Below are 72,089 nucleotides of genomic sequence, written 5' to 3'. Positions count from 1 at the left end.
CGGGAGTTGACGGGCCTGGGGTTGACTCGAGTAGCCAGAGAACTTTTTCCCTTCGCCCTGACCCGCTTTATTCTTTCTACATCAAAGGGGCTACCTGGTGCCGACTCGCGGGCCAATCAGCTCGCTGGGATCATCCGCCAATCGGTAGGCCCATCTGTATCCCAGCATCCCCCGGGCCGTTGCTTTCAGCGACGTCCGCATCTAAATTTACCTGCTCAGCGGCCCTCCAGCCGGAGGGCGACCCTGCTTTCCCGCCGCTCGTGGCTCTGCCCTCCAACCTGCCTGCCCTGCCGACCCGTGTGCGTGAGGCGCGTACTAACCGCGGTGGCGGGGCAGCCCCGCCGTGAACAGGTAATTTCTACTCAAGTCACGGCGCCACGGTGGGTGTTAGCGTCGGAGGAGACCGTCCAATTCCCTGGCCGCAGGAAACCGTGAAGATTATCCCTTTACGAGGGCTTCTGGGTGAAAACCTGTCGGCCAGGGTGTCTCCCCACGCGCTCTAATGGTGGGGGGAGTGCGTGCGTGTGTGTTCCGGTGGGGGGGGGGGGGTGGGGAGGTGGCGGGGTGGAGCAATGTCGGCCTCGCCGCTCGGGGGCGGCGAGATCGCAGGTGGGCCACCCGCCGATCGGCTCCGTGGCGGCGGCATCACATAGCCCCCCGAGGTGCCAGTCCCCGTCCCGGGTTGACTGGAGCACCTCGCCTGGGCTGCGCCCACGAGGTAGCGCTGCGGGGTCCGGGGGATCCGCCCGGATCTCATGGCCGGCCTCGGGGGGGGTGGCTCCGTCCTCGGGGTTTCCTGCAGCGGTCTCCTTCTCCACTCCAGTGGCTCCTCCTGTCCCTCGGCACCTGGGGGCTGGGGAACAAACTCCGCGGCAGCGGGGTTTAAGGGGTGGCGTCCCCGCCGTCCTCTGGCGGGGCCGGGGCGCCTCGGGGCTGGGGGCCCGGCGGGGCCCATGTAGTGCGCGAGGCCCCCGAGCACGGGTGGCGCAGGGGCACCGGGATTTCGCGGTACTCGGGCAGCGAGGTTCTCCCCCGCCGGGGCTGCCCTCCATGGTTTTAAGCGGCGGACTTTAACCACCGTTTCTCGGCCCCTCTCTCCACCCTGGATTAATACCGTCCAGGGAGAGATCTGCCGTACCACGGTCCAGGGTCCCCGCCAGTAGGTGGTCAGCTTCCCCACCTGTCCGGCCCCGACGCGAGGGGTGTGTAGCCACACCTTGGTGCCTGTCAAGAAAAGGGGGGGCTCCACGCGGGGTCGGGTGCTCTGCTCCTGTCGCCGATGCGCGGCCTCCCCTTGTGGGTAGGCCCGGTCCCGGACCCCTCGTAGGGTCTCCATCAGATGTTCCACGGGGCGACTCCCTTCCTCCATTTGGGGGGGAGGAATGCCGAACAGCAAGTCTGCGGGTAGACGAGACTCACGACCAAACATCATTAGGAACGGGGTTTGTCCCGTCGATGTGTGCACCGTGGTGGCGTAGGCGAACAGGGCGTAGGGGAGGTGTTCGTCCCAATCCCGTTGATTTGCGGCCGCCATACGCTTGAGCTTTCCGGCCAGAGTCTGATTCATATGCTCAACCATACCGTTCGCCTGGGGGTGGTACGCCGTGGTTCGGTCTTTCTGGATTCCGAACTCCCGGCACAGCGCCTGAAACAACTCGGCCTCGAACTCGCTACCCTGGTCGGTAAGGACTCGCTCCGGGATCCCGTGCTTAAGGACATAGTGCTCCACGAACGCCCGGGCCACTACCAGGGCCGTTTTATCGGGGATGGCCACCGCCACGGGATAGCGGGTGAAGTATTCCACCGCTACGAGGGTATAGCGGTTGCCCCGGTGGGATCGTGGGAACGGCCCCTGGAGATCGATGCCGACCAGCTGGTTAGTCCGACTGATGCGGAACGGCCTTAGGGGTACTTGGTATCGTGCCGGTTTCGGTCCGCACTGCTGACAAGCGCGGCAGCCCTGTACCCAGGCGGCCACATCTTGCGTCAATTTGGGCCAGAGATACTGGCGACGCAGAGTCTCCCGAGTGCGCCGTTCCCCGTCATAGCCCCCGAGCGGGTGGTCGTGTACCAGCCGTAGCAGCTGGGGTCGCACCTGGGCGGGAACACAGATGCACCCCGGCTGGCCGGCCTCGGTTAACTCCCGTACCACCCCGTTCTGCACACACAACCGGGCATACAAACCGCTCCAGGGCCCTGGTAGGGTGCTTTTCCCCTCCCGCAGGGCCGCTTCCACCGCCGCCAGATCCGGATCCCGCTGCTGGGTCTGCCTCAGCTGCTCGTCACTCAGGCCCGGGAAGGCGCAGCCGACGTCCTCCTGGATCCGTCCGATCGGGGCGGGGTGGTCCGCTGGGTCCCGAGTCGTGGGCCCTGCGCTCGCCGGGCGGCCGACTGGGTCCGCGCCTCCACCTGTGGGGGTCTCTGTGGCGCATACCGCACTCTCTCTCGCCGGGGGGGGGTTAGGTTCAGCGGGTTCCCGGGGGTCCGTTGCCTGTCGGCAACGTCCCCCCGTGAAGCACGGGCAGGCCTCCTTCGCCCTCGTCTCGGCACACACCGCGGGTCGCCGTGATAATGCGTCCGCGTTTGCATGCGTCCGCCCCGCCCGGTATTCGATCTGCAGGTTGTACTCCTGCAGCTGCGCCAGCCATCGGGCCATCTGCCCCCGCGGTTCCTTGAAGGTGAGGAGGAACTGCAGAGCATAATGGTCCGTGCGAATTCGACATTTCCTGCCATACAAATACGGCCGAAACTGTTTACACGCGAAGATCACAGCGTACAATTCCTGACGGGTCACACAGTAGTTCAGCTCGGCCCTGCTCAGGGTCCGGCTGGCGTACGCAATCACCCGTTCCACCCCTTCCTGCACCTGCGACAACACCGCACCCAGCCCGCTGCTGCAGGCGTCGGTGTCCAAAATAAAGTCGGTGGTAAAATCGGGGAAAGCCAGTGTGGGGGTGTGTGTGAGGTGGTCTTTGAGGGTGGTGAAGGCCGTCTGGCAGGCCTCCGTCCACTGATAGGGGTTCTTAGGGGAAGTGAGTTGGGTGAGGGGGCGTGCAATCTCGCTGAATCCCTTTACAAATCGACAATAATAGGTGGCGAGCCCCAAAAATGATCTTATCTCCGACAGGTTTCTTGGCTGTGGCCAATCCACTACGGTGCGTACCTTGTCCGGATCGGTGAGCACCCCCGCCTCGCTGACGCGATGTCCGAGGTACACCACCTCGCGCTGTGCGATGTAACACTTACGCGGCTTGAGCTTGAGATGAGCCGCTCGCAGTCGCTGGAACACCTCCCGTAACCTGGACCAGTGCTCAGACAGAGATCTACTGAACACGATCACATCATCCAGGTAAATCAGGCATTGCTCCCACTGCAAGCTCCGCATCACCAACTCCATCAGCCGCTGGAACGTCGCGGGCGCGTTGGTGAGCCCGAACGGGAGTACTCGAAACTCGAATAGTCCCATCGGGGTGGTGAATGCGGTTTTTGGCCGATCCTCCTCCGTCATCTCCACCTGCCAGTACCCAGACGCGAGATCGAGGGTGGAAAAATACCACGCTCCGGCGAGGCTGTCAAAGGTGTCGTCGATACGCGGTATGGGAAAGGCGTCGCCGAGGGTGACTGCGTTTAGTTTGCGGTAATCGACGCAAAAACGGGTTGACCCGTCCTTTTTCGTTACTAGTACCACCGGGGCAGACCAGGGGCTCGCCGAGGGCTGAATTATGTTATCGCGGAGCATGTCCCTGACCGCCTCTTTGATCTGGGCGCGTTCGGGTGTGCCCACGCGGTACGCGGGGAGCTTTATGGGTCAGGCGGCCCCGGTGTCGATTTGGTGCTTAACGAGATCTGTGCGACCCACGTCTGAATCGTGTTCGCTGAACACGTCGGCGTACTCCCGCAGTAACTCGCGTAGCTGATCGGCCTCTCCCTTGGGTAAATCTGCCCAAGGTACGTGTACCGCGTCAAGAAGGGGGACGACCTCGGCATGGGGAGTCGGGCCAACTCGCCAGGCCAGGTCCTGTTGGTCCTCGGGGCGACCGGGGTCCTCCGCCCAGAGTGCGAATATCGAGTCGCTGGAGTGGCGCGCGTGTAGGGGGTGCATGGTGGCTACTGTGGTGCGCCGTCGTAGTATTGCTGGGGTGCCATGGGGGTTAAACACACGCATAAACAATCGGCCCCCATCGGCGTTTACCAACGTGGCTGACCCCACAACCCCGTATCGTTTTGCTAACTCCGGGTGAGGAGTTAGCATTACCTCCCCCGATGGTCGGTGCGCGGGGTCGGTGGAGGGTGTCGCCACAGGCACCAGCATCTCGGCGAGCGGCCCGATGGTGACGGCCGTCGTTAGGGTAGCGGCCACGGGTGTAAAGCGGGGGCGATTCGGCTCCCGTCCCAGGAATGGAATCCGTTCCCTGCTGCCTTCCACAGTGGCGCACCGCTGTCGGGGCTGCACGTTGAGCCCCAGCTTTTCCAGGAGGTCGGTACCTGCGATGCACTCGTGGCACAGCACACTCGAGACGTAGAACTCCTGGGTGCACACCTGGTGGCCTACGCGGACCTCCAGGGTGGCCCTCCCCAGGGGCCCCATTCCGGCTCCGCTCGCCGTGTGCAGTGCGCGGTCCGGGGCCTGCAGGCGGCTCACGTCGACCCCGACCGCGCTGCAGTGCGCCGCGCTCAAAAGCGAGGCCACCGCCCCCGTATCCAGCAGGATCCGGGTACGCATTCCGTTAACCTGCCCTTCTACCAGCGACGTGGCCCCCGTGATTCCTGCCACCAGCTCCCGTAGCCAGTCGCCAGGAGTCACCGCGTCCACGGGCGTTGTCGCTGGAACCTGTGTGAAGATCACTCGCTCGCCATTATTCCCACTGTCGTGGATATGTGTCGGGACCGCGTCGATTGCACCCCTAGATGGTCCATTCTCTAGGGGGCGTTGGCGTTTAACCCTTCGGTATATCTAGCGTGGGCGATCTGTGGGCAGTCTCTCATGAGATGCCCCTGACGGCCGCACATATAACACGCCCGGGGGGGGGGGGGGGGTGGCGGCTCCGTAGTGGGCACCCTGCCCGCTCCCTCTCCCCCCAGGGCGCCGCTGCCCAGACCCTGCTTCTAGTCGGGCTATCCTCCCAGCTAGCCCCCTCACCGTGGAGCGCATCTCACCCATCTCGGACTGGATGGTCCCGACGGAGGACTGCAGCTTGGTCATACTTCGGTCCATTTTGTCCTCCATCCCCCCGATGCTGGTCTGTATCCCGGCTACCCATCCAGGCATTGCCTCCCGGGGTCTCGGGGGCTCCCTTGCCTGTCCCCTTGTCGCGATGGCGAGCTCCTCCTCCTCGTCGGAGAGTAAGCTCGCCACGGCGCACTCCCGTCCCCACCCTCGCGGCTGCGTGCCCTCACCGGAGAGCTTCTCACATTTACGCGCGCGCTCGACAAGGGTGTCGAAGGGAAGGCGCGCCCCGTCTACATTTGGTTGCCACCACGGGGTACGCATCAAATATCGCTGTACCTTCCCGGCGGCAAGGTCATCAATTATTTTCGCCTCATACTCCGGGTGCGCGATCCGGGTTAGTGCGCGCACGTCCTCGGCATAATCTCGCAGATCCTCACCGGGTTGGCGGCGGCGCGCCTCTAAGGCCGCCTGCGCCTCCTCCTCATCATGCGTGCCGAAGCGTAGTTCAAGCCAGCGCATTAATTCCCCCCACTGGGTTTGTGCGCTTGCGGGCAAAGCCTCTACAAAGTCGGCTGCCCGCCCATCCAAGTGCATCTCCAGCTGCTGCAACGCCTCCGCGTCCGTCCAGCCATTAAAATTCTTCGCACCTCTGATGCTGCGGGCAAACGATTTCCATGACGGAATCCCCTTGCCCTTGAACGTGCATTTTATCTTAGCCTGGGGTGGGGCGCCTCTCTCCCTTGGGCGTGCGGGGGATCGTACCACCTCTGACACCATAATGTTGGGGTCGCCGGCCCCCGGGATCTCTCCTGCCTGCGACCCTGTCCGCGAAGTACCGACGCTCCCAGACTCTCCACTAGTGTGGGAGCTGCCGCCGCCGCACCCCTCCCCGGGCGGGGAAAGGTCGTCGCGCTCCTGTTCCCCCCCCTGTGCTGTCCCCCCCCGAGTCCGGGTTTCCTGCCGGAGAGGCATCGCCCTCGACCGCCCTGGGACCCGCTAGCGCTTCGCCGGCACCCAAACGCGACGCTCCCCTCCCGCGCAGTCCCACGCCCCAATCACACGCGGGTAACAGGGGGGTTAAAGGTCGGAGGGTAAACGACGTCGTTCGTGCTCACTCCAGCGATTGGGGGGATTGGATTAAACGGGTTTAAAGGGCTATGCGATGGGCATGCGTGCGAGACGGGTATCCGCTCGCAACGTGGGAGTCCGCAGCCGACGGTTTGTAGCACACACCCTCCACGCGGCGCCGCTCCACACACGCGGCGACCACCGAGAACAGCAAGCGCACCCACGCGTCCACTCTCTTTCCACACCCTCGCAAAAACCACACCAGTCCGTTATGTAACCGCCGACGATTTATTCCACTGCGTCGGCGATCCCTTATTTAACCGGGTCAGTCGGGATCAGCGGGGCAGGACCAATCTATCTCTCGATAGTCGGCACTACACTCTACCTGTCCTTCTCCCCTTTACCCTCTCCGGTTTTCCTCTTAAGCTAAGTCCCAACTCCCTCTTTCTCTCTCTCTCTTACTCACGGTTCGTCTTCACTGCCGGCTGGTCCTCGCGGCGCGTCGATACGTCCCACGGACGTTCGCGCAGCTGGACTCGGGAGTTGACGGGCCTGGGGTTGACTCGAGTAGCCAGATAACTTTTTCCCTTCGCCCTGACCCGCTTTATTCTTTCTACATCAAAGGGGCTACCTGGTGCCGACTCGCGGGCCAATCAGCTCGCTGGGATCATCCGCCAATCGGTAGGCCCATCTGTATCCCAGCATCCCCCGGGCCGTTGCTTTCAGCGACGTCCGCATCTAAACTTACCTGCTCAGCGGCCCTCCAGTCGGAGGGCGACCCTGCTTTCCCGCCGCTCGTGGCTCTGCCCTCCTACCTGCCTGCCCTGCCGACCCGTGTGCGTGAGGCGCGTACTAACCGCGGTGGCGGGGCAGCCCCGCCGTGAACAGGTAATTTCTACTCAAGTCACGGCGCCACGGTGGGTGTTAGCGTCGGAGGAGACCGTCCAATTCCCTGGCCGCAGGAAACCGTGAAGATTATCCCTTTACGAGGGCTTCTGGGTGAAAACCTGTCGGCCAGGGTGTCTCCCCACGCGCTCTAATGGTGGGGGGAGTGCGTGCGTGTGTGTTCCGGTGGGGGGGGGGGGGTTGGGGAGGTGGCGGGGTGGAGCAATGTCGGCCTCGCCGCTCGGGGCGGCGAGATCGCAGGTGGGCCACCCGCCGATCGGCTCCGTGGCGGCGGCATCACATATACACTTCTGTGTGTCTGTGTAGTACTGTACACTATATACACTTCTGTGTGTGTAGTACTGTACACTATATATACACTTCTGTGTGTCTCTGTGTTGTACTGTACACTATATATACACTTATGTGTGTCTCTGTGTAGTGTGGGGGCTACCGTCCCCCGCCATCACTGAATTGTCGGGGCTGCTGCTCACCGACTCCCCCATTCCACTCACACCGCTACCCCCCGGCTGCTCCGTCAGGTCCAGACTAACGACCCCTAACGTCTCGCCCCCCTGTACCTCTGCCTGGGATGTAGACCGCGTTTGCATAGTTTAATTAGCAGCTCGTACGCTCCGCGCTTGCGATGCGTTACACTGTGCAAAGGCGGGGTGGGGCTGTAAGCGCGCTCACCAGTAAATCTCCGTCCCGCCCATAAACAAACAGGCGCGGCGCGTGTTTCCCTCCCACCCGCGCTCCACGTGTGCCGACAATAACAAACACGCCCCTACCCTCTGCCCGTAAACAGACCAATCGCACACGAAGGGGGTGGAGCTGGGGGACGGGCGGGCGGGGTTTCTGCCGTGCGCGCGCCGCTGATTGGGGACGCTCGCTTGGCTCTGAGTTAAAGGTCCCGCTCAAACAGTCGCGCGAATACGCGCACGCTCGGCGCTCTAACTCGCTATCTCGTGACCAGACCCGTGTGCGGGTGCGTGACCGCGGCACCGCCACCCAGGTACGCGATCGCTAAGCACTATGGTGGGCAATCGTGCGGGCACGTAAACACCACCCGCTTCGTCTCGAGGTGCACAGCCGCGCATACACACGTAGACACCCGGCGCACACTCTGCCCTCCACTTCACGCTCCCAAAAGACCACGCAACACAGTTGTTTTTCCCCCCACTAGCGAATTTTATTTACCTGTGATGGTACGGTCAGTGGACGCTAACCTATCCCTCGGAGGTCTACGAGTCGATTTCCCCTACCGCTCGCCCCGCTCTCTATCCTGGATGTAAAACGGCTGAACTTACGCCTCTCTCACTCGTACTTACTTCTCCCCGATGTACTGACCGCTGTGAGGGAATGAGGCGACGAGCCTGCCGATGCTGGAGTACGTCTCACGGAAGTCTCGGATGGCTGACTCTCCTGCTCCCAGGACCGTGATGATCTTGAACCAGATGAACCCCCTTGCTACCCCGATTCCCCCCCTTTTTATCCTACCTACAACAAAGGAATATTTGCTCTTTCCGACCCTTGGCCTCCCGTCCAATCAGGGGCTCGGATTCTCCCGCCCTTTCGATGTCCGGATCCCAGCTCAGATGACGTCGCCGCAGTGATCTCACCGACGTCCGCTCTCTGTTCTCCCGCTACCAGTCCACTGACCCGTGCATGTGTGAGGCTCCACTCGCGGTGGTTCGATGGCCCTTGCCGCGACCATGCAACTTTAATATCAGGTCGCGGCGCCGCAGTGCATGTCAGCTACAGGGGGGAGGATCGCCCAATTTCCCGGCCGCAGGAAAACATGAAGTTCGATCCCACTAGGGACTTCTGGACAAAAACCTATCAGCCGGGTGACCTCCCCTCCTGGCTCTACGTGGGGCGTGTGTACGTTCGTGTGTGGGGAGGGGTGAGGGTGCGCAGCGTCGGCGTCGACATCCCCCGGTGGCGGCTTTGCAGCGGTGGGCACGACCTCGGCAGAGTGGCCCTGCTGCAGCGGCCTCACGACTGTGCAGGGGCCAAAACGATCCCGACCCTGATGAAATTTAACTACCTCGCCTGGTACGCAGGAGGTCGTGGGTTCCATCCCGACCCTGAAGATGCCTGCTGCTGCTGTGTATTTGGAGTCTGCCCAGCTCCGTGTCTCATCAGCAGAAGCAAGAGACAGGCTTTGCTTGAACCAATGGAGGTGAACTGCCCAGATGTTTGTTGTCAGATGCACCTAGCCTGGCACAGCAGTCAACCCATGGCACCTGCTGGATCTGTCCCGTGACCTCCTACTCCACCTAGCCTGGCACAGCAGTCAACCCATGGCACCTGCTGGGTCTGTCCCGTGACCTCAAATTGCACCAAGCCTGGCACAGCAGTCAACCCATGGCACCTGCTGGGTCTGTCCCGTGACCTCCTCCTGCACCTAGCTTGGCACAGCAGTCAACCCATGGCACCTGCTGGATCTGTACCGTGACCTCCTACTCCACCTAGCCTGGAACAGCAGTCAACCCATGGCACCTGCTGGGTCTGTCCCGTGACCTCCAATTGCACCTAGCCTGGAACAGCAGTCAACCCTTGGCACCTGCTGGGTCTGTCCCGTGACCTCCTCTTCTACTTAGCCTGGCACAGCAGTCAACCGATAGCCCTTGCTTGGTCTGTCCCGTGACCTCTGCCTGCACCTAGCCTGGCACAGCAGTTAACCCATGACACCTGCTGGGTCTGTCCTGTGACCTCCTCCTGCACCTAGCCTGGTAAAGCAGTCAACCCATGTCACCTGCTGGGTCTGTCCCGTGACCTCCTCCTGCACCTAGCCTGGCACAGCAGTACAACCCATAGCACCTGCTGGGTCTGTCCCGTGACCTTCTCCTTCACCTAGCCTGGCACAGCAGTCAACCCATAGCACCTGCTGGGACTGTCCCGTGACCTCTTCCTGTACCTAGCCTGGCACAGCAATCAACCCATGGCACCTGCTGAGTCTGTCCCGTAACCTTGTGATGCCGCCGCCACGGAGCCGATCGGCGGGTGGCCCACCTGCGATCTCGCCGCCCCGAGCGGCGAGGCCGACATTGCTCCACCCCACCACCTCCCCACCCCCCCCCCACCGGAACACACACGCACGCACTCCCCCCACCATTAGAGCGCGTGGGGAGACACCCTGGCCGACAGGTTTTCACCCAGAAGCCCTCATAAAGGGATAATCTTCACGGTTTCCTGCGGCCAGGGAATTGGACGGTCTCCTCCGACGCTAACACCCACCGCGGCGCCGTGACTTTGGTTGTAATTACATGGTCACGACGGGGCTGCTGAGCCACCGCGGGTAGAAAGCACACACAACACACTCGGGTCAGCAGGCAGGTAGGAGGGCAGAGCCACGAGCGGCGGGAAAGCAGGTTCGCCCTCCGGCTGGAGTGCCGCTGAGCAGGTAAATTTAGATGCGGACGTCGCTGAAAGCAACGGCCCGGGGGATGCTGGGATACAGATGGGCCTACCGATTGGCGGATGATCCCAGCGAGCTGATTAGCCCGCGAGTCGGCACCAGGTAGCCCCTTTGATGTAGAAAGAATAAAGCGGGTCAGGGCGAAGGGAAAAAGTTCTCTGGCTACTCGAGTCAACCCCAGGCCCGTCAACTCCCGAGTCCATCCGCGCGAACGTCCGTGGGACGTATCGACGCGCCGCGAGGACCAGCCGGCAGTGACGACGAACCGTGAGTAAGAGAGAGAGAGAGGGAGTTGGGACTTAGCTTAAGAGCAAAACCGGAGAAGGTAAAGGGGAGAAGGACAGGTAGAGTGTAGTGCCGACTATCGAGAGATAGATCGGTCCTGCCCCGCTGATCCCGACTGACTCGGTTAAATAAGGGCTCGCCGACGCGGTGGAATAAATCGTCGGCGGTTACATAACGGACTGGTGTGGTTTCTGCGAGGGTGTGGAAAGAGAGCGGAAGCATGGGTGCGCTTGCTGTCGCGGTGGTCGTTACATAATAGACTGGTGTGGTTTTTGCGGAAGCGTGGGTGCGCTTGCTGTCGCGGTGGTCGTTACATAACAGACTGGTGTGGTTTTTGCGGAAGCGTGGGTGCGCTTGCTGTCGCGGTGGTCGTTACATAACAGACTGGTGTGGTTTTTGCGGAAGCGTGGGTGCGCTTGCTGTCGCGGTGGTCGTTACATAACAGACTGGTGTGTTTTTTTGCGGAAGCGTGGGTGCGCTTGCTGTCGCGGTGGTCGTTACATAACAGACTGGTGTGTTTTTTTGCGGAAGCGTGGGTGCGCTTGCTGTCGCGGTGGTCGTTACATAACAGACTGGTGTGGTTGTTGCGAGGGTGTGGAAAGAGAGCGGAAGCGTGGGCGCGCTTGCTGTCGCGGTGGTCGTTACATAACAGACTGGTGTGGTTTTTGCGAGGGTGTGGAAAGAGAGTGGAAGCGTGGGTGCGCTTGCTGTTCTCGGTGGTCGCCGCGTGGTTGGAGCGGCGCCGCGTGGAGTGTGTGCGCTACAAACCGTCGGCTGCGGACTCCCACGTTGCGAGCGGATACCCGTCTCGCACGCATGCCCATCGCATAGCCCTTTAAACCCGTTTAATCCAATCCCCCCAAGCGTCGGAGTGAGCACGAACGACGTCGCTTACCCTCCGACCTTTAACCCCCCTGTTACCCGCGCGTGATTGGTGCGTGGGACTGCGCGGGCGGGGAGCGTCGCGTTTGGGTGCCGGCGAAGCGCTAGCGGGCCCCAGGGCGGTCGAGTGTGATGCCTCACCGGCCGGAAACCCGGACTCGGGGGGGAACAGCACAGGGGGGGGAACAGGAGCGCGACGACCTTTCCCCGCCCGGGGAGGGGTGCGGCGGCGGCAGCTCCCACACTAGTGGAGAGTCTGGGAGCGTCGGTACTTCGCGGACAGGGTCGCAGGCAGGAGAGATCCCGGGGGCCGGCGACCCTAACATTATGGTGTCAGAGGTGGTACGATCCCCCGCACGCCCAAGGGAGAGAGGCGCCCCACCCCAGGCTAAGATAAAATGCACGTTCACGGGCAAGGGGATTCCGTCATGGAAATCGTTTGCCCGCAACGTCAGAGGTGCGAAGAATTTCAATGGCTGGACGGACGCGGAGGCGTTGCAGCAGCTGGAGATGCACTTGGATGGGCGGGCAGCCGACTTTGTAGAGGCTTTGCCCGCAAGCGCACAAACCCAGTGGGAGGAATTAATGCGCCGGCTTGAACTACGCTTCGGCACGCATGATGAGGAGGAGGCGCAGGCGGCCTTAGAGGCGCGCCGCCGCCAACCCGGTGAGGATCTGCGAGATTATGCCGAGGACGTGCGCGCACTAACCCGGATCGCGCACCCGGAGTATGAGGCGAAAATAATTGATGACCTTGCCGCCGGGAAGGTACGGCGATATTTGATGCGTACCCCGTGGTGGCAACCAAATTTAGACGGGGCGCGCCTTCCCTTCGACACCCTTGTCGAGCGCGCGCGAAGATGTGAGAAGCTCTCCGGTGAGCGCATGCAGCCGCGAGGGCGGGGACGGGAGTGCGCAGTGGCGAGCTTACTCTCCGACGAGGAGGAGGAGCTCGCCATCGCGACAAGGGGACAGGCAAGGGAGCCCCCGAGACCGCGGGAGGTAATGCCCGGTTGGGTAGCCGGGATACAGACCAGCATCGGGGGGATGGAGGACAAAATGGACCGAAGTATGACTAAGCTGCAGTCCTCCGTAGGGACCATCCAATCCGAGATGGGTGAGATGCGCTCCACGGTGGGGGGGCTAGCTGGGAGGATAGCCCGACTAGAAGCAGAGTCTGGGCAGTGGTGCACTGGGGGGAGAGGGAGCGGGCAGGGTGCCCACTACGGAGCCGCCACCCCCCCCCCCGGGCGTGTTATATGTGCGGCCGTCAGGGGCATCTCATGAGAGACTGCCCACAGATCGCCCGCGCTAGGTATACCGAAGGGTTAAACGCCAACGCCCCCTAGAGAGTGGACCACCTAGGGGTGCAATCGACGCGGTCCCGACACATATCCACGACAGTGGGAATAATGGCGAGCGAGTGATCTTCACACAGGTTCCAGCGACAACGCCCGTGGACGCGGTGACTCCTGGCGACTGGCTACGGGAGCTGGTGGCAGGAATCACGGGGGCCACGTCGCTGGTAGAAGGGCAGGTTAATGGAATGCGTACCCGGATCCTGCTGGATACGGGGGCGGTGGCCTCGCTTTTGAGCGCAGCGCACTGCAGCGCGGTCGGGGTCGACGTGAGCCGCCTGCAGGCCCCGGACCGCGCACTGCACACGGCGAGCGGAGAAGGAATGGGGCTCCTGGGGAGGGCTACCCTGGAGGTCCGCGTAGGCCACCAGGTGTGCACCCAGGAGTTCTACGTCTCGAGTGTGCTGTGCCACGAGTGCATCGCAGGTACCGACCTCCTGGAGAATCTGGGGCTCAACGTGCAGCCCCGACAGCGGTGCGCCACCGTGGAAGGCAGCGGGGAACGGATTCCCTTCCTGGGACGGGAGCCGAATCGCCCCCGCTTCACACGCGTGGCCGCTACCCTGACGACGGCCGTCACCATCGGGCCGCTCGCCGAGATGCTGGTGCCTGTGGCGACACCCTCCACCGACCCCGCGCACCGACCATCGGGGGAGGTAATGCTAACTCCTCACCCGGAGTTGGCAAAACGATACGGGGTTGTGGGGTCAGCCACGTTGGTAAACGCCGATGGGGGCCGATTGTTTATGCGTGTGTTTAACCCCCACGGCACCCCAGCAATACTACGACGGCGCACCACAGTAGCCACCGTGCACCCCCTACACGCGCGGCACTCCAGCGACTCGGTATTCGCACTCTGGGCGGAGGACCCCGGTCGCCCCGAGGACCAACAGGACCTGGCCTGGCGAGTCGGCCCGACTCCCCACGCCGAGGTCGTCCCCCTTCTTGACGCGGTACACGTACCTTGGGCAGATTTACCCAAGGGAGAGGCCGATCAGCTACGCGGGTTACTACGGGAGTACGCCGACGTGTTCAGCGAACACGATTCAGGCGTGGGTCGCACAGATCTCGTTAAGCACCAAATCGACACCGGGGCCACCCGACCCATAAAACTCCCCGCGTACCGCGTGGGCGCACCCGAACGCGCCCAGATCAAAGAGGCGGTCAGGGACATGCTCCGCGATAACATAATTCAGCCCTCAGCGAGCCCCTGGTCTGCCCCGGTGGTGCTAGTAACAAAAAAGGACGGATCAACCCGGTTTTGCGTCGATTACCGCAAACTAAACGCAGTCACCCTCGGCGACGCCTTTCCCATACCGCGCATCGACGACACCTTTGACAGCCTCGCCGGAGCGCGGTATTTTTCCACCCTCGATCTCGCGTCCGGGTACTGGCAGGTGGAGATGACGGAGGAGGATCGGCCAAAAACCGCATTCACCACCCCGATGGGACTATTCGAGTTTCGAGTACTCCCGTTCGGGCTCACCAACGCGCCCGCGACGTTCCAGCGGCTGATGGAGTTGGTGATGCGGGGCTTGCAGTTGGTAGCAATGCCTGATTTACCTGGATGATGTGATCGTGTTCAGTAGATCTCTATCTGAGCACTGGTCCAGGTTTCGGGAGGTGTTCCAGCGACTGCGAGCGGCTCATCTCAAGCTCAAGCCGCGTAAGTGTTACATCGCACAGCGCGAGGTGGGGTACCTCGGACATCGCGTCAGCGAGGCAGGGGTGCGCACCGATCCGGACAAGGTACGCGCCGTAGTGGATTGGCCACAGCCAAGAAACCTGTCGGAGATAAGGTCATTCTTGGGGCTCGCCACCTATTACCGTCGATTTGTAAAGGGATTCAGCGAGATCGCACGCCCCCTCACCCAACTCACTTCCCCCAAGAACCCCTATCAGTGGACGGAGGCCTGCCAGACGGCCTTCACCACCCTCAAAGACCACCTCACACACACCCCCACACTGGCTTTCCCCGATTTTACCACCGACTTTATTTTGGACACCGATGCCTGCAGCAGCGGGCTGGGTGCGGTGTTGTCGCAGGTGCAGGAAGGGGTGGAACGGGTGATTGCGCACGCCAGCCGGACCCTGAGCGAGGCCGAGCTGAACTACTGTGTGACCCATCAGGAATTGTACGCTGTGATCTTCGCGTGTAAACAGTTTCGGCCGTATTTGTACGGCAGGAAATGTCGAGTGCGCACGGACCATTATGCTCTGCAGTTCCTCCTCACCTTCAAGGAACCGCGGGGGCAGATGGCCCGATGGCTGGCGCAGCTGCAGGAGTACAACCTGCAGATCGAATACCGGGCGGGGCGGACGCATGCAAACGCGGACGCATTATCACGGCGACCCGCGGTGTGTGCCGAGACGAGGGCGGAGGAGGCCTGCCCGTGCTTCACGGGGGGACGTTGCCGACAGGCAACGGACCCCCGGGAACCCGCTGAACCTAACCCCCCCCCGGCGAGAGAGAGTGCGGTATGCGCCACAGAGACCCCCACAGGTGGAGGCGCGGACCCAGTCGGCCGCCCGGCGAGCGCAGGGCCCACGACTCGGGACCCAGCGGACCACCCCGCCCCGATCGGACGGATCCAGGAGGACGTCGGCTGCGCCTTCCCGGGCCTGAGCGACGAGCAGCTGAGGCAGACCCAGCAGCGGGATCCGGATCTGGCGGCGGTGGAAGCGGCCCTGCGGGAGGGGAAAAGCACCCTACCAGGGCCCTGGAGCGGTTTGTATGCCCGGTTGTGTGTGCAGAACGGGGTGGTACGGGAGTTAACCGAGGCCGGCCAGCCGGGGTGCATCTGTGTTCCCGCCCAGGTGCGACCCCAGCTGCTACGGCTGGTACACGACCACCCGCTCGGGGGCCATGACGGGGAACGGCGCACTCGGGAGACTCTGCGTCGCCAGTATCTCTGGCCCAAATTGACGCAAGATATGGCCGCCTGGGTACAGGGCTGCCGCGCTTGTCAACAGTGCGGACCGAAACCGGCACGATACCAAGTACCCCTAAGGCCGTTCCGCGTCAGTCGGACTAACCAGCTGGTCGGCATCGATCTCCAGGGGCCGTTCCCACGATCCCACCGGGGCAACCGCTATATCCTCGTAGCGGTGGAATACTTCACCCGCTACCCCGTGGCGGTGGCCATCCCCGATTAAACGGCCCTGGTAGTGGCCCGGGCCTTCGTGGAGCACTATGTACTTAAGCACGGGATCCCGGAGCGAGTCCTTACCGACCAGGGTAGCGAGTTCGAGGCCGAGTTGTTTCAGGCGCTGTGCCGGGAGTTCGGAATCCAGAAAGACCGAACCACGGCGTACCACCCCCAGGCGAACGGTATGGTTGAGCGTATGAATCAGACTCTGGCCGGAAAGCTCAAGCGTATGGCGGCCACAAACCAACGGGATTGGGATGAACACCTCCCCTACACCCTGTTCACCTACGCCACCACGGTGCACACATCGACGGGACAAACCCCGTTCCTAATGATGTTTGGTCGTGATTCTCGTCTACCCGCAGACTTGCTGTTCGGCATTCCTCCACCCCAAACGGAGGAAGGGAGTCGCCCCGTGGAACATCTGATGGAGACCCTACGAGGGGTCCGGGACCGGGCCTACCCGCAAGGGGAGGCCGCGCATCGGCGACAGCACGGGGCTCCACCGCGTGGAGCCCGCCCTTTTCTTGACAGGCGCCAAGGTGTGGCTACACACCCCTCGCATCGGGGCCGGGCAGGTGGGGAAGCTGACCACCTACTGGCGGGGACCCTGGACCGTGGTACGGCAGATCTCTCCCTGGACGGTATTAATCCAGGGTGGAGAGAGGGGCCGAGAAACGGTGGTTAACGTCCGCCGCTTAAAACCATGGAGGGCAGCCCCGGCGGGGGAGAACCTCGCTGCCCGAGTACCGCGAAATCCCGGTGCCCCTGCGCCACCCGTGCTCGGGGGCCTCGCGCAATACATGGGCCCCGCCGGGCCCCCAGCCCCGAGGCGTCCCGGCCCCGCCAGAGGACGGCGGGGACGCCGCCCCTTAAACCCCGCTGCCGCGGAGTTTGTTCCCCAGCCCCCAGGTGCCGAGGGACAGGAGCCACTGGAGTGGAGAAGGAGACCGCTGCAGGAAACCCCGAGGACGGAGCAACCCCCCCCGAGGCCAGCCACGAGATCCGGGCGGATCCCCCGGACCCCGCAGCGCTACCTCGTGGGCGCGGCCCAGGCGAGGTGCTCCAGTCAACCCGGGACGGGGACTGGCACCTCGGGGGGCTATGTGATGCCGCCGCCACGGAGCCGATCGGCGGGTGGCCCACCTGCGAACTCGCCGCCCCGAGCGGCGAGGCCGACATTGCTCCACCCCACCACCTCCCCACCCCCCCCACCGGAACACACACGCACGCACTCCCCCCACCATTAGAGCACGTGGGGAGACACCCTGGCCGACAGGTTTTCACCCAGAAGCCCTCGTAAAGGGATAATCTTCACGGTTTCCTGCGGCCAGGGAATTGGACAATCTCCTCCGACGCTAACACCCACCGCGGCGCCGTGACTTTGGTTGTAATTACATGGTCACGACGGGGCTGCTGAGCCACCGCTTGTAGAAAGCACACACAACACACACGGGTCAGCATGCAGGTAGGAGGGCAGAGCCACGAGCGGCGGGAAAGCAGGGTCGCCCTCCGGCTGGAGGGCCGCTGAGCAGGTAAATTTAGATGCGGACGTCGCTGAAAGCAACGGCACGGGGGATGCTGGGATACAGATGGGCCTAACGATTGGCGGTTGATCCCAGCGAGCTGATTGGCCCGCGAGTCGGCACTAGGTAGCACCTTTGATGTAGAAAGAATAAAGCGGGTCAGGGCGAAGGGAAAAAGTTATCTGGCTACTCGAATCAACCCCAGGCCCGTCAACTCCCGAGTCCAGCCACGCGAACGTCCGTGGGAGGTATCGACGCGCCGCGAGGACCAGCCGGCAGTGACGACGAACCGTGAGTAAGAGAGAGAGAGAGAGGGAGTTGGGACTTAGCTTAAGAGCAAAACCAGAGAGGGTAAAGGGGAGAAGGACAGGTAGAGTGTAGTGCCGACTATCGAGAGATAGATTGGTCCTGCCCCGCTGATCCCGACTGACTCGGTTAAATAAGGGCTCGCCGACGCGATGGAATAAATCGTCGGCGGTTACATAACGGACTGGTGTGGTTTCTGCGAGGGTGTGGAAAGAGAGTGGAAGCGTGGGTGCGCTTGCTGTCGCGGTGGTCGTTACATAACAGACTGGTGTGGTTTTTGCGGAAGCGTGGGTGCGCTTGCTGTCGCGGTGGTCGTTACATAACAGACTGGTGTGGTTTTTGCGGAAGCGTGGGTGCGCTTGCTGTCGCGGTGGTCGTTACATAACAGACTGGTGTGGTTTTTGCGGAAGCGTGGGTGCGCTTTCTGTCGCGGTGGTCGTTACATAACAGACTGGTGTGGGTTTTGCGGAAGCATGGGTGCGCTTGCTGTCGCGGTGGTCGTTACATAACAGACTAGTGTGGTTTTTGCGGAAGCGTGGGTGCGCTTGCTGTCGCGGTGGTCGTTACATAACAGACTGGTGTGGTTTTTGCGAGGGTGTGGAAAGAGAGTGGAAGCGTGGGTGCGCTTGCTGTTCTCGGTGGTCGCCACGTGGGTGGAGCGGCGCCGCGTGGAGTGTGTGCGCTACAAACAGTCGGCTGCAGACTCCCACGTTGCGAGCGGATACCCGTCTCGCACGCATGCCCATCGCATAGCCCTTTAAACCCGTTTAATCCAATCCCCCCAAGCGTCGGAGTGAGCACGAACGACGTCGCTTACCCTCCGACCTTTAACCCCCCTGTTACCCGCGCGTGATTGGTGCGTGGGACTGCGCGGGCGGGGAGCGTCGCGTTTGGGTGCCGGCGAAGCGCTAGCGGGCCCCCGGGCGGTCGAGTGTGATGCCTCACCGGCCGGAAACCCGGACTCGGGGGGGAACAGCACAGGGGGGGGAACAGGAGCCCGACGACCTTTCCCCGCCCGGGGAGGGGTGCGGCGGCGGCAGCTCCCACACTAGTGGAGAGTCTGGGAGCGTCGGTACTTCGCGGACAGGGTCGCTGGCAGGAGAGATCCCGGGGGCCGGCGACCCTAACAACCTCCTCCTGCAACGAGCCCGGCACAGCAGTCAACCCAAAGCACCTGCTGGGTCTGTCCAGCAACCCTTTGAAACTTCACATGGCCTCATAAGTGCCGTGGTGACGTCACAAGGGGGATGGGACACGTGTCTGAGTTACAATTAATGAGTTCTGCTCGGGTCGTCATTAACAAAGCTTACCTAACCTATCCACACTACAAATTGCAATCACCTTTACTGGCTACTCCTATAGGCTTCCATAGGTTTTACATCAAACCTTCCACCACATTTCCTACACGACATAACCATCTTCTTATCCACACTACAAATTACAATCACCTCCACAGGCTATTCCCATAGCCTCCATTACCTGTCCTCACGTTCCCCAATTTGCTTAAGAAACCACGCTTATCCGCACTATGCATTAAAATCGCCGTCGCCGGCCAATCAAATAGAGCACCCATAGGCTCTCACGTTTCCTGCCCTCCACATTCCCTACATGACATAAGCTTCGCTAACTATCCGCACTACAATTGCCTTCGCCGGCAAACTCCCATAGAGCTCCCATCGTCTCCTATGTTAAGCTACCACCACATTCCCCAGTTTTCGCTTAAGAAACCACGCTTATCCATAGAGACACAAAGAGACCCATAGTTCAGTTCATTTATTAGGTATAGCCCTGTGAGCCATTCAGCTCTTGAATCGGGTGCAACCACAACCAACTAAAAAAAGAACAAGAAACATCTTAAAGTGACTACATGCAACAGAAAAAATCAAGGAAAAAAACAGCAAAGTCTTCCAGAAAAAGCACCGCATATCAACGCTGTGTGCAAAAATCCCAGTGGGATGCTTGTCAAACAATAACAACCATAAGACAATTTCAATTGCAGTTACCAGTCTAACTCTGTGTATTTCAACAAACAAATATGGCTAAACCAGACCCTTTTCGAAATCACCAAAATAAAGCTATAAAAACAATTTAACAGTGATCACAGGAATTGTGATTACAATTTAACAATAAACGATATACGTGACATGCACGACCAATTCTAGATTTGAAGCTTTCGTGACTGCAAGGATCCATACTCTTTGGTTCTATTCGGTAAAGTCACGTAGGTAAAAAATAAAACAACAAAAATCACGACGTTTCGGCCACAACACAAGCAGCCTTCATCAGGTGAAGGGACTGTGTTGTCATGAGGACAGCTTTGGAGTGAAAACAGCCAAGCCGAGGTCGCGTCCGTTAAGCTGTAAAATCTAGAATCCACAAAACTTACCTCACATAGAGACCCACAAACTCACTTCACACAGAGACCCACACACTGAGACCTACACACTCACGACACACAGACACACATTGAGACCCACAAACTCACAACACAGAGACCCACAGACTCACCTCACACAGACACCCACAGACTCACCTCACACAGAGACACACAGAGACCCACAGGCTCACCTCACACTGAGACACACAGACTCACCACACAAACACACAAAGAGACCACAGACTCACCTCACACAGAGACCCACAGACTCACCACACACAGACACACACAGACACCCACACTCAAACCACACAGAGACCCACAGATTAACCTCACACAGACACACACAGACTCACCACACAGACACACAAAGAGACCACAGACTCACCTCACACAGAGACCCACAGACTCACCACACAGACATACAAAGAGACCACAGACTCACCTCACACAGATACCCACACTCAAACCACACAGACACCCACAGACTCACCTCACACAGAGACCCACAGGGCCACAGACTCACCACACACAGACACGCACACTCACCTCACAGATACCCACAGACTCACCTCTCACAGAGACTCACAGACTCTCCACACACAGACACCCACACTCAAACCACACAGACACCCACAGATTCACCTCACACAGAGGCACACAGAGACCCGCAGACTCACCTCTCACAGAGACTCACAGACTCTCCACACACAGACACCAACACTCAAACCACACAGACACCCACAGACTCACCTCACACAGAGGCACACAGACTCACCACACAGACACACAAAGAGACTCACAGACTCACCACACACAGACACCCACACTCAAACCATACAGAGACCCACAGACTACCCTTACACAGACACACAAAGTGACCCACACAATCACCACACAGAGCACCCAGAGACTCATCACTTAGAGACCCGCAGACTCTCCACACAAAGACCCACAAACTCACCTCACACAGAGACCCACAGACTCACTACACAGAGACCCACAAACTCACCACACAGAGACCCACAAACTCACTTAACACAGAGTCCCACATACTACCACACCGCTGTCATCGCACCAGCACCACGGTGCATCACGTGGCACCGCCTAGCTACTACCACTACCACACCTCTGTCATCGCAACCAGCACCACGGTGCGTCACGTGGCACCGTCTAGCTGTTACCACTACAACACCGCTGTTATCGCACCAGCACCACGGCGTGTCTACCACTACCACACCGCTGGTCATCGCACTACGACACGTTAATTTTTAAATGTATGCACACGTATACAGTAAAACCTTGGATTGCGAGCATAATCTGTTCCGGAAACGTGTTTGTAATCCAAAGCACTCGTATATCAAGGCACTCGTATATCAGTTGTGATCATGTGACGCTCGTTAGACAAAGCGTATACGTACTACTCGTATTGCAAGACCTCGTTCGTTTATCAAATTAATATTTATTTAAAAATTTTGCTCGTCTTGCAAAACACTCGCAGACCAAGACCAAGTTTCTCGCAATTCAAGGTTTTACTGTATTTATATTTTTATACGTAAAATGTTCAATTATTTTTTTACGTGTTCATATAACTACTTGTGGTAAGTACCCGGCGTTGCCCGGGCGACAAAGGCAGACAAACACATGGACTTACACACGGACATCGACCCACACACATAGAAAACATCGACTTAGATGGACACACACACGGTTAAACCCAGGATGGATCGTGAGCAGGCCAGCTTAAATGTTTCGAACCGGCGAAGATGTTCCATTAAGGGGGTGCACGTGTCGCAAGCGTAGAGAAGGGAGGGAATTACCGTGGAAGAGAAGACCTGGAGCTTCATGCGGAGCGAGAGACCAGGTACCTTCCACACAGCATAACGCAGCCGATGAAAATATAATGACGCTCGACTGATTTGGAGTGGGACCTCTGCTGTTTAACCGGAGCTGGTCATGAGTACACTGGGCAGGTATGGGAATCTCTGCAATATCTGCACAACTGCCGCATCACCAATTGTGAGTTGTGGCGGTGGATTGTCCGATGGTACAAAATACCCAGGCAGGTGCTTAGTTTTGGTAGGGCTGATGGTAAGGCCCAACCTCTTAGTGGCACGCTCCAGGTTCAGCAGCAGCGACTCCAACTCCTCCTCTGAGTGAGTAGCAATCACCAGAGCATCGGCATACATAACATGGTTGAGAAAAGGGAGCCATCCCTTGACCGCACCCGGGCATCGATCAGCCTCCCATTGTATCTGTATCACATGGTAATTCCTCCGGTACAGCCATTGAAGGCTTCACCAACTACGTGGTCAAAAGATATGTTAAATAATGTGGGAGCCAGAGGACATCCCTGTCACACCCCAAGGTGTAGAGGGAATGGCTGTGACTGACGGCCTGTAGTTTGACGCGGGGCTGCTCAATATCATAACGGTCCTTAAGTATCGTGAGCAAATGGGGAGGGACTCCGAAAGCATGAAGAACACCAAAGGCCTGGCCTACTGATAGTATCATAGGCCTTGACCAGGTCAATAAAACAGACACATAGACTCACACGCACACATGGAGCTACAGACATGCAAAGAAATGGACTCACACTAACTCACATGGAGCCACACACACAAAGCGACTATCACACACGCCCATGGACTGACACACACAGACATATTGACTCACACACACAAACACATAGACGTACACACACACACATATGGAGTCACACATGCATAGACATCCACTTTAGATACGCACACATGGAGTTACACACATATATATCGACGTACACACATACAGCAATTCACACACACACATCGACTTACACACGGACATACGTGGACTAAAAAACACACATTGACGTATAGTACACTGATGTACTTACACGCATATCAACTAAGACACACACACGCATTGACTTACACACACATATCGAGTGACACACACACACATGTATGGATTTACACACACATGTGGACTACAACACACATATGGACTGACAACACACACACACATCGACTGACAAACATAGACACACAAACGCACGTTAACTTACACACTCAGATGGTGCCATGCACACACATCGACTAGCACACAAACATGGACTAACACACACATAGAGTGACTGATACGCACACAAATGGACTGACACGCACACTTGGACTGACACACACAAACACTTCGACGTACACACACACATCGGGTGTTGTCCGTTCGAAAAAGACAGACACACACATGGACTTAAACACACGTATGGACCTAAACGTACACATATGGACTCAAACACACACACAACTCGACTCAAACACAAACACATTGACTTACATACACACATATGAACTTACACACACATATGGCCTAACACACACATGGACTAACACACACACACACATTTGGATTTTTTGATTGATGAGCTGGCACTGCTAAGGTTCTGGATTCGAAATTAGGTCAGCACTCAGACCTCTGAGTGATGAATCGAGAATATAGGTTTATCATACGCGATTGAAGTTATATCTAAAAACCAAGATCTCACTTCTGCTACGCGTTATCTGCACACATACTAGCTTACGTTTTGATAACTGTGATGGAGGGGTTATCTTCGTGCAGTCATTCGTGACCGGGTTGAGACCATCAACTCACCACACTTGACTGTGCAGTTTCATTACAGGCGAATGCCTGTATTTGAACAAAGGTTTTCAGTGATGCTGGCTCAAAGGGGTTGTGGATGTGATAATGATGATACTGAATGCAAACACAATCCAATGATTTTTTTAAGATATTTTATTTTGCATCACAAGCCCAAAGCATTGCAGAACATGCAACTGACTAGTTGCATGCAATTTCCTATAATTAAAGAGCATGCAATTGTAATCTAAATACATTAATCCAGATGGTGGTGCTGATGGAAATGATAGCACTGCAAGAGAAGTTCTTTAATTTTCTGGTGTCACCTTTGGAGAAATTGTTGGTAATTCGAGGCCAGTTATCATTATTTGTATATTCATTGTAGTGTGAAATGGAAAACAAATATGAGCGTTTTTGAAAATAGGTGTCCCAACACAAATGAAGATTGGTTGATTGTTTGAGGAATCTTTATCTTTCCGTCATCGTTTTGTTTGGTATCATTCACACGTGGATGTCTTCTCTCTATAATTTTAGTAGAAATGTTGGTCAAGTCCATCGATTATTCTGTTCGTGGCAGCATGCAGAAACTGTATTGTCAAGATATATGGTTGTATAATTTTTCCGTGGAGAATGTCGTTAGCTGTGTGCTTCGTGTGAGTTTTCACTCTTCAGCTGCTCATTTCTGAAGCCCATAAAGTTTCACCTCTTTTACCTCCTTCCAGTCATTTATGTCGGTCATCCAACTTGTACTTTGATGTTTTGAACCCCTCCAGATTTGCACTCTACCGATCAGCGTTGCCTATGCCAGTGTGTATTGTCTTGTTACATTGCCCAAACCACTGCAGGAAGTTTTTTTTTTTTCCATTTGCTTTTGCTAGTTCGGGGTCATTCTCACGTAAGTAAATGGCAAAAGTAACGTTAAAAATGATTTATTATCTGTGAAATGATAGTTAGATTGTAAAATCAAATATTATGAAGATACCCTCTCCTGTGTTGGTTTGATCTGGAACTGTTTTTGTCGTCGTTTTGTTGCCTTGCCCAAGTTGGCATTTAGTGTTGAAAAATCGGCAGGAATGTACTTATGCTATTTGTACTTATATACTTTATTTATTCGTATTTCTTTATATAACTTTAAGCTACTGGCTTACCATTGATCTACTTTTTACTCCTATCGTGTTTTGTATTGTTTGTTGTTGTAACTTGCTGAATCGCCCCTACTGGACATCTGTAAAAAAGAGATAAATTTATCGTCGGATTCCTCCGGGATAAAGACAGATTATGATCATTCCATTGTGATTTCTGAGCGAACAGACTCAATTATGTACGGTATGTGCGAGAAAAATTCGTTGAAATAACTGCATCTCCGTGTAAATTATTTTTTCACCGATTCAAAGGTTCCTTAATTGCACGAACTGAAATCTCCCAAATGGCATATGTATTGCATCATATTTTATACCGCAGGGTTCAATAAACTATTAAATAAAGATAGGCAGCGTTGAATGCAGCATGCAGTTAGTAAAGCGCAGCACGTGCGTGCTTTTCCGGTGCCGTTTCACTTTTCCTTTGTTACTACAGTCGCCTTGGTGTAGGCGAGGCCCTTGTAGACACCCTCCATTGGGATGTCGTAGGTGGCGCCGTTCAATAAGGAGATGCGCACCGTACCCTTGTACGGGAGGTCGATTTCCGCGCGACCGATATTGATGTCGATCGCAGTGGTCTTGTGTGGAGGAACCGTGACGTTGAATGAGAGGAGCTCGGTTTTCGATTCTGAATTCTCCACGGCGTGCGTACTCTCGGTGCTAACGGTAAAACTAAAGCCAGCTTCAACATCCACGACATCCGGAACGCCGGCTGAGACGGTGAGGCTCACGGTTGCCTCCAGCTTGTTTGTGATCGACCAGGAGGAGGTTTTGGTCACGGTCTTGGAGGTTTCAATTTTATAGGTTTGGGGGACAGAACCAGTATTCTTGTAACTGAGTGATTTGATCTCTTCCATCTGGACTTTTGGAAGCTCCCTGTGCAGTGTAGGGTATGTCACGTTGATCAATTCTGAACTTTTAACCGAATTGATGAAGAGGAAGCCCATGCTGTCGATGTCTGAACCGCCTTTGCCCATAATTCCAAGGCAGATTCCAGAGCGGATGTCGACTGGGTACTCGGTCTTTAGGCCCCAGTCTGTCATCTTCACGAAGAATTCCCTGCCTTTGGTTGTCCTGAACTTGAAGGCGCCCAGGCGTGAGCCAGCCCCATTCCCCCACAGTGAGAGGGACGAAAACAGCTCCCCGGGCTGGAACACAAACTCTTTGTGAGATCCCGAGGGACTGCCGTACTGTGCAGTCCTTCCGTCCGTCAGCCAGGCCTTCACGCACTTGATCTGCCACCCTCCAACCCACACCCAGATTTTTTCCAGCGTTGCTCCATTTCTCCTCCCATCAAAACTGAAGGATGTTCCTCCTTGTCCTCCACAGGTGTGTAAGGCCAAAGCATAAGGCATTTTCTCCTTTCTTCCTGCACATTACAAGATACAGATTTGTTTAAATTATTAAAGGAATTTAAAACATCGTGATATTCACAGTTTGACTTTCAAAACCACATTATATTGACACATTTGTAATAGTTATGCACTTCTAAATTTGCATGTCGACTCAGATGTTATCGACAATTCAATAACAAATATCACTATTGCGAAAAAACTGTGAAAAAGCAGTACATCATCATGTTGGGAAATTGTAAAAAACACACACATTGCATCAGATTATTAACTCGTAATGGCTAACTTACAGCTAAAGACAATGAAAGAGGAGCAGACAGTGACAAGGTTAGATAATTTACAAGAATAACTGTTTGAGGTTAAGAGAGACTTGTCTGCAAGAGAAATACAGCTTCTCTGAAATAAAAGTTGACACAACACAGTACAGCAAATCCTTCCCTCGAGGTTTTACTGTTTTGGGCCAAATTTATTGAGGTACTGTTCGCCGATTGTGCCCTGTGGCTCGACCATTCGCAGTTGATCTAGAGATTCCTGTATGCATGGTAAATGTACTGCTCGCGATTATGCTGCCATGAAAGTACACAATGCGCCATCTTGTCCCCATCGTATTGCCCAAGTGGCCCATCGTGGTATCCCAGGCCACGTGGTGTTCCTATATTCCAGTGGATAGACAGTGAGGTTCAGCCGCTCACGATTTTAACTTCCTGCAGTGAACAGTACTGTACACGGTTACCTATACAGTACATCTACGAATAGCCCCTCCTGTATTCAAAAGCTTTCTTTAAGATGTTTGATTCAAGCATAGCCTCATCCATATGGAATCACAAAATAGCGCAAATAGATTTTTATTCCCTTACGTTACTTAGGAGATATCGGGGCCTGACCCTTTGCAGATTTCCTAAAATAGAACAAAACAATCGCTTTCAGAACTTTATTCAATAGATCAACAAGAAAAAGTAAACGACATGGAAAAACTGGGAGAAGGCTCGGTGAGCTGCTGGTTGTTTGCTGCGGTTACCTAAGCTCCTATCAAATATAGATCGCGGGTCCTGAAACCATTATTCACGGTTTCTAACACATTGGGGAAATGCAACCACAGGTGAATCTCATTCCACTTCTTAAACACATTGTGGAAATGCAACCACAGGTGAATCTCATTCCACTCCTTCATATGTAGACAATCGCCTCTGTGGGGCAACCAATCACTAACAATACGATGCACAAGGGCTAACTGGCCTGGCTGGAGAGAGATAGGCTTGGAAAGGGTGGGGGACCTTCCAATTAGGGTTACCAAAATATCAGGGACACCATCCAAAGCTACAAACAAAAACTTTTACCTCATCACTCACCCAATCTTGGATGGTCTGGTGGAAAAAGGAAATGAAAAGTTTGTGCAGGAGATTGAGACCGGGTTAGAGCCAAAACTAGAAAGCTGAGGGGGAAAGGCTGCTGGGACAGGACATTCCTCACCAGAAATGGACTCAAATATGTTGGGCTCAGACAGCAGGCCGCAGGTCCCTTCCTCTAAACATAATTTAGTTCAAATTCACACATTCCTCTCCTAATTGCCCTAGATACCACAATGCACGGTACAGATGTAACTGAATGCCTTCTGGACGTGCCCAGATATTTTAGAATTTTACGAGAATTTAACGGATTATTTTAATCGGAACTTGGCACAGAGCTGAGCCCCTCAGTGGACTAAACTTTGCGGGGCTTGAAAACAAAAGGGCTATCGGTACGCCAATATGCCTTACTGAAAACCGGCTATATTGTAGCAAGAAAGACAATACTAGCAAATTGGAAACAAGAACCCCCTCTTGGGGACTCTGGCACAGAACTATCCGTGCCTTGGCGGGAATCAGCTCCTTAACCAGGATCTACCAGGGATATAATAAGAGTAAGAGGCAATGTGGTCCCCATTTTATTGACCCTGCCTGAATAACCAGAAAAGTAGGGAGCGGGGCAAGGGGATGAACTCCAGACACTGAAACATTGCAATAGTCACCATTGCTCCTTGGGGAAAATAAGAAGGATAAGCCCAGACATCACGCTTATGTTACTTTGTTTCCTGTCAAGTTTGGATAAATTATTCCCCTTCCTCCCCCTTGTCCTTCTTCTTCCCCTTCCCAGTTAATCTGCTGCTCCTGATCGTTGCCTCTGTCGTAGGTCAGCGAGCCCAAGGGCATCCAGACGGGTCCCCATTTAAGGATTTATTGCACCGGGTTCGACACACGTTCGTAATTGGTATCGCCCTCTGTGATGGCCATGTTCTGGACTCTTACAAAAAAACATGCATTGGATAAATAAAGGGTGGACGATTGACCCAGGACATCAAGAGTCGTGTTTTTCTTCTTCTTCTTCATGTGATGCAGTGTGGATATCAAAGAGAGAGAGAGAGACAGGAAGAGAGCAAAGGTAGAGGGGAGGCACGAGTATTGCACAATCGACGTCACTTTTACACAGACAAACGTCATCAATGCATTTGTATGTAAAGTTTTTTTCTTGAACATTTAAACCAACGTTGTATGATTGTCAATTGAATTCACATCTTTATATTTTTAGGAGTTGCTTGCTGCTGATGCTGTTATACGTTTTTTTTTTTCACTGATTTGTGACAGTACCTTACAGAACGGATTTGTAGTGAAAATAAACACAGAAATCCGATAGCATCTTGTTTTGCCAACATCACACCAAACAGGCAGGTTCTCAAGGGGTGCCAGCTCAGAAGGACTTACCTGGGAGTCACCTGTCCAACACACACACCACCTGAATTTTTAAGAACGAGACCAGTCAGGAGTAACCCACATACTCACCTTAAGGTTCTCTTCCCAGAGCATGATTTTCTATCACCAGAACACTGTCATTTATACTACTGTTGCACAGGCCACGTGATCCAGCTACAACCTAAATTATAGATCGCTTCGCATCACTCACGTCAGAATAGTTTATGTAAATATAGTTTGGCATATTTCCAGAAATTATGAATATTTAATCTATCATACATTGATATGTTTTTCAAACTTGAACCTCTCTTTCTTTTTCATGATGACGAGGTGGAGTGAATCAATGAGTGGTGTATTATCAAACAAGGTCCTTCTAACATTATGGAACCTTGTTTCCGTGCCAAACATCGTAATCCTTCCATTAAAAAAATATTCTGAAGCAGAAAGTTAGTAGTGCCAGATACACCAGCCACATTTGCTACCGTGTAGCAATATTTTAATGTCGATGTAAAATTCAATTGAGGGACATGATTATTTTGGTGTGTTCTGGGACTGTTGTTGTACATATCCGGGAAAGATCTAGATTGTTGTTGTTGTCTTGGTGAGGGACTGTTGTTGCTGTTGTCTTGGAGTTGTCTGGGACTGTTGTTGTTGTTTTGGTGTATAACTCTTGTACTTGTCATGGTGTTTTCTTGGACGCTTGATGTTGTTTTTGTCATTTTGCTGTTTTGCCCCAGGCGTGCATTTGGTGTCAAAAAATTGGCAGGAATGTATGTTCTTGTGCAATTTGTACATCTATACAGGAGTATCTCACTTAACGAGCATTCTGTCTCTGCTAATTCGAGCGATTTCAATACAGATTAATTTGTTCCAAAACGAGCAACACTCTCAAGGCACTACTTTTAGTTGCAAAAATGATCATCTTAAGCAGCGTTAAAACAAGTATAGCCAAAACATAACCCTCGTGCTCCTCCCAAGAGACCTCATTAGTTAACGTGTGTTGGGCTGAAACAAGCGTTCTATAACTCCTCGTTGGGTAAGGATTTCGCGTATTCATATTCTGTTGTTGTACCCAGAAAATCCTTACTGACTCTCAAGATACATTTTCGAAAGGGCCTCTCTAAGTTTCACAGTAGGGGGCGATTTAGCTGCTCTGTGTAATCTCAATTGAGTAATTTTGCAGATACATTTTCAACATTGGAATGTTCGGCCACACCAGAAACATTTACAAATAAATTGTGAAAGAAGAAAAGCAGAGAACCCATAGGAAACCCATCCAGGAGCTGCTCAGAAATCGAACAAAGGACGTCTAAACTGTGAGGCACAAGTGTTAAAACTCTGCCACCCCGCCTACAGTATCAAATTGAATCCACGAATTGAAATAGAATTGGAAAGAAAAAAATCCCGCTTCAACTACAATGGAAGTCAAATGGTAATAAATTTTAATTATGACTAAAGTTTGTCATCAGAATCCCTATAAATATGACGAAAAATGTAGTGCATTTAGTGAAACAGTTAAGCCATAACTGGTTTATTAGATTAATCTGATATACCAGTCGTTCCCAACCAGTGTGTTTGATGTGTACACCTCCCAGCCTAATATCTTGTCCTCATTCCCTGACCAGCACATAATCTACTGCGAATCATCCCTAACTTTACTTTACAATCCCTGTTCGTACCGCCTTTGGAGATGGTACACCAGATAGCCACTAACAGAAGATTAATGCAGTAATTTATACAAACGTTTAGGCTCCACAGTCCCAGAGTGTCAGGCTACTTTATTCCCAATAATTCGTTTGGTGCGACTGAGTAGTTTCTACTTCGAAAATAACCTTTAAAAATACACAGACCATGAAAACGAGACGTGACAAATGAAACATTACAATCGATCAGACAGAGGTTACGAATCAAGCCATATTACACAACACAAATAAGTAAGACATGCACGTGTAAGATACACGATATAGAAAATTAGCCAATGCAAATGAGACAAACAGCAGAGACAGTTCATAAGATTCAGGGCATTTTAGATGAGTTATTACGAATTGGATATTAGATGGGCAAAGGGAGTAGGTAGAATATGTTAAACAGTAACAATTGAGGGCGAATTATAAAGTAAATAATCATGAGCATCCCCACGCTGAGAAACATGCAAGGAAAGCAATCTTGCTAGCAAGCTGTTATGAGTAGCAAAAACATGTTGCGTAAAGCAGACGTGTTACGTAAGAAGTACCGATATAGATGTCTCTTCTCTTCCATCAGCTGTCAACAGGTGGTTGACAACGAGGCTGAATGAAATGGTTCCTTTGATTTCGGTCACTGGACACGACATTCGCTGTGCCGTGAGGTATGGTGAATTGAATATTGGCTTGGCAACATTGATCGGTAATATTTAACGAATAAATAATCAATAAATAACCGTGATAGTGTTAATGTATTGAGCCTATCATTTTTATTTAGATAGTATTTTTTGGGTTTTTTTTGGAAGCGGAAATGCCTTAGCCCACAAAAAAAGCATCATGGAGAAGGAAGTGAAGTGGCACTGCTGTGACTCTGCTTATCTGAAACCCGATTCACACCACCATCCATCACAGAAGAATTCTCTCATCAAGACTCTGTACCATAGAGCCCAATGCATATCCGACCAGGAAGACATAGGCAGTGAACTCAAGCACGTACACCAAGCTCTTAAGGCAAATGGTTACTCCGACTATACAATCCGCAAAGCTATCACTCAAACCATGAAGAAGGACCCTCTTGAGGAGCCTTTCAAAACCATCACTTTACCTTACATTGCGGGGATCACAAAAAAAGATCTCCAAAATCTTGAATAAACACAAGATCAACGTCCGTTTCAACACATTACATAAAATCCGTGATCTGGTTCCGTCTGTAAAAATATGTGATTCCGGATATACGGTACCCTGGTGTCTAGAAACTAAGTTGCCTCTGTGGTAGTAGTTACATTGGAGAAACCAAACGCCATGTCTCGGACCGCATTCGTGAACACAAAGCAGACCATAAACACGGTAGGACCAACACCTCGGCCATGGCAGATCATTGTTATAATTCAGTAGGCTCACATGACATTGACTTTTCCAAGACAGAGGTTCTTTGTAAGCCATCTGGCTACCATGAGAGATTCGTTCATGAGGCTATCCACATATACAAGCACAAAGACAATTTCAACCTAGAAGATGAATTCTGGCTTAGCAATCATTGGAAAGATTTGATTAACAATTTCAGGTCTTAATTGATTGTTCACGTTTACAGTGGCTTTCAGACATCATACATTAATGTTTCGTCTCCCCCCTCCTCTTTTCAGAACATAGATGGACTAGTGATTGATATGCCGATCGGAACCGTCTCATAAACGCCGTCCAATTGCCAACTTTGGCCTAAAAGCATTGAACGTGAAGTCGCTGTCCCGCTCTCGATGGTGGTGCTCCATCATCGTCCGATTCAGCTGGCCGTTCCCCGGAGGGTGCGGGTCCATCGTCGGCGTGTTCCAATGCCGTGGGAACAGCTGCAGGACAACTTAACACCGTCAATAGCACCCGCTCCGTCGTCATAAAGCGGTCAAATGCCTCCGTCAATGTCGCCAGCCTGGCCTCCCACTGGGCCATGAGGACTCTCCAGTCACCCGTCGGCCCCGGGATCTCGGCCCTGCTTGAGCCACCATCCCGCTCGCTAGACACTTGCTCGACCAGGTCCTCCGGAGGAGTAACAGCCACTTGGCCAGACACGGGAATCACGTCCAAGTCGTTGCTGTTGTCGGACGAGTCCATCAGCACGTTCTTCCTCTTGGCCGATTTCTTCGACATGTCGGCGTGGTTTTGTAGTCACCTCTGACACCAAATGTAGTGGTTGATTTCACTTGGACAACTTTTGTTTTTCTTCCAACACCACTTCATTTACAGTTCCCCAAATGTCCTCAATACTTTACAGTTCCTTTGCTTGCCATGGCTCGCTCGCCGTGCTTCACACGACTCACTCGCCGCCTTTGTCTCTCCAATCTCTACTTCTCCGTCAGCTCTGATATCACTGTGCTCTCTCCACTGCTGGCTGCTTCGTCTCTGCTCTCCGCTCTGCGCGATCACTGTGCTCTCTCCGCTGCTGGCTGCTTCTTCTCTGCTCTCCACTCTCCGCTATCACTGCACTCTCTCCACTGCTGGCTGCTTCTCCCTACTCTCCTCTCTCTGCTATCACTGTGCTCTCTCCACTGCTGGCTGCTTCTCTCTGCTCTCCTCTCTCCGCTATCACTGTGCTCTCTCCACTGCTTGCTGCTTCTCTCTTCAGCTCCTGCTTTCCTCTCTCACTGCTGGCTGCCTTCACTTCAGCTCTGCTCCACGTCCTGCTTCGTCCAGCCCCCGAATCCAACCCCCCTTTCTCCTCGCATCTCCCCAGTTTGTCCCTGCTCTCATTACTCTCCAATTAATTAACCCGCGTCCCAACGACGCTCCGCGTGCCCATGCACCTGTTACTTCTCCAGACTTTAAGACGCCACTTCAGCCCTGACAACAACACCAGCCAATCACAGCCGTCTCTGGCTCCATAGCTTAATTGGCCTAATCATGACATCATTGTCCCAACCATCGCATATGTTTGTCCCAATATGACCCATACTCTCCTGCCCCCGCGCCATCTCACCATTTACCCTCATGCGCCTAATTGTTCCACTACATATGTATGTATGTGTGAGTCGATATGTGTGTGTAAGTATATGTGTGTGTGAGTCCATTTGTGTGTGTAACTACATATGTGTGTGTCTAAAGTCGATGCCTGTGTGTGTGCGTGTAAGTCGATGTGTTTCTATGTGTGTGAGTCGATGTCTGTGTGTAAGTCCAGGTGTGTGTCTGCCTTTTTCACCCGGGCACCACCGGGTACTTACCGCTAGTTAGATATAAATCTAACAATGAATCCAATTTTTGTTTCATGTACAGCATATACAGTACATACAAATACATATTTAGTTAATCGGTACTAATATATTAGGGGCCATCCATAAATTATGTCATGCACTTGGGGGGGGGGGTCAGACATTTGTGACGATGTTTGACGAGGGGGGAGGGGTTTGAGAAATGTGACGTCACATCAAAATGCGCAACTTTAAATAAATATAGGCAGCACCTTCTACTTAATTAATTATACGTTTTAATAAGTGTGTTTTCCTACAACATCAGAGTGCAGCGCCACATTAAAAATGCACTACAATGACAATAGTTTAAAGCGGTTTGAAGCATGTTTTACATCTTTTTTTGGGGGGGGGGGCAGAGCTTCGTGACGTCATATTTGAGGGGGGTCTGACTTTGCGTGACGCCGCGTGACGAAGGGGGCGGGGTGTCAAAAATTTTCAAAATCGCGTGACGTCATTTGGACGGCCCCTTAGTCGAGTGTCATCACAGGTGAAAAGTCGTCTCTTGTCCGTGCGCCTCCACCAATCACACATGCGCCAAGTGATCTGGCTAACCGAATCAAGTAAAACTTCCTAAACGCTTGATTTCGTATAAAATTTTGTATTTCATATGCCAGATAGCAGACCAGCCAGCCAATCACAATGGTGGCTAATTCTGTCAGCCTTTGATGTTCCAGAGTCACAGCAGTGCGACTTCACTTCCTTCTCCATGATGCTTTTTTTGTGGGCTAAGGAATTTCCGCTTCCAAAAACCCCCCCCAAAATTGTATCTAAATAAAAAGGATAGGCTCAATACATCAACACTATCACGGTTATTTATTGATTATTTATTCGTTAAATATTACAGATCAATGTTGCCAAGCCAATATTCAATTCACCATACCTCACGGCATAGCGAATGTCGTGTCCAGTGACCGAAATCAAAGAAACTATTTCATTCAGCCTCGTTGTCAACCACCTGTTGACAGCTGATGGAAGAGAAGAGACATCTATATCGGTACTTCTTATGTAACACGTCTGCTTTACGCAACATGTTTTTGCTACTCATAACAGCTTGCTCGCAAGATTGCTTCCCTTGCATGTTTCTCAGCGTGGGGATGCTCATGTTTATTTACTTTATAATTCGCCGTCAATTGTTACTGTTTAACATATACTATGTATTCCCTTTGCCCATGTAATATCCAATTCGTAATAAGTCATCTAAAATGACCTGAATCTTATGAACTGTCTCTACTGTTTGTCTCATTTGGATTGGCTTATTTTCTATATCGTGTATCATACACGTGCATGTCTTACTTATTTGTATTGTGTAATATGGCTTGATTCATAACCTCTGTCTGCTCGATTGTAGTGTTTCATTTGTCACGTCTCGTTTTTATGGTCTGTGTATTTTTAAAGGTTATTTTCGAAGTAGAAACTACTCAGTAGCACCAAACGAATTATTGGGAATAAAGTAGCCTGACACTCTGGGACTGCGGAGCCTAAACGTTTGGATAAATTACTGCATTAATCTTCTGTTAGTGGCTGCCTGGTGTACCATCTCCAAAGGGGGTACGAACAGGGATTGTAAAGTAAAGTTAGGGATGATTCGCAGTAGATTATGTGCTGGTCAGGGAATGAGGGAAAGTTATTAGGCTGGGAGGTGTACACATCAAACACACTGGTTGGGAAAGACTGGTATATCAGATTAATATAATAAACCAGTTATGGCTTAACTGTTTTAAAAAATGCACTACATTATACGTCATATTTTTAGGCATTCCGATGACAAACTTTAGTTATAATTAAAATTCATTACCATTTGACTTCCATTGTAGTTGAAGCGGGCTTTTTTTCTTTCCAATTCTATTTCAATTCGTGGATTCAATTTGATATTGTAGGCGGGGTAGCAGAGTTTTAACACTTGTGCCTCACAGTTTAGACGTCCTTTCGTCGATTTCTGACCCGCTCCTGGATGGGTTTCCTATGGGTTCTCTGCTTTTCTTCTCTCACAATTTATTTGTAAATGTTTCTGATGTGACCGAACATTCCAATGTTGAAAATGTATTTGCAAAATTACTCAATTGGGATTACACAGAGCAGCTACATCGCCCCCTACTGTGAAACTTAGAGAGGCCCTTTCGAAAATGTATCTTGAGAGTCAGTAAGGATTTTCTGGGTACACCAACAGAATACAAATACATGAAATTCTTACCCAACGAAGAGTTATCGAACACTTGTTTCAGCCCAACACGCGTTACCTAATGAGATCTCTTTGGAGGAACACGAGGGTTATGTTTTGGTCATACATGTTTTAACGCTGCTTAAGATTATCATATTCGCAACTAAAAGTAGTGCCGTGAGAGTGTTGCTCGTTTTGGAACGAATTAATCTGTATTGAAATCGCTCGAATTAGCAGAGAAAGAATGCTCTTTAAGTGAGATACGCCTGTATAGATGTACAAATTGCACAATAACATACATTCCTGCCAATTTTTTGACACCAAATGCACGCCTGGGGCAAAACAGCAAAAAGACAAAAACAACAGCAAGAGTCCAAGACAACACCATGACAAGTACAATAGTTACACACCAAAACAACAACAACAACAACAACAGTCCCAGACAACTCCAAGACAACATTAACAACAGTCCCTCACCAAGACAACAACAACAACAATCTCAGATCTCTCCCGGATATGTACAACAACAGTCTCAGAACACACCAAGATAATCACGTCCCTCATTGAATTTTACATCTACATTAAAATATTGCTACACGGTGAGTAAGGATCTATGTTACACAACATATTTATAAATGTGGCTGGTGTATCTGGCACTACTAGTTTTCTGCTTCAGAATATTTTTTAATGGAAGGTTTACGATGTTTGGCGCGGAAACAAGGTTCCATAATGTTGGAAGAACCTTGTTTGATAATACACCACTCATTGATTCACTCCACCTCGTCATCATGAAAAAGAAAGAGAGGTTCAACTTTGAAAATTAAATATGTATGATAGATTAAATATTCATAATTTCTGTAAATATGCCAAACTATAGTTACATAAACTATTCTGACGTGAGTGATGCGAAGCGATGTATAATTTAGGCTGTGGCTGGATCACGTGGCCTGTGCAACAGTAGTATAAATGACAGTGTTCTGGTGATAGAAAAGCATGCTCTGGGAAGAGAACCTTAAGGTGAGTGTGTGGGTTACTCCTGACTGGTCTCGTTCTTAAAAATTCAGTTGGTGTGTGTGGTGGACAGGTGACACCCAGGTAAGTGCCTCTGAGCTGGCACCCCTTGAGAACCTGCCTGCTTGGTGTAATGTTGTCAAAACAAGATGCTAGCGGATTTCTGTGTTTATTTTCACTAAAAATCCGTTCTGTAAGGTACTGTCACAAATCAGTGAAAAAACAACGTATAACAGCATCAGCAGCAAGCAACTCCTAAAAATATAAAGATGTGAATTCAATTGACAATCATGCAACGTTGGTTTAAATGTTCAGGAAAAACTTTACATACAAATGCATTGATGACGTTTGTCTGTATAAAAGTGACGTCGATTGCGCAATACTCGTGCCTCTCCTCTCACTTTGCTCTTTTCCTGTCTCCCTCCTCTCTCTCTCTCTTTGATATCCACACTGCATCACATGAAGAAGAAAAACACGACTCTTGATGTCCTGGGTCAATCTTCCACCCTTTTTTATCCAATGCATGTTTTTTTTTGTCCAGAACATGGCCATCACAGAGGGAGATACCAATTACGAACGTGTGTCGAACCCGGTGCAATAAATCCTTAAATGGGGACCCGTCTGGATGCCATTGGGCTCGCTGACCTACCACAGAGGCAACGATCAGGAGCAGCAGATTAACTGGGAAGGGGAAGAAGAGGACAAGGGGGAGGAAGGGGAATAATTTATCCAAACTAGACAGGAAACAAAGTAAAATAAGCGTGATGTCTGGGCTTATCCTTCTTATTTTCCCCTAGGAGCAACAGTGCCTATTGGAATGTTTCAGTGTCTGGAGTTCATCCCCTTGCCCCGCTCCCTACTTTTCTGGTTATTCACGCAGGGTCAATAAAAATGGGGACCACATTTCCTCTTACTCTTATTATATTCCTGGTAGATCCTGGTTAAGGAGCTGATTCCCGCCAAGGCACGAATAGTTATGTGCCAGAGTCTCCAAGAGGGGGTTCTTGTTTCCAATTTGCTAATATTGTCTTTCTTGCTACAATATATCCGGTTTTCAGTAAGGCATATTGGCGTACCGATAGCCCTTTTGGTTTCAAGCCCCGCAAAGTTTAGTCCACTGAGGGGCTCAGCTCTGTGCCAAGTTCCGATTAAAATAATCCGTTAAATTCTCGTATAATTCTAAAATATCTGGGCACGGCCAGAAGGCATTCAGTTACATCTGTACCGTCCATTGTGGTATCTAGGGCAATTAGGAGAGGAATGTGTGAATTTGAACTAAATTATGTATAGAGGAAGGGACCTGCGGCCTGCTGTCTGAGCCTAACCATATTTGAGTCAATTTCTGGTGAGGAATGTCCTGTCCCAGCAGCCTTTCCCCCTCAGCTTTCTAGTTTTGGCTCTAACCCGGTCTCAATCTCCTGCACGAACTTTTCATTTCCTTTTTTTCCACCAGACCATCCAAGATTGGGTGAGTGATGTGGTCAAAGTTTTTGTTTGTAGCTTTGGATGGTGTCCCTGATATTTTGGTAACCTTATTTGGAAGGTCCCCCACCCTTTCCAAGCCTATCACTCTCCAGCCAGGCCAGTTACCCCTTGTGCATTCTATTGTTAGTGATTGGTCGCCCCACAGAGGCGATTGTCTACATATGAAGGAGTGGAATGAGATTCACCTGTGGTTGCATTTCCCCAATGTGTTAGAAACCGTGAATAATGGTTTCAGGACACGCGATCTATATTTGATAGGAGCTTAGGTAACCGCAGCAAATAACCAGCACCTCACCGAGCCTTCTCCCAGTTTTTACATGTCCTTTACTTTTTCTTGTTGATCTATTGAATAAAGTTCTGAAAGCGATTGCTTTGTTCTATTTTAGGAAATCTGCAAAGGGTCAGGCCCCGATCTCTCCTAAGTAACGTAAGGGAATGAAAATCTATTTGCGCTATTTTGTGATCCCATATGGATGAGGCTATGCTTGAATCAAACATCTTAAAGAAAGCTTTTTGAATACAGGAGGGGCTATTCGTAGATGTACTGTATAGGTAACCGTGTACAGTACTGTTCACTGCAGGAAGTTAAAATCGTGAGCGGCTGAACCTCACTGTCTACCCACTGGAATCTAGGAACACCACGTGGCCTGGGATACCACGATGGGCCACTTGGGCAATAAGATGGGGACAAGATTGCGCATTGTGTACTTTCATGGCAGCATAATCGCGAGCAGTACATATATCATGCATACAGGAATCTCTAGATCAACTGCGAATGTTCGAGCCACCGGGGCACAATCGGCGAAGAGTACCTAAATAAATTTGGCCCAAAACAGTAAAACCTCGACGGAAGGATTTGCTGTACTGTGTTTGTCAACTTTTATTTCAGAGAAGCTGTATTTCTCTTGCAGACAAGGCTCTCTTAACCTCAAACAGTTATTCTTGTAAATTATCTAACCTTGTCACTGTCTGCTCCTCTTTCATTGTCTTTAGCTGTAAGTTAGGCATTACGAGTTATTAATCTGATACAATGTGTGTTTTTTTTACAATTTCCCAACATGATGCTGTACTGCTTTATCACCGTTTTTTCGCAATAGTGATATTTGTTATTGAATTGTCGATAAAGTCTGAGTCGACATGCAAATTTAGAAGTACATAACTATTACAGAGGTGTCAATAAAATGTGGTTTTGAAAGTCAAACTGTGAATATCACAATGTTTGACCTTTCATAATTTAAACAAATCTGTATCTTGTAATGTGCAGGAAGAAAGGAGAAAATGCCTTATGCATTGGCCTTACACACCTGTGGAGGACAAGGAGGAACAGCCTTCAGTTTTGATGGGAGGAAAAATGGAGCAACGCTGGAAAAAATCTGGGTGTGGGTTGGAGGATGGCAGATCAAGTGCGTGAAGGCCTGGCTGACGGACGGAAGGACTGCACAGTACGGCAGTCCCTCGGGATCTCACAAAGAGTTTGTGTTCCAGCCCGGGGAGCTGTTTTCGTCCCTCTCACTGTGGGGGAATGGGGCTGGCTCACGCCTGGGCGCCTTCAAGTTCAGGACAACCAAAGGCAGGGAATTCTTCGTGAAGATGACAGACTGGGGCCTAAAGACCGAGTACCCAGTCGACATCCGCTCTGGAATCTGCCTTGGAATTATGGGCAAAGGCGGTTCAGACATCGACAGCATGGGCTTCCTCTTCATTAATTCGGTTAAAAGTTCAGAATTGATCAACGTGACATACCCTACACTGCACAGGGAGCTTCCAAAAGTCCAGATGGAAGAGATCAAATCACTCAGTTACAAGAATACTGGTTCTGTCCCCCAAACCTATAAAATTGAAACCTCCAAGACCGTGACCAAAACCTCCTCCTGGTCGATCACAAACAAGCTGGAGGCAACCGTGAGCCTCACCGTCTCAGCCGGCGTTCCGGATGTCGTGGATGTTGAAGCTGGCTTTAGTTTTACCGTTAGCACCGAGAGTACGCACGCCGTGGAGAATTCAGAATCGAAAACCGAGCTCCTCTCATTCAACGTCACGGTTCCTCCACACAAGACCACTGCGATCGACATCAATATCGGTCGCGCGGAAATCGACCTCCCGTACAAGGGTACGGTGCGCATCTCCTTATTGAACGGCGCCACCTACGACATCCCAATGGAGGGTGTCTACAAGGGCCTCGCCTACACCAAGGCGACTGTAGTAACAAAGGAAAAGTGAAACGGCACCGGAAAAGCACGCACGTGCTGCGCTTTACTAACTGCATGCTGCATTCAACGCTGCCTATCTTTATTTAATAGTTTATTGAACCCTGCGGTATAAAATATGATGCAATACATATGCCATTTGGGAGATTTCAGTTCGTGCAATTAAGGAACCTTTGAATCGGTGAAAAAATAATTTACACGGAGATGCAGTTATTTCAACGAATTTTTCTCGCACATACCGTACATAATTGAGTCTGTTCGCTCAGAAATCACAATGGAATGATCATAATCTGTCTTTATTCCGGAGGAATCCGACGATAAATTAATCTCTTTTTTACAGATGTCCAGTAGGGGCGAGTCAGCAAGTTACAACAACAAACAATACAAAACACGATAGGAGTAAAAAGTAGATCAAAGGTAAGCCAGTAGATTAAACTTATATAAAGAAATACGAATAAATAAAGTATATAAGTACAAATAGCATAAGTACATTGCTTCCGATTTTTCAACATTAAATGCAAACTTGGGCAAGGCAACAAAACGACGACAAAAACAGTTCCAGATCAAACCAACACAGGAGAGGGTATCTTCATAATATTTGATTTTACAATCTAACTATCATTTCACAGATAAAAAATCATTTTTAACGTTACTTTTGCCATTTACTTACGTGAGAATGAGCCCGAACTAGCAAAAGCAAATGGAAAAAAAACTTCCTGCAGTGGTTTGGGCAATGTAACAAGACAATACACACTGGCATAGGCAACGCTGATCGGTAGAGTGCAAATCTGGAGGGGTTCAAAACATCAAAGTACAAGTTGGATGACCGACATAAATGACTGGAAGGAGGTAAAAGAGGTGAAGCTTTATGGGCTTCAGAAATGAGAAGCTGAAGAGTGAAAACTCACACGAAGCACACAGCTAAGGACATTCTCCACGGCAAAATCATACAACCATATATCTTGACAATACAGTTTCTGCATGCTGCCACGAACAGAAAAATCGATGGACTTGACCAACATTTCTACTAAAATTATAGAGAGAAGACATCCACGTGTGAATGATACTAAAAAAAACGATGACGGAAAGATAAAGAGTCCTCAAACAATCAACCAATCTTCATTTGTGTTGGGACACCTATTTTCAAAAACGCTCATATTTGTTTTCCATTTCACACTACAATGAATATACAAATAATGATAACTGGCCTCGAATTACCAACAATTTCTCCAAAGGTGACACCAGAAAATTAAAGAACTTCTCTTGCAGTGCTATCATTTCCATCAGCACCACCATCTGGATTAATGTATTTAGATTACAATTGCATGCTCTTTAATTATAGGGAATTGCATGCAACTAGTCAGTTGCATGTTCTGCAATGCTTTGGGCTTGTGATGCAAAATAAAATATCTTAAAAAAATCATTGGATTGTGTTTGCATTCAGTATCTTCATTATCACATCCACAACCCCTTTGAACCAGCATCACTGAAAACATTTGTTCAAATCCAGGCATTCGCCTGTAATGAAACTGCACAGTCAAGTTTGGTGAGTTGATGGTCTCAACCCGGTCACGAATGACTGCACGAAGATAACCCCTTCCATCACAGTTATCAAAACGTAAGCTAGTATGTGTGCAGATAACGCGTAGCAGAAGTGAGATCTTGGTTTTTAGATATAACTTCAATCGCGCATGATAAACCTATATTCTCGATTCTCGCAAGAGAGATATGGCCACATCGCTCAGAGGTCTGAGTGCTGACCTAATTTCGAATCCAGAACCTTAGCAGTGCCAGCTCATCAATCAAAAATCCAAATGTGTGTGTGTTAGTCCATGTGTGTGTTAGTTCATATGTGTGTGTAAGTTCATATGTGTGTATGTAAGTCAATGTGTTTGTGTTTGAGTCGAGTTGTGTGTGTGTTTGAGTCCATATGTGTACGTGTAGGTCCATACGTGTATTTAAGTCCATGTGTGTCTGTCTTTTTCGAACGGACAACACCCGATGTGTGTGTGTACGTCGAAGTGTTTGTGTGTGTCAGTCCAAGTGTGCGTGTCAGTCCATTTGTGTGCGTATCAGTCACTCTATGTGTGTGTTAGTCCATGTTTGTGTGCTAGTCGATGTGTGTGCATGGCACCATCTGAGTGTGTAACTTAACGTGCGTTTGTGCGTCTATGTTTGTCAGTCGATGTGTGTGTGTGTACGTCGCTGTGTATGTGTGTTGTCAGTCCATATGTGTGTTGTAGTCCACATGTGTGTGTAAATCCATACATGTGTGTGTGTGTGTCACTCGATATGTGTGTGTAAGTCAATGCGTGTGTGTGTCTTAGTTGATATGCGTGTAAGTACATCAGTGTACTATACGTCAATGTGTGTTTTTTAGTCCACGTATGTCCGTGTGTAAGTCGATGTGTGTGTGTGAGTTGCTGTATGTGTGTACGTCGATATATATGTGTGTAACTCCATGTGTGCGTATCTAAAGTGGATGTCTATGCATGTGTGACTCCATATGTGTGTGTGTGTACGTCTATGTGTTTGTGTGTGTGAGTCAATATGTCTGTGTGTGTCAGTCCATGGGCGTGTGTGATAGTCGCTTTGTGTGTGTGGCTCCATGTGAGTTAGTGTGAGTCCATTTCTTTGCATGTCTGTAGCTCCATGTGTGCGTGTGAGTCTATGTGTCTGTTTTATTGACCTGGTCAAGGCCTATGATACTATCAGTAGGCCAGGCCTTTGGTGTTCTTCATGCTTTCGGAGTCCCTCCCCCTTTGCTCACGATACTTAAGGACCGTTATGATATTGAGCGGCCCCGCGTCAAACTACAGGCCGTCACTCACAGCCATTCCCTCTACACCTTGGGGTGTGACAGGGATGTCCTCTGGCTCCCACATTATTTAACATATCTTTTGACCACGTAGTTGGTGAAGCCTTCAATGGCTGTACCGGAGGAATTACCATGTGATACAGATACAATGGGAGGCTGATCGATGCCCGGGTGCGGTCAAGGGATGGCTCTCTATTTCTCAACCATGTTATGTATGCCGATGCTCTGGTGATTGCTACTCACTCAGAGGAGGAGTTGGAGTCGCTGCTGCTGAACCTGGAGCGTGCCACTAAGAGGTTGGGCCTTACCATCAGCCCTACCAAAACTAAGCACCTGCCTGGGTATTTTGTACCATCGGACAATCCACCGCCACAACTCACAATTGGTGATGCGGCAGTTGTGCAGATATTGCAGAGATTCCCATACCTGCCCAGTGTACTCATGACCAGCTCCGGTTAAACAGCAGAGGTCCCACTCCAAATCAGTCGAGCGTCATTATATTTTCATCGGCTGCGTTATGCTGTGTGGAAGGTACCTGGTCTCTCGCTCCGCATGAAGCTCCAGGTCTTCTCTTCCACGGTAATTCCCTCCCTTCTCTACGCTTGCGACACGTGCACCCCCTTAATGGAACATCTTCGCCGGTTCGAAACATTTAGGCTGGCCTGCTCATGATCCATCCTGGGTTTAACCGTGTGTGTGTGCATCTAAGTCGATGTTTTCTATGTGTGTGGGTCGATGTCCGTGTGTAAGTCCATGTGTTTGTCTGCCTTTGTCGCCCGGGCAACGCCGGGTACTTACCACAAGTAGTTATATGAACACGTAAAACAATAATTGAACATTTTACGTATAAAAATATAAATACAGTAAAACCTTGAATTGCGAGAAACTTGGTCTTGGTCTGCGAGTGTTTTGCAAGACGAGCAAAATTTTTAAATAAATATTAATTTGATAAACGAACGAGGTCTTGCAATACGAGTAGTACGTATACGCTTTGTCTAACGAGCGTCACATGATCACAAGTGATATACGAGTGCCTTGATATACGAGTGCTTTGGATTACAAACACGTTTCCGGAACAGATTATGCTCGCAATCCAAGGTTTTACTGTATACGTGTGCATACATTTAAAAATTAACGTGTCGTAGTGCGATGACCAGCGGTGTGGTAGTGGTAGACACGCCGTGGTGCTGGTGCGATAACAGCGGTGTTGTAGTGGTAGCAGCTAGACGGTGCCACGTGACGCACCGTGGTGCTGGTTGCGATGACAGAGGTGTGGTAGTGGTAGTAGCTAGGCGGTGCCACGTGATGCACCGTGGTGCTGGTGCGATGACAGCGGTGTGGTAGTATGTGGGACTCTGTGTTAAGTGAGTTTGTGGGTCTCTGTGTGGTGAGTTTGTGGGTCTCTGTGTAGTGAGTCTGTGGGTCTCTGTGTGAGGTGAGTTTGTGGGTCTTTGTGTGGAGAGTCTGCGGGTCTCTAAGTGATGAGTCTCTGGGTGCTCTGTGTGGTGATTGTGTGGGTCACTTTGTGTGTCTGTGTAAGGTTAGTCTGTGGGTCTCTGTATGGTTTGAGTGTGGGTGTCTGTGTGTGGTGAGTCTGTGAGTCTCTTTGTGTGTCTGTGTGGTGAGTCTGTGTGCCTCTGTGTGAGGTGAGTCTGTGGGTGTCTGTGTGGTTTGAGTGTTGGTGTCTGTGTGTGGAGAGTCTGTGAGTCTCTGTGAGAGGTGAGTCTGCGGGTCTCTGTGTGAGGTGAATCTGTGGGTGTCTGTGTGGTTTGAGTGTGGGTGTCTGTGTGTGGAGAGTCTGTGAGTCTCTGTGAGAGGTGAGTCTGTGGGTATCTGTGAGGTGAGTGTGCGTGTCTGTGTGTGGTGAGTCTGTGGCCCTGTGGGTCTCTGTGTGAGGTGAGTCTGTGGGTGTCTGTGTGGTTTGAGTGTGGGTCTCTGTGTGAGGTGAGTCTGTGGTCTCTTTGTATGTCTGTGTGGTGAGTCTGTGGGTCTCTGTGTGAGGTGAGTCTGTGGTCTCTTTGTGTGTCTGTGTGGTGAGTCTGTGTGTGTCTGTGTGAGGTTAATCTGTGGGTCTCTGTGTGGTTTGAGTGTGGGTGTCTGTGTGTGTCTGTGTGTGGTGAGTCTGTGGGTGTCTGTGAGGTGAGTGTGCGTGTCTGTGTGTGGTGAGTCTGTGGGTCTCTGTGTGAGGTGAGTCTGTGGTCTCTTTGTGTGTCTGTGTGGTGAGTCTGTGTGTCTCAGTGTGAGGTGAGCCTGTGGGTCTCTGTGTGTCTCTGTGTGAGGTGAGTCTGTGGGTGTCTGTGAGGTGAGTGTGGGTGTCTGTGTGTGGTGAGTCTGGGGGTCTCTGTGTGAGGTGAGTCTGTGGGTCTCTGTGTTGTGAGTTTGTGGGTCTCAATGTGTGTCTGTGTGTGGTGAGTGTGTAGGTCTCAGTGTGTGGGTCTCTGTGTGAAGTGAGTTTGTGGGTCTCTATGTGAGGTAAGTTTTGTGGATTCTAGATTTTACAGCTTAAAGGACGCGACCTGGGCTTGGCTATTTTCACTCCAACGCTGTCCTCATGACAACACAGTCCCTTCACCTGATGAAGGCTGCTTGTATTGTGGTCGAAACGTCGTGATTTTTGTTGTTTTATTTTTTACCTACGTGACTTTACCGAATTGAACCAAAGAGTATGGATCCTTGCAGTCACGAAAGCTTCAAATCTAGAATTGGTCGTGCATGTCACGTATATCGTTTATTGTTAAATTGTAATCACAATTCCTATGATCACTGTTACATTGTTTTTATAGCTTTATTTTGGTGATTTCGAAAAGGTTCTGGTTTAGCCATATTTGTTTGTTGAAATACACAGAGTTAGACTGGTAACTGCAATTGAAATTGTCTTATGGTTGTTATTGTTTGACAAGCATCCCACTGGGATTTTTGCACACAGCGTTGATATGCGGTGCTTTTTCTGGAAGACTTTGCTGTTTTTTTCCTGGATTTTTTCTGTTGCATGTAGTCACTTTAATATGTTTCTTGTTCTTTTTTTAGTTGGTTGCGGTTGCACCCTATTCAAGAGCTGAATGGCTCACAGGGCTATACCTAATAAATGAACTGAACTGAACTATGGGTCTCTTTGTGTCTCTATGGATAAGCGTGGTTTCTTAAGCGAAAACTGGGGAATGTGGTGGTAGCTTAACATAGGAGACGATGGGAGCTCTATGGGAGTTTGCCGGCGAAGGCAATTGTAGTGCGGATAGTTAGCGAAGCTTATGTCATGTAGGGAATGTGGAGGGCAGGAAACGTGAGAGCCTATGGGTGCTCTATTTGATTGGCCGGCGACGGCGATTTTAATGCATAGTGCGGATAAGCGTGGTTTCTTAAGCAAATTGGGGAACGTGAGGACAGGTAATGGAGGCTATGGGAATAGCCTGTGGAGGTGATTGTAATTTGTAGTGTGGATAAGAAGATGGTTATGTCGTGTAGGAAATGTGGTGGAAGGTTTGATGTAAAACCTATGGAAGCCTATTCGGAGTAGCCAGTAAAGGTGATTGCAATTTGTATTGTGGATCGGTTAGGTAAGCTTTGTTAATGACGACCCGTGCAGAACTCATTAATTGTAACTCAGACACGTGTCCCATCCCACTTTTGACGTCACCACGGCACTTATGAGGCCATGTGAAGTTTCGAAGGGTTGCTGGACAGACCCAGCAGGTGCTTTGGGTTGACTGCTGTGCCAGGCTCGTTGCAGGAGGAGGTTACGGGACAGACTCAGCAGGTGCCATGGGTTGATTGCTGTGCCAGGCTAGGTACAGGAAGAGGTCACGGGACAGTCCCAGCAGGTGCTATGGGTTGACTGCTGTGCCACGCTAGGTGCAGGAGGAGGTCACGGGACAGACCCAGGAGGTGACATGGGTTGACTGCTTTGCCAGGCTAGGTGCAGGAGGAGGTCACAGGACAGACCCAGCAGGTGTCATGGGTTAACTGCTGTGCCAGGCTAGGTGCAGGCAGAGGTCACGGGACAGACCAAGCAGGTGCTATCGGTTGACTGCTGTGCCAGGCTAAGTGGAAGAGGAGGTCACGGGACAGACCCAGCAGGTGCCAAGGGTTGACTGCTGTTCCAGGCTAGGTGCAATTGGAGGTCACGGGACAGACCCAGCAGGTGCCATGGGTTGACTGCTGTTCCAGGCTAGGTGGAGTAGGAGGTCACGGTACAGATCCAGCAGGTGCCATGGGTTGACTGCTGTGCCAAGCTAGGTGCAGGAGGAGGTCACGGGACAGACCCAGCAGGTGCCATGGGTTGACTGCTGTGCCAGGCTAGGTGCAATTTGAGGTCACGGGACAGACCCAGCAGGTGCCATGGGTTGACTGCTGTGCCAGGCTAGGTGGAGTAGGAGGTCACGGGACAGATCCAGCAGGTGCCATGGGTTGACTGCTGTGCCAGGCTAGGTGCATCTGACAACAAACATCTGGGCAGTTCACCTCCATTGGTTCAAGCAAAGCCTGTCTCTTGCTTCTGCTGATGAGACACGGAGCTGGGCAGACTCCAAATACACAGCAGCAGCAGGCATCTTCAGGGTCGGGATGGAACCCACGACCTCCTGCGTACCAGGCGAGGTAGTTAAATTTCATCAGGGTCGGGATCGAACCCACCACCTCCTTTGTAACCAGGCGAGGTAGTTAACATCTCATCAGGGTAGAATTGAACCCACGACCTCCCGTACACTAGGCGAGGTAATTAACATTTCCTAGCCACTGTGATGATGAGAGAGAGACGTAGACTCCAAATATACAGCAGCAGGAATCGTCAGGGTCGGGACAGAAACCCACGACCTCCTGTATACCACGCGAGGTAGTCAAAATCTCACCAGGGTCAGGATCGAACCCACCACCTCCTGCGTAACCAGACGAGGTAGTTAACATCCCATCAGGGTCCGGGATCGAACCCACGACCTGCGTAACCAGGCGAGGTAGTTAGCATCTCATCAGGGTCGGAATTGAACCCACGACCTCCTGTGTACCAGGCGAGATAGTCAACATCTGGATCCAAGTCACCTGAGACCCCAGGGAGCAGCAACTCGCCACAACAAACACAACTGCAACGTTCTGTTGAGTCCGCTTATTTATTAACAACAACAATCGATAAACAAACAATGGTCTAGATATATATGTACACGTTATTACATTATAACTTATTTTTGTATCTCTATCCTAACTCTTCACACGCGCACGTGGCTTGGCAGGCTCTCGTCCATTGTGTGGTGAGTGTGGATGGTGAGTGTGGGTGGTGAGTGTGGTGTGGTGAGTGTGGGTGGTGAGTGTGGGTGGTGAGTGTGGTGACTGTGGGTGGTGAGTTGGGGTGGTGAGTTTGGTGAGTGTCGGTGGTGAGTGTGGGTGGTGAGTGTGGGTGGTGAGTGTGGGGTGGTGAGTGTGGGTGGTGAGTGTGAGTGGTGAGTGTGGGTGGTGAGTGTGGTGTGGTAAGTGTGGGTGGTGAGTGTGATGAGTGTGGGGTGGTGAGTGTGGGGTGGTGAGTGTGGGTGGTCAGTGTGAGTGGTGAGTGTGGTTGATGAGTGTGGGGTGGTGAGTGTGGGTGGTGAGTGTGAGTGGTGAGTGTGGGTGGTGAGTGGGGGTCCACTCCGCTACTCTGCTGTGGGCCGCCCACCATAGAGCAGCAGGCGGCTGAGCAGCGAGCGGAGTGAGCGGAGCGCCCTGCCCACACGCGCCAGGACCCCTCGCACCCTCTCCTCCTCCTCTTCCTCCTTCTCCTTTCCATCCTCCTTCTCCTCTTTATCCTCCTCCTCCTCGTTGTCGTCATCCTCCTCCTGCGTCTCCACCACCTCCACCACCTCCGTCCCCTCTCCAAATGTCTGGGTGAGCGGGGACGATGGCAATGGCGATGGGAGCTTCTCCTCCGGCTCCGCTCTGTGAAGAGAGAGGCAGGAGCACCACAGCAGCACATCATCATCATCAACATCGTCATCATCGTCATCATCATCATCATCGTCGTCATCATCATCATCGTCATCATAATCGTCCATCATCGTCATCATCGTCGTCATCATCGTCAACATAATCGTCGTCATCATCATCGTCATCATCGTCATCATAATAGTCATCATCATCGTCATCATCATCAGCATCGTCATCATCGTCGTCGTCATCCTGATCGCAATCATCATCATCGTCATCCTCATCGTCATCATTGTCATCATCATCGTCGTCATCATCATCATCATCATCGTTGTCATCATCATCGTGGTCATCCTCATCATCGTCATCATCATCATTGTCATCATCAGGCACACAGAGACCCATATTCATAGAGACCCATACAGACCCCAGAGACCCATAGACCCTCAGAGACACATAGACCCACAGAAACCCATAATCATAGAGACCCATAGAACCACAGAGACCTATTGTCCCACGTAGACCAGAAGCGACTTGGCCATCTCAGCTGATAGCCGATTAAAGAGGGCTGACAACATCATCTTCATCGCGTGGACATTTTATATCGGCAGTCAAATACTCGAAGTGCGTGACGACGGTTCTCAACGTGGATTGGAAAATCTGGAGGACCCTGAGAAGAATCCACGCGGTGACCACCACGGGGAGAGAAACGCAGACTGCAAATATACAGCAGCAGCGGTATCGAGCCCACGACCTCATGTATACCAGGCGAGGTAATTAACTTCTCATCAGGGTCGGCATCGAACGCACGACCTCCTGCGTACAAGGCGAGGTCGTTAATGTCTCATCAGGGTCGGGATCGAACCCACGTCCTCCTGCGTACCAGGCGAGGTACACAGAGAGAGGCTCACCGTGGCTCAGCAGCTGCAGAGCCCTGCACAGGAGTGGTGCCGACGCTGCTGCTCATGGTGGTGGTGGCCCAACTGGTGGTGGTAGCCCGGATAGTGGTGGTGGGATTGGTCTCGCTGGCGGTGGGGGTGGCCTCGCTGGTGGTGGGGGTGGCCTCGCTGGTGGTGGGGGTGGCCTCGCTGGTGGTGGGGGTGGCCTCGCTGGTGGTGGGGGTGGCCTCGCTGGTGGTGGTGGTGGCCCGGATGGTGGCGGTGGTGGCCTCGCTGGTGGTGGGGGTGGCCCAGCTGGTGGTGGTGGCTCGGATGGTGGTGGTGGTGGGGGTGGTCTCGCTGGCGGTGGGGGTGGTCTTGCTGGCGGTGGGGGTGGCCCAGATGCTGGTGGTTGCCCTGGTGGCGGTGGCGGTGGCGGCGGCGGCGGCGGCGGTGGTGGTGGTGGTTTGGAGCCAGCTGTGAGCCAGCGCCTGCTCAGGCGTCATCCGGAGATTCGGATCCCATCTGTTGGGAGACGCATGGGGAGGGAGGGGTGGGGGGGAGACGCACACGTGGTGAGAGGGGCATGGTGAGATGATTTGACAGGGTGGGAGGTGGGGGGAGAGTGGGGAGATGGTGGCGTGGGGGGAGGGAGTGGTGGTGGGTAGTGAGTGTGTGGCAGAGCTGTCAACCCGTACGGTTTATTCCATATTCTTGTACAGGGTAATTGAGTTTTCAGGTCTGTACGGAGTGCAGCTGTTTCAATTCTGGGTAACAAAAATAATTGGTCTATTTGTGTTTGTCCCTTGTGATGGGACTTTGCAGGATGAACGTTGAGATTTATAAGGGTCACGGAGTGACCAATAAAGGTCTGAGTTGGGTCTGTAGTAAGGTAGGGCACGGATAAGGGGTTCACAGGTACGCTATAATCTGTATCCTACTATACACTATACTATACTACATTACTACACACTTCATTACTATACACTACACTTTACACTATACACCACACTACTATAGACTACACACTACACTACTACATTACGTTTCACTATACTATTACACTACATAACTACACACTATACTACTACAACTACACGATACACTACACTACTACATTTTTACACACTACACTACACTATTATAAACTACACTACTACATTATTAGACACTACACTGCATTACTATACGCGATACACTACACTATGCACCACACTATACACTACACTACACCACAGCTGTTAACCAATACTGTTTGCCCTCTGTTCTTGTACAGGGAAATTGAGTTTTCAGGTCCATACAGAGTGCAGCCGTTTCAATATAAACAACAAAAATAGTTTGTGTCTATTTGTTTGTGTTTCTCCCTTGTGATGGGACTTTTTAGGATGAACGTTGAGATTTATAAGGGTCACGAGGTGACCAATACAGGTCTGAATTGGGTCTGTAGTAAGGTAGGGCACTGATAAGGTGTTGACAGGTATGGGGTGGTGAGTGGGGGTGAGTGAGTGGTGGTGAGTGGTGTGGGGATGTGTGGGGGTGAGCGAGGGGCGAGTGTGGTTCGTACTGCAGGCAGCAGCTGACGAAGTCCACCAGCTGAGGGTGGTGGCCCTGCAGTGCGCGGTGCAGGGGGAGGCTTCCTGGTGGCCGCTGCTTGGACAGGTTGTAGGGGAGTCCCTCGGAATCTATAGAGGGACAGAGAGACGCACGCAGAGTCACCAACCACCACGTCGCCCACATACCACCTCATCCACTTAACTACCCAACTTCCTATCCACCTACTCACCCACTCACCCACCTGCATACCCACTCACCCACCCACTCATCTACCCACCCACTCACCTACCCACCCACCTACCCACCCACTCACCTACCTGCTCACCTACTCAACCACTCACTCACCCACTCACCCACCCACTCACCCACCCACTCACCCACCCACTCACCTACCTACTCACCTACCCAACCACTCACTCACCCACCCACTCACCCACCCACTCACTCACCCACCCACTCACCTACCCACCCACCTGCTCACTCACCCACCCACCTATGCTTCCTAACGACTGCTACTGAGAGCCCCAATCCCAAATCTACCCCCCACCCCCGGGGTAATCAGAGCCCCCCCCCCCCAGGCCAACCCAGAACCCTATAAGAGCCTCACTGCCACACCCACCTAACAAAACTGAATGGGTTACGTTGCTTCCGCCAGCCTGCCCAAGCCCCTCAACTCACCATCTTTTTTGGGGGCATGCCCAGGATCTGCGCACGGTTTGGGAAGAAGACAAAAGAAGGAGGGGGTTACAGCTGGTGTAGCCTCAGCAGGCCCATTGGGGCAAGTGCCGTCTGTCAGCGGTGAGTAGTGGCGGAGGCAGCGCGTGTGGAGGCCAGCACTGTTACAAAGACAACAATCCCCCCTCCTAGTCTTAGCCTCATCTCATTGCTGGGGCAAGGGCTGTTAGCAGCGAGCAGCACCTTTGAAGGCCGGAACGGCACACAAGGAGGTGGGTGCCCAGCACCACGCCCGGCCACCTTTGTTTCCCCCAGTGGAAATGTTTACTACACACTGCTACACCAGGTACTCGTTTGAGGCTGAGTCAACCTATGAGAGGCCCTGGACCATTTTAGATATTCCTCGCTGGTGTTTGTGGCCGTGAGAGGGAATAAAACTTCATGAGTATGGGTATCTATGGGTCTGTATGGGTCTCTATGAGTATGGGTATCTGTGGGTCTGCATGGGTCTCTATGAGTATGGGTTTCTGTGGGTCTGTATGGGTCTCTATGAGTGTGGGTCTGCATGGATCTCCATAAGTATGGGTTTCTGTGGGTCTGTATGGGTCTCTATGAGTATAGGTTTCTGTGGGTCTGTATGGGTCTCTATGAGTATAAGTCTCTGTGGGTCTGTATGGTCTCGATGAGTATGGGTCTCTGTGCAGACCAACAGAGACCCATACCCATAGAGACCCACCATACCCCCCATACCCACCATACCCACCCACCATACCCACCCACCATACCAACCCACTATACCCACCATACCCACCCACCGCCCATACCTCAATGCAGCAAGGCAGGTGTTCTTCGTCGGTTGGTGAATCGAAAAGCACCTTGCCGGTGGCCAACTCGGCCAAGGTGCAGCCCAGGGCTTCTTAACTGCTGGAATTCACAGAAATGTGAATTCCAGCAGTTAAGAAGCTTAACTGAAACTTAACTATACCTCTAACCTCAGGACATCAAAATATAACTCGAGTATAACAGGACGGATCCCTGGATACAGATGGTGGAACGAAAGTTAATAAACCCTAGGAACATACGTGAAATGACAATGTAAAATCACGAATCGTGGAAAACATAAACCAAATAATGATGATGAAGAGTTAAGCCAGGGGTCATCCAGGGGAGATGAGGCGAGGTGGGTCGATCACGTGACCAAGATAAATGTATTCCATAGAGTAAGAGAGTCTCCCAACCGCCTTTGTCTTCCAGCAGCACATGATAGAAATTTGCATACTCAGGCAGAGGGAATCTCCTCTTAAAAATAAAAATCAACCACCACGATGCAAGCATTGTAAATACTGCCACAAACATACCTTGAGACACGTACAGAATCATAACTACAAAGTGGTACGGTATCGAGCTATAGGAGGTAAAATAAAATGTTTAACTTCAAAAGCCTCAACATACCCCTTTGTGAGAGGCAAAAGAATGTCACACCGGGAGGGAAGAGAAGAGGGGGGGGAACTCCACCGGACAGAGGGAGCCCCCCCTCCTTCCAGATTAATTTTTGCAGAAGAAAGACGCACTCGGGGGCAATCTGAATCATCTGTTTCCCTTTGATGGCAGGATGGCTGAGGAGGGGGACAGAAATCAAGCCAGGGTGAGACTTAACAGATGGCTTAATAAATCAGAACACACACACACGGACACATGTACAACCCCCGCCCCCACAGCACAGAGCGAAATCAAAGGAAATTCCGGTCCTTTGTGAGAAGGCGAGCCAGAGGAAGAAATTTTGGCATAAAAACAGAGACATGAGCCATACATCGCTATCACAGCTACCAGCGGCAGAAGACGGTGATCAATTACAGAAGATGACCAACCACAGAAAATAACAGCCAGCCACCAAGGGCGATCAGTCACCGAAGAGTTCTGCGACGGCGGGCAACGTCAAGCAGTCAACGTCGAGAAAAGGCGGAAAGCGCCAAGCATCGACCAAGCCAGCATCACAGAGAACCAGCTGCACGTGCAATCGACACCGCCAGAGAGACGGAGCAGGAGAGAGCACGCCGCAGCGTCACCAGCGCCACCAAGCAAGGGTGTCAGCTGCCAGCGGACGAGCTGCGGGTGCTACCTGACGACGAGATCATCGCGCACCGACGGCGAGCGTCGTGCCGACTCTTCCAACCAGCTGTGGACAGAACTCCGGCCGCCCGTGAGAAAGAAGAAGAACCAAGCTGTCCATATGATATGCACACATCCACACATTACAACACATCACCTGGCGTCTGCTTGACGCAATGAATTGATCAAGGACACATCCATACACAACACATACCCGGACTAACAACAATAAGAAGACTCATGATAAGTGCGTCAAGTATCAACTCATAACGAAGAACACAGTTGCCATTGGGTTACGGAGAAACAGTCGTTTAGAAGTATTTTAGTAGTTATGTTTCTTTTGATTTGCATAAATATTATGAATGAATTTATCGATGAAAACTAAACATATAGAAACCTAAGTTACGAATCTACACACTCACAGGGAGGATATTGTGTTGAAATCTGTATCTTGATCATAGAATCTGCCCGCGAATTTATTGAAGCCTTAGCCAATTGATAAGTATTTGCTGAAGCAGGCATACTGCCCCACACCATTGTTTCAAACATTTCGTTAATTACATAATCTTGCCCATTAATTAATTGCCGTATACTTTTTGCCTTAGGGACATGTTTCTTTATTGCCTTCGTATGAATATCATTGCATGAATGTTTAAGGACGTTTTCCTCTCGCCGTCTATGCTCGCGTACTCTGAGGAATAATCGATTGTATTGTTACCCAGTAACAATTCCAAGCATAAGAGTTCGCATATTAGAGTGTTAAGGTTTTGTTTAGAAATTTAAATTGCTTAACACAGAAGTGTCTGCGTGGCGCCTTCCTAAATTCATGCATAATAATCTTAATTATAAGAACTGCATCCTGCAGTGAGATTTGAAATTTGAGACCTGATATAAAAACACTAAGACATAATCAGTAAATGTTAAGCGAGAATAATTGTATTATACCAATTGATAATACGAACCTAGACAACGAAGCCGAGCTTAATCTAGCATACTTACAGTACACCTGCATAACTTCATGCAAGTAATTGTATGATCCCGGTTGATAATACTACCCTCGACAACGAGGCAGGGCTTAATTATCATAACGGTATGCATTAGCATAATCGCATGCAATTGCAAAACCTAAAACGATGACGTCTCCCAAATTAACATAATGTATGTGCATAATTACATCAATTAACGTAATTTTGGATAATTACGATTTTTTTTTACATTTCATTTAATTTTGATTATTGTTATTACATTTTCAAGACCCGGCAGATACAACACTCCCCTCCCTCCATCCCCTCCCCTCCCTTCCCTTCCTCCCTCCCTCGGGGTTCTCCGTTCTCCTCCCATAATTTGTAAGTCGCTAATAAAAAATTGCCCGACACCACGGGGCAATCGTTGGTGGCGCCAGCTCCTCGCCGCCTGGCTGCTGCCTATCCCGCAACTGCACACAACGAATAGCAGAAGAACATTAAGTAGCAAATAAAGTTAATAATAAGTAAATACATATTATAATAAAAATTATAATATGAATGAATTATAAAATTGATTGTAAATGAAATGTATGCGTTACGTGAATTTACGCATTTAAATAAAATAATAAATATATAATTTAAATGACGTTAATTATTTATGAGTAAGTTAATAATGAAATACATTTTTTTTTATTTTACGAAATAATTTAAATCAACAAATATAAAATATTGTTTATAAAATATTTTATAATTTTAATAAAATGAAAGATGTATGAATAATACATGAATAACCACCCCCCGTGTTAAATTGTGGATGTTAGGGGCAGGCGAGTGTGAGTAGCGGCGTCTTGTACAGATCACGGAGTTGAGAGACACCTGGGCGCGTTGTGGACGTCCTGTGGGCAGGGCGTGCTCGAGACGGCTCGTCCCTCCAGCGTCGGGTGAACAAATCCCGTTGCGGCTTGGATGAACGTATTCACTCACACGAACGCCTCCCACCCATTGTACATCACATAAAGTACGGGGGAAATCACTGCAGTTGAGAATATATTATATTTTTAAATCAAACGAACCACGCGTGACAGAACCCTCCGCATGTAGGAACACGAGCTACAATATCAAAGTGAAGGAGTGTGTGCACGTCAATGAGAATGGACGTGAGGGGTCGTTAGTGGAAACGCAGCTGAGTTGCTCACAGCGCAGCTGCTCGAGTGGAGGAGGAGAGGCGAGTTTGATGATCAACCCGAGTACCCAGACACATCTAATGCAATGGAGCAAGTGGAGATGAATCCACTTGCTGTACTGCCATCTGCTGGCAAGCCAGGGTATGGTGACCTCAGTGCCCTTGGGAAGAGAGTGATCCACCTGGATTACAGGGGATAAGTCCCTCAATGGAATCCAGTGCTTGATCTGAAGCACGCATCACCACAGCTCGTGCTATGCAGGTACAGTGCAGTAGGTTGTTGGAGGGAAAGAAGAGGGTGGTTGGAAAATCTGTAAAGAAGTTTATGAATGACAACAAAACCGAAGGCTTTAGCTGGAGTAAAAAAAGGGGTAAAGATATCGAGAGAGATCGGTAAAGTTGGGTATTTCTGCTATGGACGGAGCATTTCATCTACGAACCACCCATTTCAAGGCACGCAGTTACTCAGAATAAATAATGTATAGTATCCACAGGCCATGTGGATCGTGGGGGTTGTTTGGCCATACTTCACCACGCCAGCCAGTACGGGTTGGTGGTAGACGTGGCATCTATATACAGAGGTACATGTTGCAGCACAACATTGGATTGTTATGCTCTACTCTGTTCTACCTACATTAGTGTCCAGCCTAGCAACTGGAAAAGAGCTGACTGATGGAGGCAAGGCACTTATAGGGCCTTGCCTCCGTCAGTAACGAAGCCGCTTCATGTACAACATCTGGCTACTTTGCAGCCTCAGCTATTTATGGGTTTCACAAATATTCATGATCCACCAAACCCCTCCAACTCCCTCAAAAGGCTTCCACTCAGGTGGGCTCCACCGAGTGATGCTGATCAAGATGGTGGTGAAGCCTCTTCAGTCTGTGTGCGTGTTCTACTGACGATGCGCTGCACTTTACGAACTACAAAAACCAACAAGATCATTGCCAGTTCGACTTCTCTAATCGAACCAGTCAAGCGGCTCTCCCTAAAACCCTCGGCTGCTAGACCACCCAGATTCTATGGTCTTCCCAAGATCCATAAAGAAGGTACCCCACTACGGCCCATCGTGTCCACGATCAACACACCTACCTACAAACTAGCCCATTTTCTGTCGGATACTTTGCTTCCCTTTACTGGCAAGACCACTTCAGCAGTACTTAATTCAACTTACTTGGTCTCTAATCAAGGACATTTCAGTGTCCCCTGATGATGTCCTCGTCAGCTTTGATGTGGTTTCTCTATTCACCAAGGTTCCAGTGCCTGACACCATAGCAATAATTGAAGACAGTCCAACATGGATTGAACCCTGATGTCCCTGCACTGATTAGGCACTGCCTTACCAACATGTACAACACCTGGAATGGTTCTTTCTACAAACAAAATGAGGTTACCCCCATGGGTTCCCACTTGTCACCAGTGATAGCCAATGTTTTCATGGAGAAATTTGAAACAGACGCCATCCAGACATCCACCCTACGTCCTTCCCTGTGAAAGAGATTTGTGGATGACACTTTTGTTATTTGGCCACATGGCTTGTCAGTATTGGACCAGTTTCTCGAACACATTAACTCCATACACCCATCCATCAATTTCACCATGGACGTGGATAAGGATGGCAAGCTGCCATTCCTGGATGTTCTGTTTGAGAGGAGGTCCAATGGCTCTTTGGGACAGTCTGTCTACAGGAAAGCCACCCACACAGATTCCTATCTGAAACCTGATTCCCACCACCATCCGGCACAGAAGAATTTCCTCATCAAAACACTATACCATAGGGCCCACTGCATTTCTGACCAACACCACCTGGCCAGTGAATTAGAACATGTACACCGGACCCTTAAGATGAATGGATACTCAGACCGCATTATCCGCAAAGCTGTGTCTACAACCATTGAGAAACAACCCCCTGAGACTGACCAAAACCATCACGTTACCATACATAGCAGGCGTTACCAAAAATATTTCCAAAATCTTAAACAAACACAAGATCCAGGTCCGATTTAGTACAGTACACAAAATCCGTGATCTAATCCCATCCGTAAAGGATGTTATTCCTGATTTGCAGCACCCTGGAGTCGACAAACTGAGTTGCATTTGTGGTGATTGTTACATTGGGGAAACGAAACGACATGTATCAGACCGCATTCGCGAGCACAAGGCAGATTTGAAACATGGCAGGACGAACTTGTCTGCCGTGGCTGATCACTGCCACAACGCTGTGGGCTCTCGTGATATTGTTTTCTCTGATACCAAAGTGCTCTGCAAGCCGTCTGGATACCACCAAAGATTTGTCCATGAAGTCATTCGAATATACAAACATAGACATAACTTCAACCTAGAAGATGGATTCAAATTGAGCAATCATTGGAAGGATGTTATTAAACAAGTTAAACCTTATATGCCTTATAGTTTATATACATATCCGCATCTCCAGTCTTTTACTCCCAGCCCTGCTCACTCCAATCACTTTGAAATTTGCTGTGCAGTGTTTCGAGCCTGCAGAGTTCTCCCCCCCCCACCCCCCAACGTGTCACAGCTTTAGGTCAAGCTTTAGGTCGAGCATTAGGAGCATGCTTGCCACTTTCTTCCAGCCCACGCCCCGCCCCCACACTCACTTTGGCTCCTCCATCCCCCCCTCAGCTATATAAGACCTTGTCACAGTCATCTCTTTGGCCTACATCAGCAATTGTTTTTGCTGTGGTTGTCCCCGCCTGATGACGGACACTTGTGTTGCGCCCGAAACGTCTTGATTTAATTTAGTTGTTTTCACTTTTTTATTTGATTATTATTTTCACCTACGTGACTTTAGCTAAAGAACCAAAGAGTATCTACAATGTAAATAGTTTAAGCACGAGTTTCATTTAATTGTGCACTATAAACAAAAGCAAACAAAGTACTTCTGGGTAACCCTCGTATCTCTGAAACAGTGGTCAAGAGTCACTGCATTGGTGGCGAGATGTTAACTACCTCGCCTGGTATATAGGAGGTCGTTTGTTCAATCCCGACCCTAACGCCTGCTGTATATTTTGAGTCATCACGTCTCTCTCCGTTGTCGCGTAGATTTCTCTCCGGGTCCTCCGTTTTTTTCCCTCCACATTTAGAATCAATTTGCATTCAGAGGATTTGGCTGCCGCTGTAAATATCCACGTGACGAGCCACTCCGTTGAGCTGTAATTTGTAATAACCAGGTCACACGTGAACAAGAGAGACTTATCTCAGTAAAGTAAAAAATAGTTTTTAGTTCGCATCATCCCACATGCCACAATCCACCACTCAACCCCCCCCCCCCCCCCCCCATGGCCTATTGAACCAGCACTAAACACAAGACGTACTTTAACAAAATACTCAAATATATGTTAGCCTACGTTTCCTATTCAAAACCACTATTATACAGAAATGAAACAATATATAGGTGTAATAATATATACATCTTCATATCTCATCATATTCAGAGGTAAATCATACCGTACTAATCACGAATAAATAAAACAAAAACGCCTCTCCAATCTGAATCAGCCACTGTGGTCATCTCGACCAAGACTCAGAGCCAACCTGAAGGCAGCCATTTTGTACATTTAAACCATTAACACTTTAAACGTAATTAACATTTTATTCAACAAACTACACATACATTATGTTGTAACCGCCTTCTGATTGCTAAATGCGCATTAATTTAGCTCAGAATTTCCATAAAGAAGTTGCCAAAGCTCGTTAATTGTTAGTAAATAAATAAAAATAAAACAAAATGGAGTCCTCGACTCCATTATTCTAAGTCATGAAAATAAATGAATAAAGGTGTCCAGTTGTTTTAGGGGGGGGGGGGGCGTTGTCCCCCCGTTCTCCCCCCCCTCCCCACCCAAACTGGGCCCACAATTAAAGTGAACTTCTGGCACCGTCACCGCTGGCCAAGAGACACCGCATCGACACTCACGGCCACAGACCCCCACCACTAGCACCACTACCAACAACACCACTACCACCACCACTAACACTAACACCACCTTCACCACCATCACTACTACTACCACCATCACTACCACCACTACCACTACCACCACCATTACCACTACCACCACCATTACCACCACAACCACCACCACCACCACCACCACTACTACCACCACCACTACCACCACCACCACTAACATCACCACCACTACCACCACCACCACTAACATCACCACCACTACCATCACCACCACTAACACCACCACCACGTTCCACGCCCACCAACGGGGTGGAGCTGACGAGTTCTCTGCCCCACACCGCTACAGCTGCGCACTGGCAGAGTCGTGGTTTAGACAGCAGGAGGGGCAATCCGATGAGCTGTGAAGCTCTTTAAGTTATCACAGATGTCCACTATGGGCACGGGGTCACGGCAAGTTACAGCAGCAAACATTGATGATTAAAAACTGGGGTGTAAAATAGGGAGAAAGTAAATAAGTCACGTAAAAATAAATAAAACTAAACAAATATAATGATACAAATAAAACTAAACGATGCTTTATCTTTCCAGGTAAAGCGACTGAGGTAGTAGCTTCTTTCAAAAGTTACACAAGTCACTAAATAGAAGTAAATCAAGATAAATAAAGTTCGGTTACATTATCCACAGGCACATACAACTGAATAATAAATGTTTATGTATTCGTTACCCTTGTACAAGTGTAGTGGAGTAAACAATACGCATAGGAATTGGCCACATACAGTACATACAGACAGACAAGGAGAACGGGTCACATGAGGTCGAACAGGTGGTCGAGTCACGGGTGGCGTAAACAACTCGAAGTAATTAAGCGAGTCGTGGCACGAGGGCTGTGATTGGTCGAGAGGCTGTAAGTGTTAAGTGGTGGCGTCTCGATGTCTGACGGAGGGGACAGGTGCGAGCTGGCGGAAAACGGCCAGCGAGCCACGTGGCAATTAATTAAGGCTAATGCGAAAGGGGATAAAACGCGAGGTGATTTGAATGGAGAGAGAGTTGTTACTGGGCAGTTGTTGGCGAGAGGTGGAGAGATGCGAAGAGGACAGCTGGCAATGTTAGGGAAGAATAGATAGAGAGCCGAACCCCAAAGACAGTAAATAGCGATAGGGAGAGTTAGTGTTAGCGGAGATAAAGTCACTGTGTGTGAATAGACAGACAGGATGCTGTGTGTGAATAGATAGAAGAAGAATCACAGTGTGTGGAAGGGAAGTCACTGCGTGTGAAGAGATAACGGTGATACTGTGTGTGTGTGAGGAGATAGAAGACGAACCACTGTGTGTGGAAGGGAAGTCACTGCGTGTGAAGAGATAGCGGCAACACTGTGTTTGAGGAGATAGAAGACGAACCACTGTGTGTGGAAGGGACGACACTGTGTGTGAAGAGATAGAGGAAGAAACACTGTGTGTGGAAGGGGATGCATTGACGATGCTGAAGTAAATCGGAGTGTCCGAGTTGGCGGAGCGCGAAGAGAATTACTGTGTGTACGGAACGATGGAATAAAAGTGACGGCGGAAAAAGAGACGGTTGTCGTCCGAGTGAATTCACGGCACTACACAAGTAAGGAACAAAGCGAGTGGCATTGCGTGTGTGGATGTGAGAGGAGTGGCCACTAAACGGCAGCGCTCAGCTGCACACCGCAGACAAAGATCCCCCGCGTAGCCTCCACAGGCGGCAGGGGCAAGTGCTGTTAGCGAGCGCCTATTAAGACCGGAACGGTACACGGTGAGGGCTGTGTGTGGACAGCCCCACGCCCGGCCGCCTTTGTCTCCCCGGTGCTGGCGATGTTTACACGCCGCGCCAGGTACTCATTTGAGGCTGAGTCGACCTAGGGGAGGCCCGGGACCGGTTCAGACACAGCACACACGGGGCCCTACGACCTCTCTCTCTCTTACTCACGGCTTGTGTGAAGCCCTCTGTGTCCTGTCTGTATACCACTGTGCACGATTCTGTGTGTCTCTGTGTAGTAATGCACACTATATATACTTCTGTGTGTCTCTGTGTAGTACTGTACACTATATATACACTTCTGTGTGTCTGTGTAGTACTGTACACGATATATATGTTGGGGTCGCCGGCCCCCGGGATCTCTCCTGCCTGCGACCCTGTCCGCGAAGTACCGACGCTCCCAGACTCTCCACTAGTGTGGGAGCTGCCGCCGCCGCACCCCTCCCCGGGCGGGGAAACGTCGTCGTGCTCCTGTTCCCCCCCCCCTGTGCTGTCCCCCCCCGAGTCCGGGTTTCCTGCCGGAGAAGCATCGCCCTCGACCGCCCTGGGACCCGCTAGCGCTTCGCCGGCACCCAAACGCGACGCTCCCCGCCCGCGCAGTCCCACGCCCCAATCACACGTGGGTAACAGGGGGTTAAAGGTCGGAGGGTAAACGACGTCGTTCGTGCTCACTCCAGCGATTGGGGGGATTGGATTAAACGGGTTTAAAGGGCTATGCGATGGGCATGCGTGCGAGACGGGTATCCGCTCGCAACGTGGGAGTCCGCAGCCGACGGTTTGTAGCACACACCCTCCACGCGGCGCCGCTCCACACACGCGGCGACCACCGAGAACAGCAAGCGCACCCACGCGTCCACTCTCTTTCCACACCCTCGCAAAAACCACACCAGTCCGTTATGTAACCGCCGGCGATTTATTCCACCGCGTCGGCGAGCCCTTATTTAACCGGGTCAGTCGGGATCAGCGGGGCAGGACCAATCTATCTCTCGATAGTCGGCACTACACTCTACCTGTCCTTCTCCCCTTTACCCTCTCCGGTTTTCCTCTTAAGCTAAGTCCCAACTCCCTCTTTCTCTCTCTCTCTTACTCACGGTTCGTCGTCACTGCCGGCTGGTCCTCGCGGCGCGTCGATACGTCCCACGGACGTTCGCGCGGCTGGACTCGGGAGTTGACGGGCCTGGGGTTGACTCGAGTAGCCAGATAACTTTTTCCCTTCGCCCTGACCCGCTTTATTCTTTCTACATCAAAGGGGCTACCTGGTGCCGACTCGCGGGCCAATCAGCTCGCTGGGATCATCCGCCAATCGGTAGGCCCATCTGTATCCCAGCATCCCCCGGGCCGTTGCTTTCAGCGACGTCCGCATCTAAATGTACCTGCTCAGCGGCCCTCCAGTCGGAGGGCGACCCTGCTTTCCCGCCGCTCGTGGCTCTGCCCTCCTACCTGCCTGCCCTGCCAACCCGTGTGCGTGAGGCGCGTACTAACCGCGGTGGCGGGGCAGCCCCGCCGTGAACAGGTCATTTCTACTCAAGTCACGGCGCCACGGTGGGTGTTAGCGTCGGAGGAGACCGTCCAATTCCCTGGCCGCAGGAAACCGTGAAGATTATCCCTTTACGAGGGCTTCTGGGTGAAAACCTGTCGGCCAGAGTGTCTCCCCACGCGCTCTAATGGTGGGGGGAGTGCGTGCGTGTGTGTTCCGGTGGGGGGGGGGGGGGGGTGGGGAGGTGGCGGGGTGGAGCAATGTCGGCCTCGCCGCTCGGGGGCGGCGAGATCGCAGGTGGGCCACCCGCCGATCGGCTCCGTGGCGGCGGCATCACATAGCCCCCCGAGGTGCCAGTCTCCGTCCCGGGTTGACTGGAGCACCTCGCCTGGGCTGCGCCCACGAGGTAGCGCTGCGGGGTCCGGGGGATCCGCCCGGATCTCGTGGCCGGCCTCGGGGGGGGTGGCTCCGTCCTCGGGGTTTCCTGCAGCGGTCTCCTTCTCCACTCCAGTGGCTCCTCCTGTCCCTCGGCACCTGGGGGCTGGGGAACAAACACCGCGGCAGCGGGGTTTAAGGGGCGGCGTCCCCGCCGTCCTCTGGTGGGGCCGGGGCGCCTCGGGGCTGGGGGCCCGGCGGGGCCCATGTAGTGCGCGAGGCCCCCGAGCACGGGTGGCGCAGGGGCACCGGGATTTCGCGGTACTCGGGCAGCGAGGTTCTCCCCCGCCGGGGCTGCCCTCCATGGTTTTAAGCGGCGGACGTTAACCACCGTTTCTCGGCCCCTCTCTCCACCCTGGATTAATACCGTCCAGGGAGAGATCTGCCGTACCACGGTCCAGGGTCCCCGCCAGTAGGTGGTCAGCTTCCCCACCTGTCCGGCCCCGACGCGAGGGGTGTGTAGCCACACCTTGGTGCCTGTCAAGAAAAGGGGGGGCTCCACGCGGGGTCGGGTGCTCTGCTCCTGTCGCCGATGCGCGGCCTCCCCTTGCGGGTAGGCCCGGTCCCGGACCCCTCGTAGGGTCTCCATCAGATGTTCCACGGGGCGACTCCCTTCCTCCGTTTGGGGGGGAGGAATGCCGAACAGCAAGTCTGCGGGTAGACGAGACTCACGACCAAACATCATTAGGAACGGGGTTTGTCCCGTCGATGTGTGCACCGTGGTGGCGTAGGCGAACAGGGCGTAGGGGAGGTGTTCGTCCCAATCCCGTTGGTTTGCGGCCGCCATACGCTTGAGCTTTCCGGCCAGAGTCTGATTCATACGCTCAACCATACCATTCGCCTGGGGGTGGTACGCCGTGGTTCGGTCTTTCTGGATTCTGAACTCCCGGCACAGCGCCTGAAACAACTCGGCCTCGAACTCGCTACCCTGGTCGGTAAGGACTCGCTCCGGGATCCCGTGCTTAAGTACATAGTGCTCCACGAATGCCCGGGCCACTACCAGGGCCGTTTTATCGGGGATGGCCACCGCCACGGGGTAGCGGGTGAAGTATTCCACCGCTACGAGGGTATAGCGGTTGCCCCGGTGGGATCGTGGGAACGGCCCCTGGAGATCGATGCCGACCAGCTGGTTAGTCCGACTGACGCGGAACGGCCTTAGGGGTACTTGGTATCGTGCCGGTTTCGGTCCGCACTGCTGACAAGCACGGCAGCCCTGTACCCAGGCGGCCACATCTTGCGTCAATTTGGGCCAGAGATACTGGCGACGCAGAGTCTCCCGAGTGCGCCGTTCCCCGTCATGGCCCCCGAGCGGGTGGTCGTGTACCAGCCGTAGCAGCTGGGGTCGCACCTGGGCGGGAACACAGATGCACCCCGGCTGGCTGGCCTCGGTTAACTCCCGTACCACCCCGTTCTGCACACACAACCGGGCATACAAACTGCTCCAGGGCCCTGGTAGGGTGCTTTTCCCCTCCCGCAGGGCCGCTTCCACCGCCGCCAGATCCGGATCCCGCTGCTGGGTCTGCCTCAGCTGCTCGTCGCTCAGGCCCGGGAAGGCGCAGCCGACGTCCTCCTGGATCCGTCCGATCGGGGCGGGGTGGTCCGCTGGGTCCCGAGTCGTGGGCCCTGCGCTCGCCGGGCGGCCGACTGGGTCCGCGCCTCCACCTGTGGGGGTCTCTGTGGCGCATACCGCACTCTCTCTCGCCGGGGGGGGGTTAGGTTCAGCGGGTTCCCGGGGGTCCGTTGCCTGTCGGCAACGTCCCCCCGTGAAGCACGGGCAGGCCTCCTCCGCCCTCGTCTCGGCACACACCGCGGGTCGCTGTGATAATGCGTCCGCGTTTGCATGCGTCCGCCCCGCCCGGTATTCGATCTGCAGGTTGTACTCCTGCAGCTGCGCCAGCCATCGGGCCATCTGCCCCCGCGGTTCCTTGAAGGTGAGGAGGAACTGCAGAGCATAATGGTCCGTGCGAACTCGACATTTCCTGCCGTACAAATACGGCCGAAACTGTTTACACGCGAAGATCACAGCGTACAATTCCTGACGGGTCACACAGTAGTTCAGCTCGGCCCCGCTCAGGGTCCGGCTGGCGTACGCAATCACCCGTTCCACCCCTTCCTGCACCTGCGACAACACCGCACCCAGCCCGCTGCTGCAGGCATCGGTGTCCAAAATAAAGTCGGTGGTAAAATCGGGGAAAGCCAGTGTGGGGGTGTGTGTGAGGTGGTCTTTGAGGGTGGTGAAGGCCGTCTGGCAGGCCTCCGTCCACTGATAGGGGTTCTTAGGGGAAGTGAGTTGGGTGAGGGGGCGTGCAATCTCGCTGAATCCCTTTACAAATCGACAATAATAGGTGGCGAGCCCCAAAAATGATCTTATCTCCGACAGGTTTCTTGGCTGTGGCCAATCCACTACGGCGCGTACCTTGTCCGGATCGGTGCGCACCCCCGCCTCGCTGACGCGATGTCCGAGGTACCCCACCTCGCGCTGTGCGATGTAACACTTACGCGGCTTGAGCTTGAGATGAGCCGCTCGCAGTCGCTGGAACACCTCCCGTAACCTGGACCAGTGCTCAGACAGAGATCTACTGAACACGATCACATCATCCAGGTAAATCAGGCATTGCTCCCACTGCAAGCCCCGCATCACCAACTCCATCAGCCGCTGGAACGTCGCGGGCGCGTTGGTGAGCCCAAACGGGAGTACTCGAAACTCGAATAGTCCCATCGGGGTGGTGAATGCGGTTTTTGGCCGATCCTCCTCCGTCATCTCCACCTGCCAGTACCCGGACGCGAGATCGAGGGTGGAAAAATACCACGCTCCGGCGAGGCTGTCAAAGGTGTCGTCGATACGCGGTATGGGAAAGGCGTCGCCGAGGGTGACTGCGTTTAGTTTGCGGTAATCGACGCAAAAACGGGTTGACCCGTCCTTTTTCGTTACTAGTACCACCGGGGCAGACCAGGGGCTCGCCGAGGGCTGAATTATGTTATCGCGGAGCATGTCCCTGACCGCCTCTTTGATCTGGGCGCGTTCGGGTGCGCCCACGCGGTACGCGGGGAGCTTTATGGGTCGGGCGGCCCCGGTGTCGATTTGGTGCTTAACGAGATCTGTGCGACCCACGTCTGAATCGTGTTCGCTGAACACGTCGGCGTACTCCCGCAGTAACCCGCGTAGCTGATCGGCCTCTCCCTTGGGTAAATCTGCCCAAGGTACGTGTACCGCGTCAAGAAGGGGGACGACCTCGGCGTGGGGAGTCGGGCCGACTCGCCAGGCCAGGTCCTGTTGGTCCTCGGGTCGACCGGGGTCCTCCGCCCAGAGTGCGAATACCGAGTCGCTGGAGTGGCGCGCGTGTAGGGGGTGCACGGTGGCTACTGTGGTGCGCCGTCGTAGTATTGCTGGGGTGCCGTGGGGGTTAAACACACGCATAAACAATCGGCCCCCATCGGCGTTTACCAACGTGGCTGACCCCACAACCCCGTATCGTTTTGCTAACTCCGGGTGAGGAGTTAGCATTACCTCCCCCGATGGTCGGTGCGCGGGGTCGGTGGAGGGTGTCGCCACAGGCACCAGCATCTCGGCGAGCGGCCCGATGGTGACGGCCGTCGTCAGGGTAGCGGCCACGGGTGTGAAGCGGGGGCGATTGGGCTCCCGTCCCAGGAATGGAATCCGTTCCCCGCTGCCTTCCACGGTGGCGCACCGCTGTCGGGGCTGCACGTTGAGCCCCAGCTTTTCCAGGAGGTCGGTACCTGCGATGCACTCGTGGCACAGCACACTCGAGACGTAGAACTCCTGGGTGCACACCTGGTGGCCTACGCGGACCTCCAGGGTGGCCCTCCCCAGGGGCCCCATTCCGGCTCCGGAATGGGGCCCCTGGGGAGGGCCACCCTGGAGGGGGTCCGGGGCCTGCAGGCGGCTCACGTCGACCCCGACCGCACTGCAGTGCGCCGCGCTCAAAAGCGAGGCCACCGCCCCCGTATCCAGCAGGATCCGGGTACGCATTCCGTTAACCTGCCCTTCTACCAGCGACGTGGCCCCCGTGATTCCTGCCACCAGCTCCCGTAGCCAGTCGCCAGGAGTCACCGCGTCCACGGGCGTTGTCGCTGGAACCTGTGTGAAGATCACTCGCTCGCCATTATTCCCACTGTCGTGGATATGTGTCGGGATCGCGTCGATTGCACCCCTAGGTGGTCCATTCTCTAGGGGGCGTTGGCGTTTAACCCTTCGGTATATCTAGCGCGGGCGATCTGTGGGCAGTCTCTCATGAGATGCCCCTGATGGCCGCACATATAACACGCCCGGGGGGGGGGGGGTGGCGGCTCCGTAGTGGGCACCCTGCCCGCTCCCTCTCCCCCCAGGGCGCCGCTGCCCAGACCCTGCTTCTAGTCGGGCTATCCTCCCAGCTAGCCCCCCCACCGTGGAGCGCATCTCACCCATCTCGGACTGGATGGTCCCGACGGAGGACTGCAGCTTGGTCATACTTCGGTCCATTTTGTCCTCCATCCCCCCGATGCTGGTCTGTATCCCGGCTACCCATCCGGGCATTGCCTCCCGGGGTCTCGGGGGCTCCCTTGCCTGTCCCCTTGTCGCGATGGCGAGCTCCTCCTCCTCGTCGGAGAGTAAGCTCGCCACGGCGCACTCCCGTCCCCGCCCTCACGGCTGCGTGCGCTCACCGGAGAGCTTCTCACATTTACGCGCGCTCGACAAGGGTGTCGAAGGGAAGGCGCGCCCCGTCTACATTTGGTTGCCACCACGGGGTACGCATCAAATATCGCTGTACCTTCCCGGCGGCAAGGTCATCAATTATTTTCGCCTCATACTCCGGGTGCGCGATCCGGGTTAGTGCGCGCACGTCCTCGGCATAATCCCGCAGATCCTCACTGGGTTGGCGGCGGCGCGCCTCTAAGGCCGCCTGCGCCTCCTCCTCATCATGCGTGCCGAAGCGTAGTTCAAGCCGGCGCATTAATTCCCCCCACCTGGTTTGTGCGCTTGCGGGCAAAGCCTCTACAAAGTCGGCTGCCCGCCCATCCAAGTGCATCTCCAGCTGCTGCAACGCCTCCGCGTCCGTCCAGCCATTAAAATTCTTCGCACCTCTGATGCTGCGGGCAAACGATTTCCATGACGGAATCCCCTTGCCCGTGAACGTGCATTTTATCTTAGCCTGGGGTGGGACGCCTCTCTCCCTTGGGCGTGCGGGGGATCGTACCACCTCTGACACCATAATGTTAGGGTCGCCGGCCCCCGGGATCTCTCCTGCCTGCGACCCTGTCCGCGAAGTACCGATGCTCCCAGACTCTCCACTAGTGTGGGAGCTGCCGCCGCCGCACTCCTCCCCGGGCGGGGAAAGGTCGTCGCGCTCCTGTTCCCCCCCCTGTGCTGTCCCCCCCCGAGTCCGGGTTTCCTGCCAGTGAGGCATCACCCTCGACCGCCCTGGGACCTGCTAGCGCTTCGCCGGCACCCAAACGCGACGCTCCCCGCCCGCGCAGTCCCACGCCCCAATCACACGCGGGTAACAGGGGGGTTAAAGGTCGGAGGGTAAGCGACGTCGTTCGTGCTCACTCCGACGATTGGGGGGATTGGATTAAACGGGTTTAAAGGGCTATGCGACGGGCATGCGTGCGAGATGGGTATCCGCTCGCAACGTGGGAGTCCGCAGCCGACGGTTTGTAGCGCACACACTCCACGCGGCGCCGCTCCACACACGCAGCGACCACCGAGAACAGCAAGCGCACCCACGCTTCCACTCTCTTTCCACACCCTCGCAAAAACCACACCAGTCCGTTATGTAACCACCGACGATTTATTCCACCGCATCGGCGAGCCCTTATTTAACCGAGTCAGTCGGGATCAGCGGGGCAGGACCAATCTATCTCTCGATAGTCGGCACTACACTCTACCTGTCCTTCTCCCCTTTACCCTCTCCGGTTTTCCTCTTAAGCTAAGTCCCAACTCCCTCTTTCTCTCTCTCTCTTACTCACGGTTCGTCGTCCCTGCCGGCTGGTCCTCGCGGCGCGTCGATACGTCCCACGGACGTTCGCGCGGCTGGACTCGGGAGTTGATGGTCCTGGGGTTGACTCGAGTAGCCAGAGACCCTTTTCCCTTCGCCCTGACCCGCTTTATTCTTTCTACATCAAAGGTGCTACCTGGTGCCGACTCGTGGGCCAATCAGCTCGCTGGGATCACCCACCAATCGGTAGGCCCATCTGTATCCCAGCATCCCCCGGGCCGTTGCTTTCAGCGACGTCTGCATCTAAATTTACCTGCTCAGCGGCCCTCCAGCCGGAGGGCGACCCTGCTTTCCCGCCGCTCGTGGCTCTGCCCTCCTACCTGCCTGCCCTGCCGACCCGTGTGCGTGAGGTGCGTACTAACCGCGGTGGCGGGGCAGCCCCGCCGTGAACATGTCATTTCTACTCAAGTCACGGCGCCACGGTGTGTGTTAGCGTCGGAGGAGACCGTCCAATTCCCTGGCCGCAGGAAACCGTGAAGATTATCCCTTTACGAGGGCTTCTGGGTGAAAACCTGTCGGCCAGGGTGTCTTCCCACGCGCTCTAATGGTGGGGGGAGTGCGTGCGTGTGTGTTCCGGTGGGGGGGGTGGGGAGGTGGTGGGGTGGAGCAATGTCGGCCTCGCCGCTCGGGGCGGCGAGATCGCAGGTGGGCCACCCGCCGATCGGCTCCGTGGCGGCGGCATCACAGTACCACACACGCTAGAGACACACAGAAGCATGTACAGTACCACACACAGACACACACACTGAAGACATACAGAAGCATGTACAGTACCACACACACACAAACTGGCAACACACAGAAGTATGTACAGTTCCACACACAGACACATTCACAGACTGGAGACACACAGAAGCATGTACAGTACTACACACAGACGCACATTGGAGACACACAGAAGAAGGTCCGGATCATGGTCCCATGAGGCCCCTGGTCACGTGTCTTTTAGAGGCCCCCCCCCCCCCCGCTTTCCTATATTGGTGTCTTTCTTGCCTTCATCCTCTCAAAATCATCCACTAGATCGTCATAATCTCGCTGTCTGACAAGGTCTGACTCTAGTGACGTCAATGACAGTCAGCTGTGACGTGTTTGTCAACACGCTACTCCGCAGCTCATTTATTCTGCCTTAAAGGGAAAATGTCTGCTCATCCTGGCAGTTTGTCACCGGCAAAGTTAGAAAACATTGGGGAACACTGACTGCAGATTAAATGCCTGCAACGTCTCAAGCAATTTAGTTGGGAACTTCTCACCCTCAGAGTCAGACATGAAAGACTTGAATTGGATGAGTTCGTTGTCAAAGTTCATGTCCAGGTCTGATGGATATGCAGCGGAGAGTGCATTTACCTTTTCCACTATGACATCACT

At 52.3% G+C, this 72,089-nt stretch overlaps 3 protein-coding genes across 3 annotated transcripts; 1 reads left to right on the top strand and 2 right to left on the bottom strand.

Annotated features, from left to right (window-relative positions):
- Positions 1–24,186: 24,186 nt before the first annotated feature.
- On the bottom strand, positions 24,187–29,376 carry LOC142908022 (aerolysin-like protein). The gene is made up of 2 exons (XM_076058157.1): positions 29,356–29,376; positions 24,187–26,556 (listed from the first exon to the last, which is right to left on the bottom strand). Exon 2 carries the CDS (start codon positions 26,540–26,542, stop codon positions 25,601–25,603), a length of 942 nt encoding a protein of 313 aa, XP_075914272.1. The 5' UTR covers positions 26,543–26,556; positions 29,356–29,376; the 3' UTR covers positions 24,187–25,600.
- A 7,869-nt stretch (positions 29,377–37,245) lies between these two features.
- Positions 37,246–42,472, top strand: LOC142908021 (aerolysin-like protein). The gene is made up of 2 exons (XM_076058156.1): positions 37,246–37,358; positions 40,102–42,472. Exon 2 carries the CDS (start codon positions 40,116–40,118, stop codon positions 41,055–41,057), a length of 942 nt encoding a protein of 313 aa, XP_075914271.1. The 5' UTR covers positions 37,246–37,358; positions 40,102–40,115; the 3' UTR covers positions 41,058–42,472.
- Positions 42,473–46,892: 4,420 nt separating this feature from the next.
- On the bottom strand, positions 46,893–51,132 carry LOC142908046 (uncharacterized). The gene is made up of 2 exons (XM_076058215.1): positions 50,660–51,132; positions 46,893–49,760 (listed from the first exon to the last, which is right to left on the bottom strand). Exons 1-2 carry the CDS (start codon positions 51,130–51,132, stop codon positions 49,478–49,480), a joined length of 756 nt encoding a protein of 251 aa, XP_075914330.1. The 3' UTR covers positions 46,893–49,477.
- Positions 51,133–72,089: the final 20,957 nt, after the last annotated feature.

This window comes from Petromyzon marinus (genome assembly GCF_048934315.1).
Source record: "Petromyzon marinus isolate PM22_M1 ecotype Great Lakes invasive population chromosome 68 unlocalized genomic scaffold, UKy_Petmar_22M1.pri1.0 chr68_unloc.1, whole genome shotgun sequence".
NCBI classification, from domain to species: Eukaryota; Metazoa; Chordata; class Hyperoartia; order Petromyzontiformes; family Petromyzontidae; genus Petromyzon; species Petromyzon marinus.
The sequence above is the reverse complement of the archived record's forward strand: the minus strand, read 5'-3'. Positions and strand labels throughout refer to the sequence as shown.

Coding starts and splice junctions, on each gene's coding strand:
- LOC142908046 (XM_076058215.1), bottom strand. CDS start 51,132: ATGACGCCTGAGCAGGCGCTGGCTCACAGCTGGCTCCAAACCACCACC. Junction 49,761..50,659: donor TCTGCAGCTGCTGAGCCACG/GTGAGCCTCTCT, acceptor CTCTCTTCACAG/AGCGGAGCCGGAGGAGAAGC.
- LOC142908022 (XM_076058157.1), bottom strand. CDS start 26,542: ATGCCTTATGCTTTGGCCTTACACACCTGTGGAGGACAAGGAGGAACA.
- LOC142908021 (XM_076058156.1), top strand. CDS start 40,116: ATGCCTTATGCATTGGCCTTACACACCTGTGGAGGACAAGGAGGAACA.